Source organism: Oreochromis aureus, linkage group 16 (genome assembly GCF_013358895.1).
Source record: "Oreochromis aureus strain Israel breed Guangdong linkage group 16, ZZ_aureus, whole genome shotgun sequence".
In the NCBI taxonomy this organism is placed as follows: Eukaryota; Metazoa; Chordata; class Actinopteri; order Cichliformes; family Cichlidae; genus Oreochromis; species Oreochromis aureus.
In genome coordinates this window covers 18,985,869-19,054,569 of record NC_052957.1, presented here as the reverse complement: position 1 = coordinate 19,054,569, position 68,701 = coordinate 18,985,869, and the positions used below count along the sequence as shown (strand labels likewise).

Below are 68,701 nucleotides of genomic sequence, written 5' to 3'. Positions count from 1 at the left end.
GTTTTCAAGTGGGGCTGGTGTTTTATTGCTGGACCACCTAGAGGACAGGAGGTTATTGTCGGATTTGCTGAGTCAGGGGCGGCTAGAGAGGGTCAGAGCGAAGGTAGTGGACCTGGGAATGGTGTAGTGACGTCTTTGGAAGACGTCAAAAGGGGAATTGTGGAATTACAGGGATTATTTTACATAACCATCATCTTATCATTGCATTAATTATCATTTCATCAAAGTGTTTATTGAAGCTGCTGGCATTATGTTATAATTTATATTATAGGGGTTATCATAATTAAATATTAACATGTTTATTACAGGTGCAGTTATAACTACTTTAAAATGATTGAGTTAAAATATATATATCATAACTCATATGCTGAGTATATTGGTATAGTAAAATAGTAGCTGAGCAAAGGCCTGAATGTATTCAGCTTCTTGTGGTATTTGAGTTTGCTTAGTTACAGGTGACGGAAGGATGTCCAGTCCATGGTGACCTCAAAAGCCTTAGGTCATCACCATATTCGGAAGAGTATGCCACAAGGAGGAACCTCTGTGTTTGCATTTAATTCTTAAAATACATGAATGTTCTGTACATGCAAATTATGTGCTTGTAAACGCAAGAAGGGGCGTTACAATACCCTGATGTTATAAAAGCAATCTAGAGTGTATTTTGGGTAGAGATGTACAACTGCTTTGCAGTTTGCACCTCTCCACGCTGCGTGTATTCATTAAAATCAATTGTTTGATTGACCTCTTCTGGACCATCATTGTTTTACTCTCGTCCTCAATTTCGAACCCGTAACAATTTCCACATCTCCTTCATTAGTAAGCTTTGATGTTTGAATGATTCCAGTTTAAAGTTACAAAGTTCTGATGTGTAGCTATCAGCAGCAGTGAGAGCACACAGTGATAAAACTATTAACTGCAATTAAAATGTTTATTGCTGGTGTCAAATGACCAGATTAACTGAACAAGTTGCTGACACCAACTGAAAGCAAGACTCAAGCTATAAATACACCAGAGGTAATTGGGGAGAGTGGAAACACCTGGGGTAAAAACAAAAAAAACATCTGAAGCTGATTTAAAAAATGACAAAGAATGTTGCCCTGAAGGATGAGGGAAGATACACATGCTTCTTCACCTTGTTTCCCAGTGGAAATCAGAAGATTAAGATAGCTCTAAACTTGCTTGATATGAACAAAATACTTTTTATTTAAAATACTCTGTGTTTGTGTGTGAGACAGTTCTAAAGAGTTCCCACATAGCAAAATTGGTATGGCCCAGATCTGTCCCACACAATGTGCTTACACATGGCCCACATACCGCAAAGAATGACGGCCCTTTGGTGGCCCAGATCTGGTTTGCCAAATGTGGCCCATACATGGGCCAGCACAAGGCCAGTTGCAGACACACTGCTGGGCCCTGTGCTGGCCCAGAACAGTTTCAGCTCTGGCCCCAGATGTCAGCCTAATGTGTACCTTAATTAAGCCACGTAATAACAATATGTGCATAATAGTGCAAAACTAACATGACGAAACTCTGTTCAGACAGTGAATGGACTTATTCTTATATGGTGTTTTTTAACTCTCCCAGACTACTCAAAGTGCTCTAGACAACATGCCACATTCATCCAATCACACACTTTCTCTTAACTGAGTGCTTCCTAACTACATTCATAGACATTCACACTCACGACATGCAGACTGGAGGAGGCAGGGATTGAACCACTAACCTTCTGATCAGCAGGTGACCTGCTCTACCGCCTGAGCTACAGCCACAGTCCGGGAGGTGTGTTTTACCTGGTAATCGGGATAGATATGGTGGGAACAGATCCGACAGGGGTAATTAGGATAAATCTTGTCAACCCAAAACCCGAGCCGGTAGGAAACGAGTCGTCCACCGCAGCACCAGAGGAACGGGAACCAAAAGCCAGGCGAGTCCTCACGGTAGATTATACGAGGTTAAAACCAAAGGATTTGATAGAACGCGCCACCGGGTTCAGTGACAGCAACCTGTGGCTGGACTGGATGGCATTAAATGCCGAGGAGCAGCAAGTGTCAAATTGTGTGGCTTGTGCGTCGGCTAGACCACGTTTGTTCACAGAACCTGCACCACTATATCCAGAGGATCAGTGGGGCTATGACTGTATGCTGCAACTGACTAGAGGAGTGGTGAGCACTGGAAACTGCACGGTGTTGTCCAGTTTATTTCCCCAACCGATAAACATATCGAAGGCGGGACCATTTATGCCGAAAAAGATAATTATATGTGTTTTAAGTTCTCCACAGATCAAGTGAAATATGAGGTGGGAGAAATTGACCCAAGTTGGTGTTTGGTTACCAAAACGGGAGAACCACAAACAATGTAAGTGATGCAAACACTTTGATTGGGACCTGGGCTAGAAGTGGGCTTTATTATTACTGTGGACACAAAACTCTTTTGGCTCGTGTTCCTCTGGGAAGCGTGGGGACGTGCGCAATGGTGAGGCTAGGTGCGCCACTTATGTTAATAGGAAACGGGTGAAGGCATTCCCAAAGCACGACACACGCACACTGACAGCTAGGCGTAAGAGACATGTTCTGGGAAAAAAGGGGCTGAGGCAACACATGCTTATGATCCTAGGATGGACTCGCCGACCTGGGTAGACTCAATAGGAGTGCCCAGGGAGTTCCAAATGAGTATAAGCTTGCAGATCAAATAGCCGCGGGTTTGAAAATATTCCAATAATCGCTGCTCTCTTTCCTGTGACCCCTAACAAGAATGTGGATAGAATTAATTATGTTCACTATAATCTGCTGAGACTCTCTAACCTTACTCGAGATGGGATGGAAGGGCTAGTGGAGCAAGTGGGTCCGACCTCGTTGATGGGGTGCAGAATAGAATGGCTTTAGACATGCTGTTAGCAGAACGAGGCGGTGTATGTGCGATGTTCGGTGATCAATGCTGTACTTTTATTCCTAATAACACGGCTCCAGACGGGTCAGTCACTCGAGCACTAGAGGGGTTGAAAACGCTCTCTAAGACCATGCACGAACATTCGGGGAATTGAGAATCCGCTGGAGGCTGGATGACCTCGGTCTTCGGACAGTGGAAAGGGTTTGTACTTTCCATTATGTTTTCATTAGCTGTGTTGACGGGTATTTTGGTGACCTGTGGCTGTTGTCTCATTCCTTGTGCCCGAGCTCTGTTAGAAAAGGTGATCACGAAGGCAGTGGATCCAGGAGCAGAAGCCCACATACCCATGATGCCTTTGATGGACATGGGAGTCGCTGTGGGGGACGAGGAGTGAAGCACCTGAAAGTATGGTGACCTCTGGTCAATCAGAGGTCAAAAGGGGGAATGAGGGGTCTGAAAAATGCTTTTGCCATGATGTAATCTGTAATTTCCACAAAGTATGTTGATCAGTGTAATTTTCAATGATTAAACTGTAGTAGAGACGAGCAAACATATTGGTAGATCTGAGAAGAGAGAACTTTTGTTATGAAAATTATTTTAATCTTTTACACATGATTGCATCTGAGCTTATTAAAGAGCTGTGGCTCCTGGTCAAGTGAAGGTCAGAAACTCTTGGCAGGCGTTAAGGATCAGCCAATACACGGTGAGGAGGACAGGAGCTCTGAAAGGAATGGCAACACACCTGCTTACATGACATACGCCTGGAGTGATTTTTTATCTTTTATTACTTATATTCTTTAGAGTTAAGATTTAAGTTTTTATCATTTACACCTTATATCTTTTTGAGTAAGTCTTAAAGTTTCAGTTAGGTTCAGTTTGAGTGAGTTTCCTTCATGGTTCGAGTGTGACATTTAGCCTAGAAATCACACAGAGTTCAGCTGTGTATGAGCACAGGCCTTATGTCTGGCTAAGACGAGAGGGTTGTGAGGTGAGCCGGAGTGCAGGAGAGGTCATGACACATACACACCATAATAGATCTATTTTGGTAAGCAAGAAGTGAAGATGTGTTTTTTGCGGCAAATGCAGAATTGTGCCGAGCTACTTAGAGGAAGTGCAACTGAGGTTGAGACAAGAAAGTCGCACGTGGGGCGACACCGGGATGGAGATGAGATGTAATGTTCTTTAAACGATGTTAAAGTTCACGGAACATTTTGTGGTTTGAGTGACGTAAGCTGTACGTTGTCTATTTTTTGCAAAAGAGGGGGCTTTGTTATTGTACTCATATAAAACCTTTGTCTAATTGTTGTAAGTTCAGTTCGATTGCTGACTTTGCCCAGCTTCGGACTCCACGCGTGTAATGAATAAATCTTCGCTTTGATCACATCTTCCGGACCAGAGTTGTTATTTGCTTGCGAGCCCTCCGTACTCCTTTTCTCCAACTTTGAACCTTAACACCACCCATTGGCAAAGATGAGTAAACCCTCACTAGGTTATGGATAAAGTGTACACTCACAAACCTGTCAAACCTGCATTTGAAACGTTGGCTACCATAACAGTATAGTATTGCAACATGGCATTTGGGTCTTCTAACTAAAATAGGAACATAAACAGTGGCATTATTGCCAGACCTGGCCCACATCTGGTTGACATACACCCTGCCATAACACCGGTCAGTCAGAAGTGCCAGATTGATGCCGGATCCCGGCCAGACAGACCTGTTTTCTATGGGCCTGGGCCACATAAACCAAACCACCATCGAGCCAGATGTGGCATGGCATCGCATAAACAGTGCCATCATTGCCAGACCTGGCCCATATCTGGATGACACACGTCTTATCCTGCCAGAAGTCAGCCAGCAGTGCCAGCTTGATACCAGATCCGGGCCAGACCTGCTTGCTGTGTGGGTTACTTCCACCATCTTGCTTGCATGTTAATCTGTTTTAGTGCTGTACCTCTCCTAGTACCTCCTTTCACAAGAGTGAGGGACAATCTTCCCACTTTCAGCACAGAAGAGATGTTATTTGTTACCTGCACGGCTTCTGGATTGAAGCCTCCTGCAGAGATGAGGTGGCTCACTTTTGGGAGACAAAGTGAGGACAACAACAAACTCCATCCAGTATGACAACAGTATGATACCACAGTCAGCTCTCTGTTTGGCGTATCTGTGAAAGATATAAACAGTAACTGGATCCACAGGCAGTAGCGGTTTTAGATATGGGTGACACGGGCGGTTGCCCAGGGCGGCATTGTGATGGGGGGCGGCATCACGGGCATCGGCAAAAAAAAAAAAAAAAAAAATACTCATACTCATGCTGCCCCTACGGCAGCCAGCGCATATTGGGAATGGAATAGGTATCGATCGGTTTTCTATCGCCCATTTGCTGGGAGTAAGGGTGCCCTCCGTTTGCGAGGTGCGCCTGCTGCTTGCGGCGCAGAGAGGAGAGGGCGGGGCGGCGGGGGATTCTCTGGCTGACTGGAGTGGCATCTAATAACCAACTCGCAAAATAAAACAAAATAAAAACAAAACAACAAACACGAAAACACCAGACATCATGATACAGACTTATAATTTGCACCGATGTTTTTTCGAAATTCTGTACGCGAAAAGTGAGCGCGAGAGCCCTCGGTGCGCCTGCTCGCTGCTGAAGTCAAAGTAAACTTTATTGTCATCTCCGCTACATACAGTCCAGTATATAGAGAGACAAGACGACGAGGCTCCAGTTACAGCAGTGCGAGTAAACAAACAATAAATATAAGAAGAGTAAGAAATTAAATATACGCTTTTGGACTAGGGGTAAAGGGATCAATGACAATTTAAAATTTACAGTTTGATGATTTAAAGTCTCACACATAACCCGTCGAAAGGGGAGGCAGACCTACTGCTTCCAAATAGAGCACATTTCATTTATAATGTTGTAAATCTAAGTCTATTATGTATTCATGATTTGAATCCTGGGTTGTGTGAAGTCTCAGAAATGCACCCTAGACAAACCGAATCTGTGAACTAAGGTGTAGGTGTGTTAGATTATGTTGTGGCGATCCTCTGGTTGAGGGATGGGTGTTCATACTGGAGTGCAAAATTAAAACCAATGGAAGATGGACAAGAAAAGTTCAAAGCCATCAGGTGCTCAGTTTAGAAAAAGAGAAAAGAAGAGGAGGAGAAACGAGCAAAAGATACAGGTAAGCAGATGTGTCATTGGATGATGGCAGGTCATCCTGAAACAATCAGAATCAGAATACTTTATTAATCGCTAAGGAAATAATGTGGGTTACAGTTGCCCCAAGAAGAAATGGTAAAGATAGCAACACTAACAGACTAAACTCCTAACAATACATTATGTTACAGATTTTAATATTAATTAGTCATTGTCAATTGTTGTTTTGTCCAGTTGTCATTGTATGACGAATTATGATGGCTGTTTGGTAGCTGTTTGCATACTATGCATACTCTCTCTCTCTCTCTCTCTCTCTCTCTCTCTTCATATGTGTGTGTGGACAACAGTTTTATGTTAATGTACAATCCTTAATATGTTTTGTGTGTGTGGGGGGGGGGGCGCGCCAGAGGGAGTGTTCGCCCAGGGCGCCAAACAGGCTAGGACCGCCACTGTCCACAGGCATGCCCAGGATTAAACTCAGCCACAAGGTGACACTACTGAACTTAAGATATCATAACTTCCTCAGTCAGTCACAGTGCACTTTACTCAGTCTTATCCAACCATGAGACAAATTATTTATATTTACAAAATTTTTATCTAATGGTGAAATACGTTTGTTTATAAAAGTCATCGTTATACTTTCAGAAATCCTACAAAATCCCACGTCAGTATTTTTAACAAAAAACACACACACTTTGCCAACATACTTTTCTTTGCACTACTCACTTAAGATGTTCAAAAAAAATTAATATTAAAATTAAATCAAAATACAAAAGTATTTTTATTCAGTCAACAATTTTAGTTGTTTGTGGTTGAATGCTGCAGAACCAGCAATCCTTTTTAATATTGCAGGAATATAAAAACAAACATAAATCTCTTAGTGTGGGAGTTTATTTTGGACTCAGTACAAAATAAGTAACCCAATAGTAATGCTTATTGAGGCCAATAAGTATTTGAACACCCTGTGATTTTGCAAGTTCTCCCACTTAGAAATCATGGAGGGTTCTGAAATTCACATTGTAGGTGCATTCCTACTGTGAGAGACAGGATTTTAAAAACAATTCAGGATATCACATTTTATGATTTTTAAAGAATTTATTAAAGAATTTATTTGCAATCACTGGGAAAGTGAAAGCGGCCAGTGGCTTTGCTTTATGTTTTATGTCACTCCAGAGATCGTCGCCATAGTCCGGGCGCTTATGTGTTCAGCAGTGCTATAGCACTGCTGAACATAAATATTTGAACACCTGGCAATCAGCAACACATCACAGTAATGCTCTGTATCCCTCCTCCCAAAATACACAAAACACATTGCTGAGGATATGTTAGTCCAGGGGTGCCCAATCCTAGTCCTCGAGAGCTACTGTCCTGCAGCTTTTAGATACATCCCTACTCCAACACAGCTGAATCAAATGGTTTGATGACCTCTTCAGCATGCCATCAAGTTTGGCAAAGGCCTGATAACAAGACATTCATTTGATTCAGGTGTGTTGGAACAAGGATGAATCTAAAAGCTGCAGGAAAGTAGCTCTCGAGGACTAGGATTGGGCACCCCTGTGTTAGTCAAACACTCATTTTGTTTAACATTGACTTTGAGGGAGTCTTTCCACATCCTATATGTGAGGACAAGTTGACAACTCCAGTTGACTTGCCTGATTTGCCTGATTTACCGCTATGAAATCAGGCCTAAATCGCTTTCTATAAAACATCTTTATTAAATATTCAGCAGATTCTTTTTGTGTTTCTCAGTGATTATAATAACTAGAAAATGTTGTAATCGTAATACATTTTCCTTGTACATGTGACTGGTAATTTAGCACGCTGAATTACCACATACCCCTGAATTAGATTTCCATAATTTTTAATGATGCTGCCATTTCAGATTAATATGACTTCACACATAAGATCACACAGAAACAAATGTGAAATTTCCTGGTAATAATAGCAATAAACAAAGTTATCTGGGCTCTAAACACAAAGTAGTCATACAAAGCCTTACTTTAAACTAAAATGTGCTAATTAAACATTACACAGGTGTTTAGGTGATGTTTAAGAATTCAAACTTCTTCATCTGAGAGATTAAAAAGACTATCAACTATCAGTAAGAAGTAACAACTGAAATCCATTTGAATTTTGGCATAAATCACATTTTTCCTGCCCTCTCTCTAGATTTCATATTGAGCCTCGTTCATATTTTTCCAGATCTGGTCAGTCTTTGGTGCAGTCTGCTGTCACAGGGTGCAAAGCTACAACTGCTGAGTTGGATCTCTGACCTATCAGTGTGAAGCATCTAACAGATATGGAAGAAAACGCAGTCAGCTCTATGTGCATGTCGAATCAGGTGAGGTCAGCTTGAATTTAGCTGTGCAGTTTGTCCAAAATTTTTTTAAATTGTTCGATTTTTTTTTGTTAATGAACGGATGAGTGATGCGCCTCTCAATGCAATACGACCAGTTCAACCGCTTGAAGCTAAGTACATGTCTTAGCTTGTAGTTCTTTTCAAATATGAAATTTGTCTCACCTGTTTTTCTAACTCAGATCTTGTCAGTACATGAGTTTTTGAATGTTTTAGAGACAGGCATTGCATGGTGTTTAAATACTGTCTGAGTCATCTGTTTGAGTAATCTATTCTATGTATTTGACCTTTTTCTGGTGTTGTGTCATTCTGATGTTATTCGGTTTTCTTTTCTGTGGACCTTTATCAAAGAAAATAAATAAAAACCTGAAAATCTAGACTCCCCCTCTTAAAATGAATGACTCTCCCTATGGAGGTATTCCAGCAATTCCCAAATGAAAGGTTAGAAGACCACTACTTGTCCTAGCCTGTCAAAGTTTCTTTTTATAGTCATATCAAGTTCATCTGGCTTATTTTTGCACCTTTGAGGAAGGTTTGAATGCACGGTGTAAATTGAGCATAATTGGTTCACACTGGAATAGTACTGCATGCAGTGAGTTTAAATAGCCAGTTTAGTGACAGTTTTTGTTATACCATATATAATATAGTGCAAAATTGATAACTTTGTTAGTTTTAATTGGTTATTTGTAATGTATATTATCTTTTAAAAGAATGTTAGTTGTCAACATTGCAAAATGGTTCAAGAAACCCAAGCAAAGATTTTGTTAAAGCAAGAAAGAGGAAGCAGCTGAAGACGAAGTTCACCTGAGTAACAGTTCTTCTTTCCTCAGTTTTTAAAAGTAGATACTACACTACATACTATCTAGATACTATATACTGTAATTGCATTCTTTATAGATATGATAATGGCAATATGACACACTGACTACAGACTCTAGAACCTTTATTTAAAACCACATTCAGATTGTGCCTCCTTTTTTCTGCTCACAGACCCGCAGCTTGATTGTCATTTAGCTGAGAACACCAGAATTGGTAGGTCTGCTACTGACGCATGAACCATAATATCCTTTGTCAGGCCTTATGCTACAGTGGGCCCTGGGTTAGGCAACAGGCAATTCCTGAGTGACAAAAATACTTATTAATGTGCCCTAACCTTCCCTAGACATCCTTTGAATTGAGAACCTCTTAAACGGTATGAATCTGTGCATTTGACACCACCAAATGGCACCACATACTGCCCGACACTCACTGATGCCCTGATCTCATTCTGGTAGCAGTTTAAAGGACACCACCCACATCTCATCAGGAGTATGATTCATCTCATGCTACCAGTAGAGAAAAGGACACGAGTGAAAAGGAAAACTACAAAAATAAACTCAGTCAGGAGGGATAAGGAGAGAGGAATGGTCTGTAAAGCTTGTAAACCCATTGTCTGGTTGGGGGTCATCGTGTTTCCTCTCCGGTGCACCTGTTGCCACCTACATTTTAACCAAAGCAGGTGAAGTGGATTAACAATGGTTCATACTTCCTAACAGATTGAAAGGTCTAAAATTTTACTGACTTTGTGTTACACACTATTCAGTGGTCTCTTTATTTTATTTATTTAGTCTGGATCAGTATATTTTCATCTGAATGAGTCATGATGAGTGATGGGAAATGTTTAATGAAATGAAAGATCAGACGAGAGACGAGATCGGGCGGGCTCAGCGTGGTATGGCCGTAAGCTCATTCACACACAGATATTGCTGGATCTCTTTGTAGATTTGGTAAAGCAAATATATGACTGTGTTTTACTGTAATTTGAACCCCTCCCCAAACAAAACAAATAAAATAATGGAAAGTCTGTACAGCAAAAACGTGCAACCAAAGAGGAATTATTCCCACGCAAAAATTCTATGATGGATTCAATGGGAAAGTTGTAAAAACAAAGCTGTCAAGTCTGTTAATCCAAATTAAAACTAAAAGGTTCAAGGATCCCAAACAAAGACGTACTTTTTAAGCAACAGGGAGGGTGGAGCCGGAGGAGCTTGCGCAAAGTTCAAATGACTAACAGTTCTAAATATGTCGAAACTTTGATACCATTCAAAATGAAAATCAAAATATGACACAAATATGTTACATCAACTACTAACTACTAAATTCTATTTTTTAAACAATTTTTCCTCTTTTAGGTTGAGCAACATTATGTATGTAAAAAGTTATCATGTGTTCTTCTCTCAAAGGGCAAAATATTTGATATAGACTACAGCGTTTGGTGATTTCTGACTTGAGTCAAGAATTGGTTCTAAACTTCATCCAGTAACTGACTGAAAATGATTTTCATCCTGATATTAAACACAATCCTTATTTTTAAAATTGCTCAGTTACTTTAAAGACACTGAAAACTGTGTAAAAACGTATTTGGATGCTTCTCGTGGCTTTTTCAAGTGAACTTCAACACTTTGGATCTGGACAGGTGTAATCCCAAAGTAACTGCCCTCTTTACTGCTTTTTGAAGAACGACCAGTTTCTGTTTCTTGTATTCTTGTTCAAATTAAACACTTTAAGGTGGTTGAAAATCTTCCTCACTGACTCACGGTAACCATTTGTTTCAACTCTTAATTGAATCTTTATGTTGATCCCACTGACAGCCATCATAAAGCTTTTATGACCACGTGTTTAACAAAACTGTACTGAAGCGATCAAAAAGTAAAATCAAAGAGGAATGATCCTCAAGCAAAAACTTCTGGGATGGAAAAAAAAGAAAAGATTTGAAAATAAAGTTCTTAAGTCTGTCCAAACGAAATAAAGTGTAAAGGACCATGTATTTGCAACCCAAGTACTTTTCTTTTACTTGGGTTCTCAAAATATGTAAGGAGCTTTTTTTTTTTTATCCTTTTTAAACCTGCTCCTTCCTGACTCCACCTTCCACTAACACATGAAGCTCCTCTTTTTAAACCTCTTCCCTGACGCCACCTCCAGTAATCCTGAGTAACGCTGTTCCGTTGTTGCGTTCGCTGTTTCGCTCCTCCATCACTTAAGAAACGTGTTGCTAACTTGTTAACTGAACTAACTTGTTAACTGAACTCAACCATGTCGCTGGGTCGCTGCTCCTAGGAGAAAGAAGAGCGAATGGGTGGACTTGTTTGTGTTTTCAGGCGCATTTATTACGGGAATAATTGAAATGCGTCGTGTCTTTGTGGCACCTTGCCTGGCGCTGCTGTCTGTGCTGCTGGGCAGCGACGGTATGTAGAAAGTTTTTTCTGTATTCACGCATGCATACAGTCATAGATCAAAGGGCTAACGCCAAGAAATATGGAGCCAATATTTGAAGAAACAATATGTGCGTGCATGTATCTGTCAATCTCAGTGCACGTGTGCACGTCTGGAGCATTTGCCTGTGCGTTTGCCAGTTTACATAATGTAACGGTGTAAAAAGAAGAGACGTGTGAGTGCAAGCCCTGTGCACGAATCTACAAAGGTGTATTCAGAATGTGTGTGTGTGTGTGTGTGTGTGTGAGTGTGAGAGAGGGAGAGAGAGAGAGAGAGAGATCTGGCATATACACTGAACAAAGATATAAACGCAACACTTTTGTTTTTGCTCCCATTTTTCATGAGCTGAACTTAAAGATCTGAAACATTTTCTACATACACAAAAGACCCATTACTATCAAATATTGTTCACAGATCTGTCTAAATCTGTGTTAGTGAGAACTTCTCCTTTGCCAAGATAATCCATCCCACTTCACAGGTGTGGCATGTCGAGGTGCTGATTAGACAGCATTAATATTGCAGAGGTGTGCCTTAGACTGCCCACAATTAAAGGCCACTCTGAAATATGCAGTTTGATCACACAACACAACGCTACAAATGCTCACATCCGATGGCGTCTGGCATTTTCAGCCAGAAAAGGGTGAAGTGCGGAAGAAGATGAATGGATGGATGGATGGATGGATACTTTTGATTGTCCATGTATACAATGTGAGGTTGAGTATGTCATAAATACCATCAAGTGCTCTTCCACATTCTATGGTTAATGCGTTATGCCTCATAAAATAAAATAAAAAAAATCAGGAGACCACATACAAGTTAACTTATACTTTAGTGTTTAATCCTGTAAATCTTATTGGGCACTCTGATGTTTCTACTTTTTCAGTTCCCATCATTAATACTACTCCATTCACTTTACAGCTCTCCAGGTGATTGGTGGAAGCGTGACAGTGGTTCAAGGAGATACAGCTGTCTTACCTTGCAAACTCACTGACACCACGGAAGACTTGACACAGATTACCTGGCAGAGGAGAATGAGAGAAAAACCCAGTAATGACAATTTTATCACTGTCAGGCCAAATGAAGAACCACGGTTTGTCAATGGACGTGATGATCGATTTAAATATATCGGGAATTTTAATGACAAAAATGGAACTCTCCAGTTATCCAATGTTGCCCTGAAGGATGAAGGCAGCTACACGTGCATCTTCACCTTGTTTCCCAGTGGAACTCAGAAGACTGAGATACCTCTAAAAGTTTTTGGTATGGAAGAAAAAACAACTTTTATTTAGAATATTATCTGTGTTTGTGTGTGAAACAGTTATTTTCACCATTTTGCATGCATGTGGACTTACTTGTGTGCTGTAACTCTCCTAGTGCCTCCTATCACAAGCATCAAGGACAATCTTCCCACTTTGGGCAAAGAAGAGGTTTTATTTGCTACCTGCACGGCTGCTGGATCGAAGCCTCCTGCAGAGGTGAGGTGGCTCACTGGTACATTTGCAGACAAAGTGCGGATGACAACAAATTCCACCCAGTATGACAACGGTACAACTACCACAGTCAGCTCATTGTTTGGTGTACCTACGAGAGAGATTAATGGTCGCCAGGTCCGGTGTGACATCAGCGGTGACTCCCTGACTAAAGAAATAAGTCTGCCCTTCACCATACAGGTCTACTGTGAGTATCAGCTGCTCATGTAGTTTATTTTTTGTCTTCTTTTGTGTCACTATTCATTTAAGAATTTTAAAGATTTGATCAGATCTTTTGTTTAAAACTATTTTGTATGACAGCTGTCATACAAGACAAGTCAGAATTATGATCTGAATGTCATGTTGTGCAATTTTGCTTTTTAAAAAGGCATGCAGACACACCGCCCAGCATTGAACTCAGCGACAGGGTTTAATTACTAAACTACAGAAAGTCTGCAAAAACATTTTGGATAATTTCTCTTCACTGTTTAATCTGTGTTATCTGGCTATGTACAAATTTAATGCTAAAAAAGCAAAGTCTGAACATTCAATGCTTTTTATAATACTCTGGATTGTTTTTTGTTACATACTTTCTGCAACAGAAAGCATTAAATATTTAAAGTTGTTCTTCTTCAGGATTTTTTTTTCTTGCCACTTCATCTCTGATCTCGTGACTTTCCCTAGAGGCTATGACTGACAAAGGGCATTGTTACCACATTCTTGCCTTTGACTTAATGATGTGACTCAACTCTCACTTTCAGCTGTCAAAGACAAGTAACATCATGCAGAAATAGACATTCCAGCTGTATTTTTGGAAGTGGGGAAAAATTTAAATGAAAAAGTTGCTCTCACAAGGATGAACTGATAATGAAGAAGAGGTTTGTTGGGTCAAACCATAAGAGAAAAATAATTTAAGCTATTTTGAAAGAGATCAGAGAGAGAGCATGACCCTGCACTCCAGTGCACCAGCCAACCATGCATTTTACAGACATAACTACTCATTTCTGGTATCCACTGTGGTCTTTGTGTGTATAAAGTGCAAAGTGATAGGTTTGTAGCTTGAACCTATTCGCTGGAACGTTGAAGACAATTTAATTACACAGCAAGCAAGACACGAAGTAGGCGAAGTTCTTTATGTTTCACGTGCACGGGAGAGAACCGGACAAACGCCGTTTCTTCGCTTGACCCCAGTTGCTCTCGTCCGCTCTCCCGTAACACTGTTCTTTTATTGTGATTACATGAATATGCATAGGTTCATTAACATATGACATCTAACATAGGTATACATGTGAACAAAGAATACCGTGTGTGTGTGTGTGTGTGTGTGTGTCTGGGGTCAAAATTAGACCCCAGGAAGACTCCCCAAAGCCGTCCATCTAAACAAAAGGCACTTAGACTAAAACACGTTTATCCTACCATAAAACAATAAGACAAGGTACGACCTCTCCCATGCTCCTAAAATGTGGGTGTGAAAGTCAGAGAGCTCTGGAATGCACACAAAGCCTTTTACAGCCTACTAAAGATCACACATCCTATCACTACACAATCGATTATACACCTCTAAGCATATATTGTTAAATATTCCTAAGCATAAATGACAATCAACATTACAAAAACCTAACACAAAGTAACATAAATCAGTAGCAGTGTGAGAATGCAACAAGAAAAAAAATGTTTCCCCAAATGACCTTGAAAAATAGCAAAAATTCACCAAAATGTATGACTTTATCTGACATGTTAGGATTCAAACATGTGTGAAACATTACTGTGACATCGTTTGTATTTCCTTATTTCAGGATTAAAACTTTTCTTGTTTTCTGTTTTTGCAGTCTCTCCCACAGAAGTGAACATCAGACAGATTTCAGAGGACACATTTGAGTGTGTGGCAGCAGCCAATCCAGAAGCTAAATATAACTGGAACAGGTAAATGCGCTGGAACATTTCAGTACTCAACGTTTTTTTTTAGTTCATCTTAATTATACTGTGTTGCGAGATGTGGTTCGAAAATAATTTAAACTGCACCCTGAGAGTTTGATTTATGTTGTCTGGCACCTAAAAAAAAGCCCTGAGAGAGATAAAGAGGTGTTGTATTTCAGGCCATATCACATTATGTAGCAGTATTCTGTGAAACGTGTTCCAAAGTAACGCTTTACTGGAATGACATTACATTTTTAGTTATACAGTAATAGAGCATGTTACTAAATTCTATACTAAATTCAATAATCTCATTAGTTACCAATATGTCGTTACTTGCATTACAATTATGTGTTACAAAGGTTCTTCAGTTATGTGAATGATGGTGGATAGGAAGGGAAAAACAAACATCAAGCATACCTTTTCTTCATGAGCACTTTGCTGCAATCAGCTGATCTTAATTGGTATGAAGGGTAGAGGAAAATGCTAGAGCAGTCTACAGCCTTTGAAGAGTGAAGACATGGATAATTTTTTTTTTTTTATTGCACAAAAGGAGCAGAGTGCAGTGGTAAAGTGCAAACCACACCTTGCTAGCACAGCCTAGACTATATAATTATCTGCACAGACAGCATGCTAGAGTCACATTAAAGGTTTACCACTCCAACGAACACTGTTTATGTTGTGGGAGCTCAAACAAGAGATTTTCTCATTTTGGAGCTACTTGAGAAAACTGACGATTTTTCTGAGCTGAGTTACACAGATTGGGTTTGGGATTTAGCTTTTGCTGTGAACATACTAACCGACATGAAAGAGCAGAATCACTACCTGCATGGAGAAAAAGTACAGAGTTGGGTGTTGCGTAAAGTGATATGAGCAATCTACATGGCTCATCTTGCTAAAAGACAAATGTGCTGATGCCATGGTGAGTCATCTACTAGTCAGAGTTTAGTGACATACTGTTGTAGTCTTCTCATGGCCCAAGCCCATCTCTTAATCTCTTGCTCAACTCTCCTATCACTTGTAACCAAGACCTCAAGACACTTAAACTCCTTTACTTGGAGGAGCAACTCGCCCCTGACCTGGAGTGGCCACTTCACTGTTTTCCAACTGAGAACCATAGCATCAGATTTTGAGGAACAAATTCTGTGTCCTGCTACTTCACACTCAGCTGCCAACCATCCCACTGCTAGCGGCCACTGTTAGGGGGCCACCACCTGGTGATGCGAACATATCCTCATCATCCACAAAAACCAGAGAAAAGACCCCAAAGCCACCAAAGAGAAGACCTTCTGCTACTTGGATACTCCTAGAAATTAGCTCTATGAAAACAAAAACAAAAATCAGTGAAAAAAGCAGCCTTGGCAAAGTACAACACCCATTCGGAACAGATCTGATTTAGTACTAGCAAAATGGACCACCTCTTACTAAAGTTGTGCAAGGACCAAATAACAATGGAAACATAATGATGGACCAGATATATCAAATTCCTGGGTCACAACAGAGAGCCATGAGGGACACGATTAATTGGTGAGTGTATTCCATGACCATGACAAAGACTGTATTGTTCTTCCTGAACCCGAGGTTCAACTAACAGATGGACATTCAGTACCATAATCTAGACATTCCCGTGGAGGCTGATGAATGTTATCCACCTGTAACTGGGGCACAGACTCTGGATCCACTTTTTAAAAAGGGAACTACTACCACAGTCTGCCACCCAGATGTATTGCCCTAGATGTCCACCAAACATTGCAGAGGTGTGTCAATCAAGTGCCCAACAGCATCCAAAGCCTTCATCCTCAACTACCATCCAATACAGATTGCACCCGATAGCTATGGTGCCTCCTACGGGTGGTAAGCACCTAGGAGTGGAAGGCTAGTGCTCTCAGTGGTATAAGGATATGTTGTAGTTACAATAGAAGGACATCTTTCTTTATAAAGTATTTATTAATTTTTACTGAAATTGCTAAGATTTATTGCATCGACCGACACAAAATAAATGCGTTAACATAATGTTTGACCTTAACATTTTAGCTCAGTTTAGCTCAATTATTTTGAGTAGAATTAAGAGTAATCTCACTTTAACCATTTTTACTGCACAACTAGAACAAGTAACCTTGGCAGAACCCCTGTTATACACTTTACTCTCTGACTTTCAGAAATCTTGAATAATCAAAAGTTTCACAAACTTTTCTTCTCTGATTAATTTAAAAACACTGACATTAAGAAAAAAACAAGCAAAATAAAGTGTATCAAGAAAGATGATATCTTCCAATGAAAGTAAAAACATGATGTTAAAAAAACCTCTTGTTAACACAGGTTTAGATCACATTCTACAATTTCCCATCTAAAGACAAACATTTCAAACAGAGAGCTCAAGGCTGAAATTGGTACTTTTGAATTTGAAAGAAATTAAGAAAACAAAAGAGACTTAATGCGAACTTAGATGATAATGGACTGCTTACTTACCAAATTAAGAAACATTTCAAATAACATTCATTAAAGCAGGGGTCTCAAACTCGCGCCCTGTGGGCCATTTGCAGCATATTGATCTGAAGAAATATTTTCAAAAATTATTATTTGAAAAATGATTTATATGAAGGCAATATGAGCAGAGTGTTACAGGAATGGCCCTTTAAGACTGTAGCCTCATGGGCGGCGTAGTCCTTGCTGCAGGGAGAACGTGTGGGACGGAAAAAGAAAAGTCAAAAAGTACGAGGTGCTACAGACCAGAAACAGGAGATGGAAGCATGTACATATAATAATAACCACTGCAGCCAAAAAGAGTGCCTGACGAGCCCGGTTGTACGTAAACTGTTAAGACTCGACTGTACACTGTGCTCATGTTTTCCTCCGAAACAATAAAGTCTTGCTGGAGCAGCCTTCCAATGCCTCTCTCTGCCTCTCGCTAGCAAAGTTGACCCAGACAGTAAAGCTAGTTCCCAGCTACGAGCCTGACATGGAACCCAAAGTATTAGCCAGAGGTCTCCTTAGTACGGTGGCCCTGAGAGGCCAAACGGACTGCAACTTCAGAAAACACTTGCAAAAAGAAAAACACTTGCAAAAAGAAAAATGCTGCAAAAAGAAAAATGCTGCAAAAAGAAAAACACTTGCAAAAAGAAAATGCTGCAAAAAGAAAACGCTGCAAAAAAGAAAAATGCTGCAAAAGAAAAACACTTGCAAAAAAGAAAATGCTGCAAAAGAAAAACACTTGCAAAAGAAAAATGCTGCAAAAAAGAAAACGCTGCAAAAGAAAAACGCTGCAAAAGAAAAACGCTGCAAAAGAAAAATGCTGCACAAAGAAAAACGCTGCAAAAAGAAAAATGCTGCAAAAAGAAAAACGCTGCAAAAGCACACAAAGCACAACGGAAATAGGAAAAAAGACAACGGAAATGTTTCTGGGGAGACAATAACCGGACGGACCAGTTGCACAACCAAAACATGTATGTATGGCTGTATCCCAATTCAGGGACTGTTTCCCAATTCAGGGTCTGCAGCCTTAAAGTACGCAGCCTTAACGGTCCTTAAGGGCCGCACTCAAAGACCGCTGAGGCCGGCTTGTAGGCTTGTGAGATGGGACGGTCTAGCCTCCGTCGCGCTGCCCAGGTTGCCTAGCAACCATGATACTAACAGCTGGAAACGTTTCATACAGCTTTGTTTGACAGAAATGAAGGAGAACATATTTTGTACATTTGTTTCTACATGAGCTTTGTGTGATTTGATAAGTATCTGAGGCTGATGATTTTTGGGCTTCATTTCTGTACTGAACAGTCATTTAAGATTAGCTAGTAAATAACAATTAGCTCATGTTGTTCATGAGACTAAAGTCATCTCACTTTGGTAATGTAAATATAATATGGCCAATATTTTATTAATCATTATTAGTTATTACAGCAGTGAACATGAACTCTGTGCCAAACACTGAGCTTCAGTAAAGATTCAAGTTGCATTTATTTATATTTCCTATCACCTTAAATCTTCACTCAAAGACAAGCATCTTTGACAGTGTATATATAGATGTATTATATATAAGAGACAAATATTGTTTTTTTTAATATGTTGGCATTACTAAATTTGGCTCAATGCTTATATATGTGTGGAAGAAGCAAATGTACGAGCTGTGATAACTGTTTCTGATAGAATGAAGAGTAGACTGAAATATTAAATATTCCTTTATTGGGTGAGAAAATCAGACCATGTCATAACTGCTTTAAGTCACACAGAATAGATATTTTTTTTTTTTTTTATTATTATAACCTTTATTTAACCAGGAAAAATAATCCCATTGAGATTAAGAACCTCTTTTTCAAGGGAGTCCTGGCCAAGAGGCGACAACACGTTAAAAATTACAAAGTTACATACATATTGTAAAATAACAATTACATTTTAAACAACAGAGCCTTAAACAGGCCGACTTCTGCTAAATGGGTCAAACTGGGCAGAAAGTCTACAAACACATAACATCCTTATAGAATATGATGTAACACTATAGATCAACTTACCTCAGAATATATAAAGCATATAAACAATTACAGCAATATGATGCAACAAACACAGCAGTACTACTAATCCAAAATACTCAAAGCTTCATAGAAGTGAAACAAACATTTATTTTTAGCTCCATTCTGCTGCTGATACATACTTTAGGTTTCTGAATATTAAACTTGTTGCTGCCTTTCATAGTGTGTAACTTGAAGGCCCTGGGTACTTTCTCCCACACTGAAAACACTGGAATGATCAAATTATTTGAACATTACCTAATAAGACTGATTCAGGACAGACAATTAGTTATTTTAAACTTTTCTAGCAGTCCTTCACAAACAGGGAACAGTCTGTCTATTCTCTCCATCTGTCAGCTGCTGCTGGCTCTTCCTCCTCCTCTTCCTCACACACTGCTGAGTTTGTCCTGGTGGATCATCAGGGGTGCAAAGCCTCACAGATGATGTGCAGCAGTGGGTCCCTCAGTCTGTCCTCACTCTGGACACTTGCAGTCGTCACACATGGAAATCAAATGTGTGATAAGCTGCAGGATTCAAACACAAGTGTAACTTATAAATACATGTTCATACTTTTATTCCACAATCAGAGAGAAAGAAACAGAGAGAGAGTGCAGGACAGACAGACAGGTGACAGTCTCAGGTGTACACACTGCTACAAAACAGCACAAGAGAAGGAGGATTTAGTGTTTGTGTTATTACGAAAGTGCTAAACAAGAAGAGTTCCAGATGGTCCAGTGGACACATGTGTGACTCCTGTGATTAAAGCATCTTTCTTTCAGCTTAACGAGTGAACCGTCAGCTCGTTCAAACACACGTTAAAGTCCGTTTGACTCGACACCATCGAACAGAGGCAGCAATATAACATAGCTAACATTAACAGTGCAGTGAATCCTGCTTGTGCCGTCATATTCAGGACTGCAAACCGAGCAGCATCACTGACTTTCAGCTTGTTGTGTTTGTGGATATATGACTGACTTTAATTATCCACAAAATCATCAGATTCTCTGTAAGATTAAGGTCAACTATCTAACGGCGTATAAAGTAAAGGCTTTAAAACAAAGTAAATGCTGAAAGTACAAACATCGCTAATGTCACATAACTTTGCCGGCATGTGGCCAACAGTAATGTTTTAATGTTCCTCATTATTAAACATTTGCACATAAATAAGTGACATAATATTCAGAACTTACTTTTGAAAGTTTACTCTTTGGCCGCTCCACTTCTTTGAAGTGTCTCCCAGTGCACTTGTTAGCATGTTTTGGTTCGTGCAACTGGTCCGTCCGGTATTGTCTCCCCAGAAACATTTCCGTTGTCTTTTTCCTATTTCCGTTGTGCTTTGTGTGCTTTTGCAGCGTTTTTCTTTTTGCAGCGTTTTTCTTTTTGCAGCGTTTTTCTTTTTGCAAGTGTTTTTCTTTTTGCAGCATTTTTCTTTTTGCAGCGTTTTTCTTTTTGCAGCGTTTTTCTTTTTGCAGCGTTTTTCTTTTTGCAGCATTTTTCTTTTTGCAAGTGTTTTTCTTTTTGCAGCATTTTTCTTTTTGCAAGTGTTTTTCTTTTTGCAGCATTTTTCTTTTTGCAGCATTTTTCTTTTTGCAAGTGTTTTTCTTTTTGCAGCGTTTTTCCTTTTGCAGCATTTTTCTTTTTGCAGCATTTTTCTTTTTGCAAGTGTTTTCTGAAGTTGCAGTCCGTTTGGCCTCTCAGGGCCACCGTACCTTAGCACGGTTCAGAGCCGCGGACCTGGCTGAGGTAACAAGAGAGTACAAACATGTTGAGGGATTGGCTGTGTTAGTTCAGCGACAGATTTATTTGGAAAGAAAACAATTTTCACTTGAAGTCAAAAACTAATGTGTACGCTTATGTCTGCATTTTTATTTTGTTAAATACAAACACAATTATAGCAAATGTGCTGCCACGTAGTTCAATGAAAGGCTTCAGATAGTTAAGAGTGAGGAAAAAAAATGCGTTCATTTTTACAGTTTTGTCTCGTTATACAATATTTGAAATTAAAAAAACAAACAAACAAAACACTACATTTGAGGAAATATTAGTGGTGTTTTCTTGTTTGTTTTTTTGTACTACTTGAACACTAAAGTGGCCCTCCAATGAGATGACAGTGCCAGAAGTGGCCCATGGCTCGTTTGAGTTTGAGACCCCTGCATTAAAGAGTACAGAGCTGGTTCACCACAGTGAAAACTCTTAAAATGGCAGCATTTGTCTGAGGATATGCAAATGAGACAATCAGGGTCCTGTGGAGTTTTGTATCTTTTTCTTGTTACATTCAATTAATTAAAACTAATTGGTTTCTGTAACAGGGCGACCTTTCGTGGCTGGATTTACAGTGAGGCAGACCAAGACAAGTATAGTAGAACAAGAGGTATTTATTCACCATATAGCTTTCAGGACATAACAATGACTCATATATCAAGCCTTTTCTCCTCACAAAACAGCAATCACTGTCTAATGACAACTAGCAGCCTTAAATACTCAGCTGTCACAGGCTAAACGGTTATCCCACTAACAGGTTAGTTCTCAAATCCCAACGTTCCACCACATTATACAATACATCAATTTCAATAAATAAATATAGACATACATTTTCATGTTAATAAATATTTCACACTTTATCCTTACACCAGGGGTCGGCAACCCGCGGCTCCGGAGCCGCATGCGGCTCTTTAGTCCTTATACTGCGGCTCCGCCTGGTTTGGGCAAATAAATTAGAAGTATTTAGCTGAAGTGTATTTTATTTATGTTAGTTCTTTTTAACTCGTAGTTTTAAATTGGAAGATTATTGTGATATTGAAATATAAAAATAAAATTATATTCTATTATTTTTTCATCGCTCAAAATAAGAGTCACACTCATGAAGCCGGTATGCCCTTGAAACGCCGTGCATTTATCGAGACTTTCAACCCCAGATAGGCCAATTATGGATCTTCGGATCCACATTATGTCAGCAGCTGTTCTCCACCGTGAACTAGAGATGGACCGATCCGATATTACGTATCGGTATCGGTCCGATACTGACGTAAATTACTGGATCGGATATCGGCGAGAAATAAAAAATGTAATCCGATCCATTAAATATCAAAAAAGCACCTCACAAAACTTGCGACGCGGCGTAACTCGCCTCATAACCGTAGCACGTCGGAGCAGTGTGCGTCACGTGATAGAGCGGCTGTGTGTATTTGTAGCCTCGCTAGCAAACCAGCATTTCATCTCCGAGGAAGTTATCCCAGAGAGAAGTAAAGCAAGTGTGTAAGTTCATCTCTGAATGTTTGTAAAGCATTCCCGCGTTAAGCTTAACAACCGATATATGGAGCGACTGCCTCTCTCTCTCTCTCCCTCTCCTGCTGCTACTTCAATCGATGATCAGCTGATCGGCTTTTCTGTCGCGAGTCCGTCTCTCTTCTTTGTTTTTGGCCCACTTTGCACCAGAAAGAGGAAACCAGCGGCTGAACAACAGCAGCACGTTTAAGCTTGATAAGCTGTTGTTAGAATTTATTTAATATTACTTTCTACACCAGGATCCTTTTCTACGCAGCTGACGGCTGGTAACTGTGCAGGGGCGGATCTAGCAAAGTTTAGCCAGGGGGGCCGATAGGGCATTAACAGGGAAAAGGGGGCACAAAGACATACTTTTCTTTCTTATTCTCATTTAAAATATCTAGCTTTTAATAAATATTTATCCGAATCTTACACCCAAAGTTTTAATCTGATGTAAAATGTATAGAAGTCCGTTACTGTATATAGTAACTGTTAAGTCTAATATACCCTAGTAAGCTATAGTACTTTTTCCTTTGGGAAGATACCATCTGTGAATTCTGCAATTCTGTTGAAGAAAGATGTTGAATCTATTGAATTATTCTTAAAAAATAATTTGTTTCTGTGCATTTTTTTTCACCCTGCATCAAATTAAAGTTGATTAGGTCGATTAAGCATCATGAGGTGGAGGGTGGGGGGTGGTTCCCTATTTTTTTTTTGCTAGGAGTTTGCAACCCTATTAGTTAGGTTGCTTAATATTTCTGCTAAGTACTCTTTAAAATACCAGAATAGGGAGGATGGAGTAGGTTTAAGTTTATTAGATTGATCAGTGTTGCTGAACTATGAAATATTTTGGGCGCAGTGTATTTTTTACATACAGGTATAACAGAATAGCTTTAGTGTTGTTGTTTATTTAAACTTGAGTTTGAACTTATACAAAATGCAGCAAGATATTAAAAAAACAGTTTTATTGATTAAAAAACACACTATATCGGATTCATATCGGTATCGGCAGATATCCAAATTTATGATATCGGTATCGGTATCGGACATAAAAAAGTGGTATCGTGCCATCTCTACCGTGAACTATGTTAAAGACAAACACCGTTCACGCCTGACAGATGACAGCTTAGTCCTGCGTAAACTGACTTCGTATAGCCCCGATTTGCGGACTCTGTGCGCAGAGGTTCAGGAGCAGAAGTCCCATTGTAAACAAATCACGGCAGACCCGACGATGTTTCCATGAGCATGCTTTTGAGCATCTCTTTATTGAGCACTTTTCACACACGGTTGCTGTACGCATACAGCCGGCTGTAGCTTTTCAGCTCACAGCCCGACATACACCACCAACAACACAACAGCACAGATAGCGCAGACGTAAAGGCAGCGAGGCGTGATTGCGGTTGTCACTCAGGTGCGTCCGCCTCCCCTGCAGCGGCGCTGCAAACCACGCCCCGCCGCACGCATTAACCAGGTAAAATACATATTTAGGCAGAATTTTGCAAATATCTATTTTTCATTTTTCAGCAGCATAGTGCTTTTTTCCAATTATTTTTTAAGAGTCAGGTCAAGGCTCCAACAGCCCAAAGGCGATATAAGGGTGGCGGCTGACAACAGTTTTTGCTTGCTACATAGATCATTTTAGTTCAGCTGGGTGTCTTTCCTTTTGTTATATTTCTTTAAGAGTTCAAAATGTGTTGATTACATGAAAATAATTTAATTTTCTCTGTAGCACTTCATGGATTTCATAAGCAGCACACCTTAGTTGTTCACACAAAGCATAAAGATAAAAAACAATATATACAGTGTTATCTTCATTTTAGATGTCAAAAAGTATTTGCGGCTCCCAGTGTTTTCTTTTGCATGGAAACCGGGTCCAAATGGCTCTTTGGGTGTAAAAGGTTGCAGACCCCTGCCTTACACCATACCATTATTATAAAAACACCAAAAACCCCAAGCACAAAAGATTCCCCACACTCCCTTAACCCATGGCCTCTTCCAAAACCTTTAAATGGTGTCTGGACCCCTGAGGAAACATTTGCCTAAACACCCCGGAGAGGACACAGGAAAGAAAGGTGAGTAATCACATCTCAGTCACTTTTTTGCACCACCTTTATTTCTAGACTTTTCACATACACATTTGCGTTAGTTCTCCTTACTGGTAACCTTTTGCTCCCAGTAACAATTTCTTTCTCCTCACAGACAACTACCACATTTCTTGTCGAGGAGCAGCTGTGCAGGAGGCTACCAGCTGATTTTAAAATACTCGATAAATAATTAAACAAATGTTCTTCATGTGCAAATCTATGCTTAAAGTGCCATGCTAAATAAAGTGCTAGATAAGGTGCTTTTAATAAAGTGAAAGGTGTGCTCCTAAAGTGCTGTACAAATTATAATATAAATAGTACTACTAAGGGAGTCCTCTTCCTTACAGTTTCACACTGGGGTAGTACACTTTGAAATTAATACATGTAGGCTTAACTAATACATTAAAAACTAAAAGGGGAGAATATAAAAGAATTTAAAAGTGAAGGGGTCAGGATCTTTTTTTTCCCCCCTTGTTGGTCACTTCTATTTCACCTTTAAGTTTCAAGTATGTAATCCATTAATGTAAGAAAATTAGTGTCAACTCATTTAACCTTTATCTACTGTTAGTGCGTGATGTTGAGGTTCACTTCTTTCTGACCCCACCGATCCTTTTGATATCCCAGCTGGAGAAGAAGAGTCAGATGAAGCTACCCTTTTTACTGCTAGGGGTGAATTAGGCATTAGAAGTGAGTGATCCTAAAACAGGTACAGTCTTTAATCTCAATTTCAAGTCAGTCAAAACTTCAGTCCACATCATCAGTCCGTCACAGTCCAGTCACATGTGTTCATACCAGTTATTGCTGATGGTGGAAATGCACGTATTGGAGTATCCACTAACAGCAATATGAAGTCATCAAAAAAAGGGAAAAAGAAGAATTTAGAATGGATTACCTCACTGTATCCTTTTAGACAAGTGACTCACCATCTGATTGCATCCCACTTAAGTGGCTTTCTCCAGAGCCCATTGTAATGTGGAGAAGCTAAATTTGGGATCGTTTTCAGCAAAAGTATTGTATAGCGCTTTCAGTTCCAATCATGCAGGGCTGCTTAAAGGAGAGAAGAGTGCACTGGAATTTTTGTTTGGCACTCTTCAAAAATAAAAATAACAGACTAATAAAAAATAATAAGAATAAAATGTAAAAAATTAGTGCTGTCAAACTTAACGAGTTAACGCAAATTAATCCGCCATCACAGTCAACGCGATTAAACTTTAACACAATTAACGCATCTGGAGTGCAGAATGACTCAAAATCCCTGAAATGTTTCTGTCAGCATATTTCGGGCAGTTTGTCCAAGCAGAGTTGCCTTCGCACATGCGCAAACGGGCGGTTGATCTGGTAGTGACAGGGAGCTGAACCAATGAAGTCAATATGGAAGATGATAAATGCACGTTGGCCCTCTCGATGGGAAATTTGAGTATTAAAAAAAAAAAATAACAAAACAGAACAGTCGACCGACATAAAATGTTATGCACGTTGTGCAAGAAGGAATTTTCTTTTCACCAAAGCACTTCCAGCTTAATGTGAAGCATACATAAGCCGGGCAGGAGATTGGCTAACGCGTCACCCAGCTTGCAACAAACAACTCACGGAGCATCTGGAACTCATTAAGTCTACCTCGGAAATATTGAATGGCACAACTGCCAAGTGGATTTCAACAAACTGCAGACCTATTAATATCATTGAGAACATGCTCTTTACATAACTTTGGTTCCTCGTTTCAAGGACTTGAAGGGCCTCCCCAAGAGGGACAGAGAGAGAGTGGATAAATGTTTACAGAGTTTTTTGTTAACATGAATGTTCGAGATGTTCAATAAACATGTTACGGGCGTATATTTTCTCTTTTTTCTTGAGTCTGTTTGCTCATGCAAAATGAAATGGGATTACTATAGAATAAAAGTGAATGATATTTAATCCTGATTAATCAAAATAATCCACAGTAACCCTGTGATAAATCTGATTAAATATTTTAGTTGTTTGACAGCACTAATATACAGGGTGGGCCATTTATATGGATACACCGTAATAACATGGGAATGGTTGGTGATATCAAAGTCCTGTTTGTGGCACATTAGTATATGTGAGGGGGCAAACTCCTCAAGATGGGTGGTGACCATGGTGGCCATTTAGAAGTCGGCCATCTTGGATACAACTTTGGTTTTTTCAATAGGAAGAGGGCCATGTGACACATCAAACTTATTGGTAATGTCACAAGAAAAACAATGGTGTGCTTGGTTTTAACACAACTTTATTCTTTCATGAGTTATTTACAAGTTTCTGACCACTTATAAAATGTGTTCAAATAGGCAGCACGCCTATTGTGTTGGATTGTCAATGCAACCCTCTTCTCCCACTCTTCACACACTGATAGCAACACCGCAGGAGAGATGCCAGCACAGGCATCCAGTATCCGTAGTTTCAGGTGCTGCACATCTTGTATCTTCACACCATAGACAATTGCCGTCAGATGACCCCAAAGATAAAAGTCTAAGGGGGTCAGATCGGGAGACCTTGGGGGCCATTCACCTGGCCCACGACGACCAATCCACTTTCCAGGAAACTGCTCATCTAGGAATGCTCGGACCTGGCACCCATAATGTGGTGGTGCATCATCTTGCTGGAAAAACTCAGGGAACATGCCAGCTTCAGTGCATAAAGAGGGAAACACAACATCATGTAGCAATTTCATATATCCAGTGGCCTTGAGGTTTCCACTGATGAAGAATGGACCCACTATCGTTGTACCCCATATACCACACCAAACCATCACTTTTGTTCTCCAAAAGTTGAATCTGTTCATCTGGACGTAGCGTTTTTGTGGGAGAAACATTTCGTCACTCATCCAAGTGACTTCTTCAGTCTCAGCTGACTGCAGGTTTCCCCAAATCTTATAAACAGTACATTTGCATAATGACTGAAACCAGCCCACTGAAGGAACAATGGGCTGTGAGGTCAGTTCCTTAATCATAATTATGCAAATTCCCATGACCATTGATCAACAATCACTGATCAAAGAACACTGATCAATGGCCATGAGTACCATTCACAGAGAATTGGGGAATGGCTGCAATCACAGCATTATAAGATGGCGAAAGATGTACCCTTAGGCCCCCTCCTCGATTCAGAGATGGTCTTTCCCTTTTGTGTCAGGAGTATCCTTTCCGTATGTGTCAGGAGTATTGGAACAGTTGAGACGCATTTTTTCTAAACACCGGGTCTCTGTGGCCTTTAAATCCCAAAATACGCTGCGCCAAAAACTGGTCCACCCCAAGGATCGGGTCCCCCGACACAAACAGAGTAACATAGTGTACACTGTTAAGTGCCAGGAGGATTGCCAGGATTTATACATCGGGGAAACCAAACAACCTCTAGCGAAGGGGATGGCACAACACAGAAGAGCTACCTCGTCAGGCCAGGACTCTGCAGTCTATTTACACCTACAGGCCAGTGGACACTCTTTCAATGATGAGGATGTACACATCCTGGACAGGGAAGAACGCTGGTTTGAGCGCGGAGTCAAGGAGGCCATTTACGTGAAAAGGGAAAGACCATCTCTGAATCGAGGAGGGGGCCTAAGGGTACATCTTTCGCCATCTTACAATGCTGTGATTGCAGCCATTCCCCAACTCTCTGTGAATGGTACTCATGGCCATTGATCAGTGTTCTTTGATCAGTGGGTTTTGGTCAGTGATTGTTGATCAATGGTCATGGGAATTTGCATAATTATGATTAAGGAACTGACCTCCAAGGTTATTATCGTTAACGAAAACTAACGAAATAACGAAAACTAGAAGTGAAAAAACATTTTCGTTAACGGAAATAAAAACAAAAAAAGGAAAATAACTAAAACTGTAATGAGTGTTCACAAAACTAACTAAAATTAACTGAATTTATTGCAAAAATGTGTTTAGTTTTCATTGATGTTTGCATGTCATACAATAGTCAAGGGTGAAAATGAAGTTTAGTTTCCAGGTTTTTTTCTTGCTGTGTCTCATTATGCCAGCAGGTGGCAAGTACGTTAGTCGAGTCATCTGTGTTGCTGCTCCGTCCACGCGCAGAATCATGTCAGGAAAAGTCTGGAGAAAGCGCCAGAGTCCAATTTGGGATTACTTACTTACTTATGACTGTGTTTTGGATAAAGCAAGTGTCTTGTAGTGGAAAGAGACAAATTATGAGGGATATTTCTAAAAGGAAAAAAATCCCACAAACCTTAAAGTGCACTTGAAAAGCTCACACAAGAAGGCTAACCTAGCTTACCTGGAGAGGGTAAGGGAGCACGCCCAACCCTCATCCCCAGAAACAGAAGCTAACCCCAGGCAAGGCAGCGTGATGCATCCCGAGACAACAGGACTGGGATATCTACATAACTGTGTGAGTCAATTGCCTTAACACCCGGTGCTGCAAGGGTTAATAGTCTCATTGGGGCCAAGATATACATTTTATAGTTGCCTGGTATCAATGGTTGTTCATCTGCCTTTATTTATTTATTTAAAGAACCCATAGGTGGGAATGTGAGTTGTCTGTCTCTGCGTGTTAGCCCTGCGACAGACAGGCGACCTGTCCAGGGTGCAGGGTATGGTAGCTGGAATAGCAACATACCCAAGGATAAGCAGAAGAGAACTACTGATATGATGAAAATGGGATTTTGTTACACTTTATTGCAAACACAACTAAAACTATAACTGAAACTAATCAAAACTAAACTGAAACTAAGGATTTTCCAAAAAATAAAAACTAAACTAGCAAACAATTGGTAAAAACTAATTAAAACTAATATAAAATTGAAAATCTGAAGTCAAAACAAAATAAAAATAAAAACTAATGAAAATTGCAAAACTATTAAAACCCTGCTGACCTCACAGCCCATTGTTCCTTCAGTGGGCTGGTTTCAGTCATTATGCAAATATACTGTTTTATAAGATTTGGGGAAACCTGCAGTCAGCTGAGACTGAAGAAGTCACTTGGATGAGTGACGAAACGTTTCTCCCACAAAAACGCTACATCCAGATGAACAGATTCAACTTTTGGAGATTTACTTTCCTGGATGATTGAGAATGCATCAAGACGTTTTAATCACTTTTGTTGTTCCAACAGTCTTGGAGGGATCCATCCAATGTGGGTTAGTGTTAGACCAATAGCAGTGGTTTTGTTTGTTAACTTCACCATTCACATAAAAGTTTGCCTCATCACTGAACAAAATCTTCTGCGTGAACTGAGGGTCCTGTTCCAATTTTTTGTTTTGCCCATTCTGCAAATTCTGTGCGCCGATCTGGGTCATCCTCGTTGAGATGCTGCAGTAGCTGGAGTTTGTAAGGGTGCCATTTGTGAGTAGCTAATATCCGCCCAAGGGATGTTCGACTAATGCCACTCTCCAGTGACATGCGGCAAGTGCTATGCTTTGGGCTCTTGCTGAATGAAGCTAGGACAGCCACTGATGTTTCTTCATTAGTGACAGTTTTCTTGCGTCCACATTTTGGACCAATCCAACACTGAACCAGTTTCACGAAACTTAACAAGCAGTTTGCTGACTGTAGCATGGGAGATGGGTGGTCTCGTAGGGTGTCTTGCATTGAAATCTGCTGCAATGACCCAGTTACTGCGTTCACCAGATATCAACACAATTTCGATCCGCTCTACGTGTGTTAACCTCTTCGACATGTCAATGGCTGTGAACAAAGAGAAACTTGTAAATTACTCATGAAAGAATAAAATTACGTTGAAACCAAGCACACCATTGTTTTTCTTGTGACATTACCAATAAGTTTGATGTGTCACATGGCCCTCTTCCTATTGAAAAAAAAAAAGTTGTATCCAAGATGGCCAGCTTCTAAATGGCCACCATGGTCACCACCCATCTTGAGGAGTTTGCCCCCTCACATATACTAATGTGCCACAAACAGGACTTTAATATCACCAACCATTCCCATGTTATTATGGTGTATCCATATAAATGGCCCACCCTGTATATTATATATTAGTGTATACTTACCTGTTAGTATATAGGTTTTTTAAAAAGTTGTATTTCACAGGAGAGAACCTGTGTTAAAAGATTGAAGATATTTGAAAATATTCAAATTCTCTTTGAATTTAAGCATACATTCTTTGTGTTTATTCTGCATTTACTCCATTATATTGCATAGAAGTCTGTTACAAGCCTAAATATAAAGTTGAAAAAATGTAATTGCAACCAGGCTATTGATCAAGTAACTGCGATTAATTACAGAAAATTGTGAGATTAGTTCATTTTAATTTTTTACATCTATTGACAGCACTAGTAAAAATATAAACGCCTATAGTCTTAGGACTTGTCTAAAAATATTCTTTCTCTAAAAAAATAAATAAATAAAACACACCGAATCTAATTGGCAGGTTCAACTTGGTACCAAAAATGCATCAGCAAGATAAATCCCCAAAACATTCATCCAGCAGCCACACACACACCACACAACCCTAATGTCCTATTAGATAATGAGTTTCTTTCCATGTAACCAGGTGTGTGCCGTGGTAAAACCTTCCCCACACATCAGAAACAAGAAATTCAAAATCTTTTAGTCTTAGTCATTTAAACCCTCTGCAGCATTCTGTTCAGCCCTGCTATCATTTAATCATCTTTCCCCCAATATAATAGTAGCCCACCAGTTTATATATCACTTCTCATCCCACTAAGTGAACCGGACAGGACAATAGTAACAGAAAAGCATGGTTAAAATATTATCTGATCTTCATGAGCTTTATTGCGTGTGTGTGTGTGTGTGTGTGTGTGTGTGTGTGTGTGTGTGTGTGTGTAGGGTTAATGCATTTTCTTTTTTTGTGTGTCATTTTATTTACCTTCTCCCTCTTTTCTGAAACTACACCGTTTGTTTCAGAAACATCTACATCAGTGCTCGTCTTCCTCCCCCTTTCGTGGTGCTCTGGACACTTTCTCAACCTCCACTCAAAGGCAGTCAGTTTTCCTCTCCCCAGGTTCCTTAACCCAATTGATTTCCCACACTAAAACAGTGTTCTTCCATGTGTCCTCCCCCTCCTTCCGCTGTGGTCTCATCTTCTCCCTTGCAGCAGTCTGTTGCAGTCAGTTCTCAGTTCTTCAGCTTTGTCCTGTGTAATCCCACTTTCTCTTCCATTGCCATGTCACTCCAAACATGGCAAATGTCAAACTCAGACAGTCTTCTCAAGGTCCATTCACGCACTGTGAAGTTGCAGCTTGTTGGAAACGCATCTCCATCCATCCAGTAATGGTGATGATGTTTTCTCCTTACTGATGCCGTTCTGCACATATTGCTGCTGCTGGACCTGCTCAGGACACTGCTGTTATCTCTTGATCTGCTGTCAACTGTTGATGTTCATGCTGTTGCTTCTGGAACTGCACTTCTTGTCCTCAGGGAGAAGTTAGCATTCTTGGAGTTTGCTTTTCAGGATAAGGAACACATGGAAGTAAAGCTGTAAAACAATTCAGCCAAAATTCTGCCAGGGTGTTTCTAATGATGTTAACCTATTGTTTTCCTTCAACCGCTGCATGTGTGGAGATTGATCCAGGTCCGTTTCCCCCATTTGACACACTTAGACATATGGATCATATACCACCACTGCTATCATTCTCATTACTCTTGAGGCAGCACATATCCCCCTCTGGTTTTGAATTCTCCTTTCTTCAAAACCAGAAAGTGAGATTGTAGTTGTTCCAGGCTAAGAAACACAAAACCCTCTTCATATTATTATTACTCGTTTTCATCAACAACACTGCTATTTTTTTTTCTTTTGTGTCCACCTAAAGCAGTTGGTGACCTGCTGTCTCAGTATCTGGCAGCACACTGTATGAATTGCAAAGAGGACGCAAAAATGCAGACACAAAGAATGTGGAAGAAAACTTGAATATTAACAAAAAGCGAGCCGCTTAATATGGCTGATTAAAAAGAAGTACAAAAACAAAAGGCAGAGGCACACAGGAAAGAACCTAACTAGAACTAAACTGGGAAAATTAACTGCTGAACAAAGAACAAAACCTTGAACATGGAAAAATCCTGGAAACATGACGTGGAGCAACAGACGATCTGACAAAGAATGAACAGAAACACACAGACCAAATACACACAAGGGTGATTAGGGGACGTGGAAGCACATGTGGAAATAGCTGACACTAATCTGACATAACGAGACAAAGGAAGCAAAGCTGACTACACTGACACAGGACACAGACCTTCAAAATAAAATAAGAAACATGAGACACAGACATGACAATACAAACTTGATAACATAAGACATGCAGCATGAAACACAAAGGGTGAGCGAAACTTAAATACAGGGGAAGAAAACACAAGAGGAATCTAATAAACAAATGAACTTCGCTAACCTAATGAACTTAGACATACACATCAACATCCAAATAAACTAAAACTTAAAACGCTGGGTCAACAGACCCAGGAACATGACACCTGCAGTATCACCTTCTGCCTCAACTGGAGACAGTTCCCCTCTCACACTTCCTCACTACTCTTGTTTTTTTTTCCCCCTTTTATTTCATTTTTCACCCCATTGTTTTTAGACCTGCACATCAACCTGTTAACTCTAACTTCTCCAACTTCTCTTTTCCTTTCTCCCGAACTACTCTCATCCAGTTTGCGATCAAATTCTCCTTCCATCCTTAAATATCTCACAGTTAATTTTATTTATTTATAATACTATTTATTATTATTATTTCACATGCAATTCACTATAAACCAGTCTGTCTTTTTTTTTTTTTATTTTACACAGACACACTCCCTTTTCTCCACCTTTTATGACCTTGTCAGTGGTGCACAAACACACACTCACTCCCTGTTACACACACACACATACACAGGATTGCCCCGTGCGAGGGCTGCACAGCGTCAACGCGTCAGCGCCGTGCAACCCCTCACACAGGGCGATCCACATTAACTCGCTAACGGAGATTTGTTGCGTTAATGCGGTTATGGTGTTAATGTCATTTTAACAAGATTAACGCTGACAGCACTAAAAAAAAAACAGAACTTTCTGAGTTGGCGAGTTAATAAATTACCAAGCAGTTTAAACAATCCCCAGTGTTTGATTTCCTCTCTGATGATTCAGTTTGGTTTTGACACTCTTTATTTCTTCACAAGAACCTGGTATTTTATTACATAAAGACTTGGTGGTGTTTCTGTTTGTAATATGTGTTTAATATAAATGGATTGTGATTGATAATGTTTTGATGTATTGAGCAGTCTGACATCTGTGAATTTGAGATCTGAAGATTTAGATTCATATAAACATTGGTGATACTGCTTAATGCTTTCATGCTATAATGATTGATGCATTCCCTTTATGTCTGTATGGGAATGCAGAGATGTTGCCCATATACCCCATTAAGGTTGGATGGACTTTATTATTGTCATTTCATACAAATACCAAAAGTGAGCAAGGCAGTGTGTGGGAATTTATCTTTGAAATACCTCTGCGTCATGCTGGTGCTAGTTATTGCTTATAAATGGTTAATGATCAACCTGAGTGTAAGAACTCTTTCTCAATCTGTGGTATGCAACTTAATAAAACCACTGCCTAATCTGCAGTCAAAGCATTGCATGCTTCATATGGCATGTAAATCTGGTCTGATAACCCTTTGTTTATGAATGCAGTCCTCATAAGGATGGTTCTCCAATAATACAATACTACTGGGTAGGGCAGGTCAATATGGCCAAAAATATTTATCACAATATATATTTGAAAATTTGCGATAACAATATAACTGACGATATAATTGACGCGAGAAAGAGCACTTTACAACTCCACAACTTTATTAGTGCAAAAAATGTATTTTCACTTAAACAAGCAGCTGTTTTTTATTTGCATTAAAGCTATATAAAAATTTAACAATGCAAATTCAAATTCCTTGCTGACAGTTTAACCAAAAGGCATTTCCAGTGGAAATTGGCCAACATATCCTCAGCAAAACCATGTATAATATCCTCAAAACTTAAAAAGAGGTTATACACACACAGTGTTGAAGCAGAGTACGTATCACTCCGCGAGGCTCCGGACTCCGGTAGCCGTAATGCTCCAACAATCCATCAAGCGGTGCGGCTTCGTAGCTTACCAAAGTCGTACTAAAACATTTTTTGACAGATTTTTGAGCGCCGTGTACCACATAAAATCGGTTCAGTAATAACAATAATAACAACGGCCCGCTTGCATGCTCTACCAAAAAATGTGCTTTGGTGTGTATCTGAGGGACGAAAGCCAAACCATTTCCACAGCACTGAAGTTGCACCATTTTTACAAACCAATTCTGGTTCATTTGTTTCATTCAGCAATCCGCTTTCGCCCTTCTCATTCTCCGTCGCCGCCATGCTTTTTCTGCCATGTGCGTATGAAAACAAAGGCACTGCGCATGTGCGTTTTACCCATATTCTATCGCGATATTTCATTTTCTTATCATTGCCTAACATTATACCGATATTACCGTGAATGGTATGATATGGCCCAGCCCTACTACAGGGCATTATAATTATAAAACCATAGTATGAATTAGTAGTATAAAGTATTAGTAGTATAGATTATACTATGGTTCGGAAAATTCACCTTAAATGCCCTTCCTGACAAAACCCTATTAGGCGTGTTCTGGCTTTGCGGAGGGCTTTCTTATAAAGCAGCAAACTATTTCTCCAGGCTAAATGATAATTTTCTAAATTTGTGACATGCCATTTCCTCTCCAGTTTATGAGTTATCTGCTTTAGGCTACGTGTTTGAGAATTATACCACGGAGTCAGGTACTTCTGGTTCGAGGCCTTATTTATCACAGGAGCTACAGTATCCAGAGTCGTACGTAGTGAGGAGGTAAAATTATTAACAATATGATCGACCTCTGTTGGAATAGCGTTCAGGTAGCTGCTCTGCTCTATGTTGGTACAGGGCATTGAAGATGATAACAGTGGGTGGATTATATTCTTAAACTTAATTACAGCACTTTCAGAAAGACATCTACTGTGATGAAGTCTACTCTCCACTGCTGAGGAAATGATCAGACAGCAGAGGGTTTTCAGGAAACAATGTTAAATGTTCAGTTTCTATGCCATATGTTAAAACAAGATCTAGAGTGTGATTAAAGTGGTGGGTGGGTTCTTTTACATTTTGAGAGAAGCCAAATTAGTCTAATAACAGATTAAATGCCATGTTGAGGCTGTCATTCTTAGCATCTACATGGATGTTAAAATCACCAACAATAATTATTTTATCTGAGATGAGCACTAAATCAGATAAAAAGTCTGAGAAATCAGAGAGAAACTCTGTGTAAGGCCCAGGTGGATGATAGATGATAACAAATAATACTGGTTTCTGAGTTTTCTGAGCTGAGCATCAGGCTTTCAAATTAAGTCAATGTTAAACAGTCTGCTGTTTAACATAGTCCACTGGCCTATCTCCTAAACGTCTCCATACCTCCAGACATGTCACCATCAGGTATGTCATCTGAACGTGAATTAAAGCCTAAAACAAGATCATTGTTGGCAAAATGGTAGCTGCTTTAAAATCCAGAGGAAATGATAAAAAAAAATCACACTGTGTACTCAGAGAGGCACTGTTGAGGCTTTGTTGGCTTGGAGTACAAATACTTTTTAGAAGAAACACAACGACATCATAGCAAAAACGGGAATCAGTAAACCCCCTTTTTAATGACACACACATAAACGTGTGTCTGACCATCATGTCTTGAGGGAAAACTTTTTTTATTAATCATTCATCAAACCAGATGAATCCCCTTTAAACACTAAAATACCTTCAAAAACTGTCCAATAAAAGCAAGATGCAAAACTTTGTTGCATAATTGCACTTGAAAAATAAATATTGGCGGTAAATACAGAAGTAGGTAGGTCCATTTCAGTATAAGAAAATTATAATGTGCAACAGAAAAGTCAGTTCAAACTTGTTTGAAAGTACATGGAAGTATTTACCACTGTTGCTGTGTTGCTTTGCCTGTCCAGGACCTCTGAGGGGTGTTTAGGCTGAGTCAGCTTTCCATTTCCAGAATGTGTGCACAGTTCATGTTGAAAGTTAGGACATAGTTGAATGAAATACTGTCCTAAAATAATATGTTTCACCCTCTAAACTCCTTCTCATAATTATTTTAAACTGATTGTTAGTTACAAGTTTGTTATGTTCATAAATAGACAGAGGAATCACAGAAAACATTTTTTGAAACATCTTTTGAAACATTTGAGCAGGTTTAGTAAACCTAGTGTTAAGTTGTATATTTCATTATGAATAAACTTCTATGCATTCAACTGCACCAGTGTCACTCAGTGGTCCTTCTTGGCCTTCCTGTCTGTAGTTTTATTGCTGGGTATCAGAACTTGCTTTTTGTTTAGATGTGGCATATGAATCATCCAATCAATCCACCACATAAGACAATAAAAACTAATTTAAAAATGGAAAAATTCCTTTAAATTTTATTCTCTTAACCTATAAACGGGTGTACAAGACGGTACACAGCTGGGCTCTGTTCATAGACACAAAGTAGTATAGTACAAAACACAAGAAAGAAATTATGTAACATATAAAGTGTTAAAATGAAAGACTACAAAATATTTATGTGACTTTTGGCACAGTTTTCTGCCCTCTCTGCACATTTCATATTGAGTTTCTTTCAATTTTTTCCAGATCTGGCCAGTCTTTGCCACAGCCTGGTGTCAAAGTAGAGGGTGCGAAGCTACAACTGCTGAGTCTGACCTCTGATCTAAATGGCCTCTATCAGTGTGAAGCATCTAACACATATGGAAGTAAACACAGTCAGCTGTATGTGCATGTGGCATCAGGTGAGGTCAGCTTGGATTTAGCTGCGCAGTTTGTCCAAAACTTTCTGAATTTGTTTCTGAGTTTTGGATTTTAACTGATGTTGTGCTTTTCTGATGTTATTCAGTTTTATTTTCTGTGGAATGAACTAGAATAGTACCACAGATGTGCTACCCCTCCAAAAGTTAATATAAATACAAACTTGAACATGTAATCTTTGAGTAAAACCTCCCCCTATGAAGAGTCACTGATTTTCCAGCCATATCCAAATGACAGGTTCCTTGGTAAGCATCTAATTTAGGTTAACAAGTGGTTGGCTTAAACTATAAATAGCATCCAACAGACAAGTTGAATGAATAGGTAACTGATCCTCTACCCAGTTAACAAATTTCCCACGTGTGGGACTAATAAAGGTTATCTTATCTTATCTTCATTACACAATATTGTTCAATCACCACTGAAGCTCAGAGCATGTACCACCACGTCAAGTTTGTTTCATTTACTTTAGTGCACCAGAACTTGTCAGCACAAGAAGTCTTTAATTTGTTAAATGGAGGTGTTGCATGGCGTTTGAATACCATCTGAGTCATCTAAATATGTAATATAAAACTGAATTCCATGAAACTGGAAACTCATTATATTCTTCCTTTTTGTGTCCCTGTAGGAACCTGTTCTGCTGCTTGGACTTTATTTGGCCTTTTGTTTTTCCTGAATGTCATTGGAGCTGCAGTGTGGTGTTATTATAAATCTGGATATTCTCAAAAGTACTTAGAACATTAACTCTGCATCTGTTGCGGTGGCATAGAGAGATAAAGTTTTTATTCCTTCCAAAAATTCCAGACCTAATGATAAACTGAACAACTGTGTCATTCTTTTGTATTTTTTCACAGGAGACGTCGTCTAGTTTTAAAAGATTCTAAAAATGGGACAAATGGCGAAGCGGAAATGCTCGCAGCAAAGGTAGAAGTCTCTTTTGTTTCCCTCAAATATAAACATAATCCTCAATATATGTGTGCAGTTGTTAGCTATGTACAAGTCATTTTATTAAATCTTCTTTTTTGAAATATATGAGCAGCTCAGTAAAAAAATTAGTATTATTATACCATTATTGTGTTGTGAATATTATAGGAGTTAAGTTTAAATAGTCTTTGTAAAATATGCAGATACTGTGAAAATCTTGCATATTCAGTCATAACTACAATACAGTTTCAAACAAATGATCTGAATTGTCTCCCTCAGACATCTCAGCTGGCAGATGTGGAAAGCAAAAATGGACAATACAGTACCTGTACTGAGGGGACCACCAGTGTGTCATTGCAGACTGGTTAATGAACAGATAAGGAACAGGCTAAAGTGGTTGGTATCATTTAAACTCCTCCCTCCATTGACATCTATCCATTTATGAATGTTAGGACCTCATGACTAATTTGACATTTCATCAGTAACATGGGCAGTAGTAGTCCAGCAAATAGTTAACTCGATATCATTTTGTAGAGCCGTGGTAATGCTCCTAATGTACCTCCTCCCACAAAGGGGGAAACACCTGCTATGCTGCTCTTGTGTGCCATTGTAAAGCTTTCATGTAAAGGCACCTCTCCTAGTATCTTCTCCACAGTCTCGACACTGTGCTGTGAAAACGCAGAGCAAACTTTCTTGCAACAGCATGTATGAATATGCTAGGCTTAGGGGTTAGGGTAGGGTTAGGGTTGGGTTTTACTGATCTGAAGGATCAGTAAACCACCAAGTATGCTGATATAGTAATGCTGACCTTCAGCCAACTAAAGTCTATCTTGCATAGTTTTGGTTGTTTATGACCGCTTGGTTTTACAATGCAGCATACCAAAAAACCAAAGCCTTAAACCATCACACAACCACAGAAATTTCCAGTGTCATATACTGTGTCATATTCGCATACTTTATTGTTTGTTTCTTGTTTTGTTTTCGGTAGAGGGTGATGGGGATAGATGTTTGTCTTTGTAGCAGCTTCTTTAAAGCCTTAAATCATTGAAGTGTGTTGTTTGCCTTGTTTTAAATGTAACCAGCTTTAAGTTTCTGTGTTTGATTTACATTTTTTTTCTTTTCTGAAATTTCAACACTGCATTTTTTTGTTTTGTAATTGTCTTTATGATGTGTTACATTGCTCATGTTTTTACCTCTTTTTTAAAATGAATTGTAATTGCATAAATATTATAAGAACCTGTTCCTCAGTACACATATTTTTAAGTGTGTATACCACACCTGTTATCCATGATATATCTATCAAGTCTCCTGCCACTTCTAATTCATGTGAGCAGTGTTTTGACTATATTCATTTCACAAGTATGCACAGCTTCTCTGTAGCTTTGGCTTACTCATAATAGTTTTGACCAGAAGAATGATTACAGTGATCAACTGATTGTGTTATCAAATGAAATATCTCAGAAGTGCTGCGTACAACAGAGGAGTAACATAGCATTGCACAGGAGCCTTCACTGGAACAAACAAAACTTTGAAACTTTGTCATACAACTTTGAACTGCAGTGGGTCTTTTTTGAGACTGAGTTACCTAACGTGTTTCAATGCTGTCTACTACACAGGAGAAAAGGAAAAAAAACCTCACACTCTATTTTCATAAATTCTTCTGAAGTAACATACCAACATTATTACCTTGGGAACTGTGTTTTAATCATTTAATATTAAGCTGAATATGCTTTTGAAGCTGCTGAAAGCAGAAGGGGATCCAACATGGTACTAGTGATGCCTACCTAATAATTTAGCCAGTGGTTGTGAGTCTATAAAAAAAAATAAATAGAGCTAGATAAATCCAGACTGTTCTTGGCGGACGAATCAGTGTTAAAGGAGAGTCTATCCAGCCCCTGGAAGTTTAATGGCAACCTCTATCTCACTGCTAACAGGAACTGCTTTCAGGCACAGTCGATGTTTTATTTTAAAAAACTGACTGAAGAAACTGAAGAGCTTATTTGGAAAAAATGCTCTTGGAAAACTTAGAATTTTAGTCAAACTGGAAGGTCAGGATGTCTCAAACTCTACTTTTTTGTTTACACAAGTTACTGTTTTATGTTATGAATCCATGATTTTTGACTTGAATTGTAAAGAATAAAAAAAAAAAAATTACCAGCATGCCCCTGAATATCTTATTAATATAGAAAAAAAACCTTTTATTTCTTTGTTTTATCGAATGCTGCTATATCCCACATCAATGGCTGTCTAGTAGCTAACAGGAACAGTTTCCACATGACAAACCGTGGTTTTAATGAGTTATAATTACTTATTTTTCAGTGGTTAACCCTGCACACAACCTCACAAACATGACAGCACATAAGTGAGACACTTTTATTCACACTGATTCATGCAGTGTCTACAAAATGGAAACTCCTTGGTTTGGTCAACGATTGACCAATGTCTGAGTTTGTGTGTGTACGTTTCACTTGAAGTCAGTGTTTGCAGTGTCGCAAAGATGTCTTACTTCCCACCTCACTAGATTACCATGATAACTCATGCTGAACACATAATGAACTGGAGATGGTTTAAAGTCCTTTAAATGAGTCTTCTAATGCACTATGGATGCTATGGAGTCTCTGCTGAAACCTGTTAAGACATATCTCACTATTCCCACCAAATGATGATCTTCTGGGAACTTACACTAGAATTTATAAAATATTCGGTTAGTGACACAGAAAACCTATAAATATGTTTTAAACCACCAAATGGAAACAGTAGCAACAGTCAGCTGTTTATCTTGACAAATATTTGATCAGTGTAATTCATTTCACTTTGATCTGTCCACAAACCAAGAAATTTCCACATCTATTTAAATACGCTGTGGCACAATATCAGACCATGAATGCACAGAGTAGACTATGATTTTTTGTGCAGCAGCTTGACAGTATAACAACCCCTATGTGCAGCTTAATGTCACTTTAAAAATAAATAGCAGCACAACAGTTTACCACAGCTCTTGCCCTTATTTCCAGCTGCAGTGTTTCCTGTTGCCCCCCTTTTATTTTTTGTATTTTTATTATGGATTATCACCCATTTCAATTAAGTGGAACTCAAGTATTCAGTTCTGTGTAAAAGAAGAGTTAAATGTGTGAGTGAAGAAAGACTGGATTAATAAAGAAACCTGCAGCTATGTTGAAGTTGCTTCATGCATAAGGCCCCCGAGTCCAGTAAAATGCTTAACACTCTTTATGCCTATATAGTGTCACAGTTGTGGATGTTAATAAGGGAGGAGATAAAGATCAGCTTTTAAGAATTTTTAATGAAATAAGTCAACTTTTTATGAAAAATATGACACATTTTTATCATCCGGTGGATTAAAGGTAGTGGTTGTGTTTTGTGTGGTGGTGGTATAATGTCTGAGGAAGAAATGTGCTGGGGGAAAAATCTTGGGTGCTCATGATCAGACATAACTTGAAAGTTTAAAGCTCAAAGTTGTCTCTTCTTTTATTGTGTGTCATTTGGTGTACACAGCAGGCAGGATAGGAGACAAAAGCAGACTCACAGGCAGTACTCAAAAAAAACACAGCTTTATTGCTGGAGTACAGGAGATACACAACTAAATTAAACCAAACTGAAATACAGGAAACAAAACTAAACATACAGAGGAACACACAGCCATGAGGGAGATCAGGACACAGGGAGACGCAAACATAAATACACACAAGGGCTGAATGTGATCTAACTAATGAGACAGGGAAACAAAACTGACGCACACCAGACAGGAGACTATCAAAGTAAAACAGGAAGCATTAGGACGTAGTCGAGACACAGAGAGAGAGAGCAAGGAACCTGAGAAAGAGCAAGAGGAGAGACATGGGATAAACATGACCAGCGGGGGGGGGGGGCATTTAATGAAACATGAGGAGAACATGGGAACAAAAGGGAAAGAAGACACAAGGGCACACACAAACACAGAGGACAGAGACACAAGGGGAACCTAAAGGACAAGGAACCAAAAAGGAATATAAGAACCTCAAGACAGACTAATCTAAAGACTGCTAATGAACCTAAAACATAAACCATAAGACAAAAATTACACCAAAACACAAGAATTTAAAAACACTGGGTCAAAATGACCCAGAACCATGAAAATTTAGGTCATTCAGCCCTGTATTTGTAAGAGTCGAACTGAATCTGACCAAGTTTCAATTTCCCAGGAGTTTTCATAAAGATCTTCTCTGCACCTCCTACAGAAGAAAAATCAGTGTCTTCAGGCTCAGTAAATTTCATTATCCTTTCCTAAAGTGGACGATATAGTAGTTCAGATTGATTTCATACTAGCCTGCAGGGAGAACCATACGGTTTTGGACACATTTTTGTTTTTTGTAATTTTGCCTCTGTACACAACCACACCAGATTTTAAATCAAATGATTAAGATGCGATTAAAGTGCAGTTTTTCAGCTTTTGATCAAGGTGTTTTACAAAAGTATTGCATTAGTTGTTTAGGAATTACAGTCAGTGGTTTCATGGCCCGCTGAGGACTGTACCCTTATTGTTTCATAACATATGAAACAGATTCCAGATCTGTAGAGGGTGTTACTCTCTACTCCCACTGAGCTAGATGCAGGGCATTTACTCCACCCATACTGTCAAAACAAATCACGAGTTTCTCTAGACAAAGAAAATGGGCATTGGCCAACATCAGGCATTCTGTTATGTGTGATACTTACCAAGCCAGTCACCACATCTGGGTCCAGCAGAGCACCTTTTAGTTACCAAAGACAAAATTGAAAGCAGAAAGACCCACAAACAACTGCAACTGAACGCTGCAACAAAGGCCTAGCAGAGCATCTCAATGGAGGCAATGCGACATTTGGGGATGTCCATGGCTTTGACTATTCATTGTCCCCCAAGGACTTAGTAAAAATGCAAAAGTTGGTAAAAATAAAAAATGGAGGCCTATGTATATATAAAAATAGATAAACAGTTGTAATACTTTTGATGAACTTCTTATTATTAAAGCTGAAAGTCTGCACTTCAATCACATACCAAATATTTAATTTAAAAATCCACTGTGGATGGAGTACAAGGCAAAGTTGTGGACTGAACTGTATATCCTATTGTCTAATATTAATTGTATTAAAGTCATAAATTCTCAACAGACAATCTTGCACTGAGAGATCTGATGATGTTTCTGTGAAAAGAGAGAGAGAGAGATTTTGTTGTTTATCCCTGCAGACTGATTCCATTAGCACAAGATCGTGTCATAGAATAAATGGAAGCAACTTACTTTGATCGTTATTTGCAGACTTTTCTCATAATGGCCAAAGCAGTAATTGTAATAACCAGGAAACACACACAACGTACAATAACTGCTGTGGCATCATGGATTTTACATGATTCAGCTTCCTCTGTGGAAAACAAAGTGACTCATTTCACTTGTAGTACTTAATTAACCTGTGTTCACTTCCATTAGAAACAGGTATTTGTTTTTGTTTTAGTGTGAATTAGATCATTGTTTTCATGAAGGAAGTCAGTAATCCTTATACATGCCCTGTGGTACAGCTAAGCAGTAACACTTCAGGCGCTCACAAAATGTGCCTTATTGTAATTCAGCTTCATATCAAACCCTGAAACATGACAGCTTTATAATTAAGAAATGGTCATGTGAGATTTTGATGGGGAGAGCAATAAATGCTGCCCCAGAATCTATCCATAGAATCTCTAGTGTTGTAAGATACACAAATATGAATGCAATGTCAGTGCAGTCACAGCTTCTGGGCTCTGTTGTGTGTGAATATAGCGGCAAGTATAGTTTAGTGTTCCCCTAGAAATACCTGTGCAGGATCGCCAGCCCCAAAAACAATGTTAGAGGAAACTCAAGTTCGCCCATCCCTGTTTATAGTGTTTCAAACCACTAGTAAACCCATAAAGACTTGTGTCTTTGACAGAAAAAGAGACAAGCTGGTGAGGACAGTGCAAAAATTTCCCACTCTTCTTGTTTCCATTTCCCACCTGCCTCCCACAGTGTTCAGTCAGTAATTAATTAGGCAGGTGTGTTCATTTTTTTTATGGCAGTACCATATCCATTTTTGACTCTGTTATCTTTGTGTTTAAAAGCTCTGTTTTGTTCTTTGCTGCTCCATAAGGAATGCTTGTGTTTTATCTGTTATAAAAACTATACAGGAACTCACCTGTAATTATGAGCTCCCATTTCTGTTCGAAGACTCCTGAGTCTGTGGTCATTTCACAAGTGTAGTTTCCTTCGTGATATTTCTGGGCTCCCTCTATGATTAGTGCATACAGTTGGCTTTCTAAGGTTGACATGCTTAGATTCAGGATGGCAGCTGCATGAGACCTTATTATTCTGCTGTCTGACATGTTCCGATTACTGCTTAAGGTCACAGAGCTGTTGTTTGAGGTTTTCTGTGCCTTGAAACTAAACAGATGAGTCCCATTCCTTCCCCATCTCAGTTGAAGGAGGTCGCTGATTGAGTTATTGCTACAGTGCAGGGTCACTCTGCTCCCAGCTGCCAAGGAGATGCTGTTCCCACCTGAGGAACAAAGCAAAATCAGATCATAGTTCTCATTTTTGCTGCATCCAAAGAATTTGTAATGTCATTTACATTTGAATTACGCAACAAGAAATTTAACCTGTTTCCAAATAATTCTGATGCTGCATGATATATATTGTATAAAACTTGAAGGCAATTATTTGCAAATCATTTAAATTGTCTATTTTATGCTATACATTCTTTAAGGAACATATACACCTCATATTAATTAAAAAATCATTGCTTTCTGGTTTTATTTACATTTTAACGCATTTTGCCATGCTGACTCTAAGCTGAGGCCAAGATCCCAAAACATTAACTGATCTCAGTGACAGCCCATATCAACTATAGGCTCAGCTGATATGCCTACACATACAGTTAAGCCCATAATTATTCATACCCCTGGCAAATTTTGACTTAAAGTTACTTTTATTCAACTAGCAAGTTATTTTTTGACTGGAAATGACACAGGCATCTCACAAAAGATAATAAGAAGATGATGTACAAGACGCATCATTGTGGAAAAAAATATTTCTCAGCTTTTATTTACATTTGAGCAAAAAGTATCATGTCCAGAATTATTCATACCCTTTACAAACTGTCACAGTCTCTGGGAAAATCCAAAGTTCCATACCATTCCAAATAGTCAAAGCTGTTCTAAAGCATCCTAATTACCCTGATTAATTGGAAATAGCTGTTTTGATCAACTCAACAGGTGAAAAACAGCAGCTCTCTGCAGGTGGTTTGTGGACATTCATGGCTAAGACAAAGGAACTCAGTGAGGACCTGCGGCTGCGCATTGTGGCTGCTCACAAGTGAGGAATGGGCTACAAGGCCATATCCAAATGTTTTCAAGTTCCAGTGGCTACAGTGCAAAGTATTATTAAAAAATACAAGATGTTCCGCACAGTGGAAAATCTCAGAGGACGTTGTCGGAGGCCCAAAAGTGAAACCTGTGCTGGCCAGGAGAATAGTGAGAGAGGTGAAAAAGAATCCAAGGATCACCACCAAGGCCATTCTGGTGAATCTGGGCTCTGCTGGTGGCAATGTCTCAAGGCAGACAGTCCAACGGACACTGTTGGGTTCCACGGATGCAGACCAAGGAAAACGCCACTTCTGCAGGCACTTCTAAGGCATGCAAAAGCTCATTTGGCCTTTGCAAATGCTCATCTGGACAAAGAAGAAGGTTTCTGGTCTTCAGTGTTATGGTCAGATGAAACAAAACTTGAATTATTTGGTCACAATGATGTTGCCTTCATTTGGCATAAAAATGGAGAAGCCTTCAACCCAAAGAACACCATCCCCACTGTCAAACATGGTGGTGGGAACCTAATGCTTTGGGGGTGTTTTTTAGCCAATGGACCAGGGAACCTAATCACAGTAAACAGCACCATGAAAAAAGAGCAATACATGAAGATTCTCAACAACAACATCAGGAAGTCTGCAGAAAAACTTGGCCTTGGGAACCAGTGGACATTTTAGCACGACAATGACCCAAAACATACAGCAAACGTGGTGAAGAAATGGTTAGCAGACAACAACATTAACGTTTTGCAGTGGCCTAGCCAGAGTCCTGACTTGAATCCAATTGAGAATCTATGGAGGAGCTAAAGATCAGGGTGATGGCAAGAAGACCTCCAACCTGAAAGATTTGGAGCTCATTGCTAAAGATGAATGGGCAAAATGCCTGTGGAGACATGCAAAAAGCTGGTCTGCAATTATAGGAAGCGTTTGATTGCTGTAATAGCCAATAAAGGCTTTTTTCTATTGATTATTGAGAAGGGTATGAATAATTCTGGACATGATACTTTTGCTAAAATATAAATAAAACCTGAGAAATATTTTTTTTCACAATGATGCCTCTTGTACATCGTCTTATTATCTTTGGGGAGACACCTGTGTCATTTCTGCTCAAAAAATAACTTGCTAGTTGAACAAAAGTAACTTTAAGTCAAAATTCGGCAGGGGTATGAATAATTATGGGCTTAACTGTATGTAACTGCTACATCTCAGTTTTTTCAGCTTTTCTATGGATGCTGGTTTCGCTTCACCTCTGCACCTCGGCATGCCACATCTGGCCTGATTGTGGTTTGGTTTATGTGGCCCAGGCTCATAGAGCCCAGGTGCACTTATAAGTGCAGTTATGAAAAAATAATACAGAAAGATTTGCATGAAATTAAGTCAGCATTTGGGTAGAATTTTTTTATTTTATTTATTTATTAATTAATTAAATGTGTTATCAGACCCTGATAGATTTGCATGATAGAAGGCTGAGAACTAAAGGAGACAAAGCTTTTGCTAAAGTAGACTCTGCAACTTTCTACCATTTAGATCTGTGAGACTCAGATCTGTGGACAAGAACTTTTTGTTCTTGTTTCTTCTCATTTTTGTCGTGAAGTGCTTTGTGGTATTAATCTTTAAAGGTGCTATTTAAATAAATGTTCCTTTTTTGTAAAAGATCGATAAAGAACCTTTCTAACAAAAAAACACAACTAAAAATAACTTTCCCAACTTATATTTTAGGGGGAAAAAACATATTTCCCAAATTGTCAAACTGTTCCTGTAGGTTATGCCCATCGTCATAGAAAGCTAGATAGATACCTGCTTCCAGGAAAATACAGATGCAACATATCAGTGTCGAGGTCCGGTTGATGCTCAAATATCTGAGAAACTCTCCCATAGCAACTTGAAGAAAAGATTATTTAGAAACAAGATTTCAGTATAGCCGACTCACATTATAAAAGTTAAATTATAAATAAGATGTAATTATCAAGAATGTCCTGGACAATGAAGCAGCACTTAATAAACAGTCTACCACAAAAATATCACATGAAGCATTGCATTGTCTTTTTAATTACATAAAACTAAAGAACTGCAGCCAAAGAGCAGAACTTAAATAAGATGTGATTGTAGTCAGATACCTTAAATTGTTAGTAAAAAAGATTACATCCTGTGTAAACCTACATGCGTCACAACAAAAATAGCAACAACATTTTCTTACCAGTACTGAGTGTCATGTGTTATTTGTGTCCTTATCTCTATACAACACCTTTAACAACTTTAATGCCACAAAAAAAGATTAAACTGTATATGTAATAATCATAGCAATTATACTGTAGACCATCTATAACAGATATACAACCAAAGAGTCAGCCTTACCTAACTACTTATACAGCACAAGAATATTTTCCATACAGGAAGTGAATGACATTGGTCTGTGACCATGTGAGTGGTGTGCCTTTTTTGATTGGTTGGATCACAAGTTGGAGAGGATGTTGTGAGAGTGACTTTTGTTCACAGTGACACTGACAAGATGGCCACTGAGCAACATTAAAAGTTAAACCAATTTTTAATACAGTTATTCACACTTCAGATATTGGTTAGCTTTACATTCATGATAGCCCAAATATTTTTACTTAAAAAGAATATATATTTAGGTTTGAATGTATCCCTGAAGATGGAGAACACATTGTGAGTAGGAGGTCACAGATCACGTAACTTGTTTTGTTTTTTTTCCATGTCTGAAAATCCATAAAAGTCCCCCTGATGCTATCAAATATAATCCATAATATAATATAATACAATGAAGTGCAATTGAGCATTTCACTGCTTTGTGCTCAGATAAGATGCTGTAGATTCCATGCTGCATGGCTTAAGATGAATGTGAAAATGTAATGGCCTTGACCTTCAATGCAGGTGAGATGCAGGCTAATTTTTTATACTTTGTTCTGACCGTGCTTCTGTTTTCTTGACATGGCATTTTGCCTCGTTTAAGATTGTCTTGTGATGCCATCAAATATGTGTGGGAGAGAAACGCATCAGTGGAAGGTTTTTGCTCAGTCTTATCTTGAATTTTACATTTAATGTTCTAACTAGTCAAAAACAGTATGGTTTTTTTTGTTTTTTTTTTTGTTGTTTTTTTTTCTTTTTTTTTTTTTTTTTTTTTTTTTTTTTTCTTTTTTTTTTTTTTTTTTCACCCTCTAGCAGATCATTACATGAAGGAACCCTTTAAAAACAAGCGCGTCCATGCTCACAGGTGTACACACAGGAAAAAAGAGGAAAAAAAAAAGAAAAGAAGAAAAAAAAAAAAGAAAAACAAACAAACAAAAACAGTATGTTTGTACTCTCTTCAGCAGCTGCATCACAACATCCCAAACAGTCCATCATCTGAATGACAAAAAAAGAGCAAAAAATCCGTGTGAAGAAACTTAATCACATTGGCAGAAAAGACTTCTAGTTCCATAACTTATTCCCCTTCAGGCATCAAAACAGTTTTGGTTAGATTACATCCCTTTCACGTGTTTTTAGAAAACTGCCATTAAACAATATTATAAAAGTAACAGCACAGTGGCAAGGTGGTTAGCACTGTTGCCGCACAGCGAGAAGGACCTGAGTTCAGTTCCACCATCAGGCCAGCAGGGTCTTTCTGTGTGGAGTTTACATGTTCTCCCCGTGTTTGCGTGGGTTCTCCCCGGGTACTCCGGCTTCCTCCCAAAGACATGCACTTTGTGGGGATAGGTTAATTGACAAATCCAAATCGCACATAGGTTTGAATGTGAGTGCGAATGGTTGTCTGTCCCTGTGTGTTAGTCCTGTGACAGACCGGTGACCTGCCCAGGTCAAGAGGCGGGGTACCCGCGGGGTACCCGCCTCTTGCCCTATGACAGCTGGGATAGGCTCCAGCACCCCCCGCGACCCTGAAAAGGATAAGCGGAAGTGAATGGATGGATGGATAAAAGTTCAATCCCATCTAAGATGGCAAAACATACTTTTTATGTAGTTATTCACACATTAGACTTTGCTTTAACTTTAAAAGAATTTATCCTAGCACCTTTTTTTAAATGCCCCCAAAATATAAGAATTTGCCATAAACTGAATTGGAATTTATTGTTATAGAAGTCCTAAAAGATATGTCTCAAAATTTACACCTGCACAGCTTGAACAAATGACCCAGAAGGGGAGGAGTTTTCAACATCTACATATCTACACATCTACATCCATGTCGACAAGATGGAATGACAGCCATCCATCCATGGACATAATCAGCTGTGAGGTCTGTGCCCATAGACAGTATAAAAAATGGACGTTGCTAGTGTGATGTCACCCACTGTTTGCTGATGTTTTGAAGCCTCAAGATGAACATTCCTACCATAAAAAAAGAAAAAAAAAACATGTAGCAAGGAGAGATTAAATAACAGCAAACTCATTATACAAAACAGAATGACCAAGGTTTTCTTTTCTTTTTTTCTTTAGTTTGACCCAAAAGAAGTGATTGAGATTATAAATTCAACAGAAAGGTTTGTGTTCAAGACCTCAAGCATTACCAGTGCTTACAGAGAACCAGCAATAACAGCATATACAGAACATGACTAACTGCTAGCTGCCTTACGTAATCAGTGAGACACACACCCCTGCTCTTACTGGTGTTCCCTTAGTAACAGTCTTTCCATCAACAACAACTCACTACAATCCCATTGTTGCAGAGGGAATTGAGCAAAGTTTGTGGAAAGACTTAAAAAATTCTCTCAGCTCAACTCCCCTGTCATTTCATCCAAAGTTTCTTTACCAAGTCAAAATTCAAATGTCCATGAACTCCGTTTCACTGGTAAAAGTCTATCAGCTGGCTCAGATCTCAAAAAACTCACTCAACTCTCCAAAGAAATTACAGGTAGCTGTGAGGCAGGCTATCTCCTGTTTGCACTAAACAGTGCCTGTTTGGACACCTGGAAAAGTTGACATTAAAATGACTGCATCAAAGAACACTGACATATGAGGGATAATCCTGAAAAGCTCAGACTTTAATGCTTGACAAGATAGAACAAGATAAAAACCTGGGTGGCTAATTTTATTTACCCCCCGCCCAAAGCTACAGTAGCCATTTTCTGCTTTTTTAGGAAGCAGATTGAAAACAAAGGCAAATTCCAGTGACGTAAACAGTGAGCTATGGGTAAACACAGAAAGCACAAGTCAAATAGCCAGAATGGTACTACCACAGTGTAGTACAACAATCCAGCAGAGATCAGTCTGCCAAAGGGTGATTTCTGGTATTTGCCCAAAAATCATTGCTTGTGATTACACAGTTGTAAATGACTTGCTGGCCTACACTCTTTCAAACATATGCTAAACATATTTTTCAGAACATCCTTGTCACAATGTAGATGCTCCAGTCAATTTTTTTGCTAAAATGCCTTTTTATTTATCACTGTAAAAAATGTCATTGACATCTTTTTCAAGAGAGAGAGGAGCTGAAATTGCAACAAATATTTTATCAAGATAATTTAAGTGGTAAAAAGGGACCAGATTGATTATTATACAGGTATAATGAGCAGCGTCATAAAGTACAGGTCATTTCCTTATTTCATATATAACCCCTTCATAAATCCTGTTCACTAAAGTCTATTTACCAATGTAAGCAATGGTATTAAACATAGAAAATACACAGAAATATTAGAAATCCCCTTTTGGTAGACAATCACTTTTATCACAAGCTAAAGGTGATCTTTAATGCTGCAGTGTAGTATAATGCGGATGGGGTGTTCTCTGTTTTCTGTGTGTTATTTTAAGGTCTTCACCTTAACATATAAAGCACTTTGAGGCTAATTTTGTTGCTTGATTGACAGTGCAGTGCAACTTCACAGTGTCGTCACTGTGAAGTTGCAATATTTGCTTTTAGTTCACCCCCACATTGGCCCTCTCCAAGTGTGGGTGATGTACTTTTTTCAAAGGCTGACTCTGCCTTGGCCTGGGCCACTGATTTCTTTCCAAGTCTTTTGCAATTGCTTTTTTAGTAACTATTAGTGAAGCATGAAAGGCATAGAGTCTCTCTCTTGTAGTGCATGAGTGTGGAATGACTGGTATCACCCGGACCTGACAATTCTTAGGAAAAACCCTCGGGCAAATTGGCATGATGACATTGATGCAGTCATGTTGTTTTGGAATGTGTGGACCCAAGAAGAGACGGAGATGAACAAGTTAATACCAGAAAACAAATCTTTATTCATGTTTGCTGCTGAAAACAAAGTCCAAAAATCTATTGAAGGCATGGAGGAAAATACACAAGCAGCCAAACAGTGAGTATGGAGCAACAAACAACACAACAGCTTTAGGGTTTAAATAAATAAGAGGAGCTCAGGGCAGAGTGGAGAAACCTGTGGAACTACACACAGTTGAATTAAATCTGATAACAAGACATGGGAAAGTATAATATTCAGTAAAAGGACTAGATGTTACAAACCCTGATAATGCATTGCTTCAAATGGAGAAAGTCTTGAAGGATGACTGTTATGAGGAAAGGCAGCCCAGAAACTTTACCAGCGGGACACATCGTTGTGTGCCTCAACTTCACAAGGTGTGTAACTCTTTTAGCCAAGCTAATCCGCCTTTTTTTTTCCTTCCATGTTTAGATTTAGGGATTAGAGATTTGATCTAGATTATCATATTAAAATGTGGGGCACATCGTCAGTAGCGGACCCTGAATTCATCGTGTTTCGGCCATTATCACTAGACACCCTCATCCAAGGAGGCCCTGCCAGGGTTGATCAGGCCCTGGAGTGTGCCACTGGTTTATGTTAAATTGTTATTTCTCTTCTACTCTCTTCTGTTTAGTTTTCTACATTTATTTTCTTCTATCAATTCACTGAAACTGAGAAGTAATACTTACCTCTTTAATATTTATGGAGCCTCACTTCTTCAAAGGGATAGAAAAGGTGATAGAGAGAAGTAAGACAAAAGAGAAAAGTCAGGAGAGAGCAGAGAGGAGAGCCAGAAGGGGAGCACCTGATCTGGCATCCCACACCTCCCCGTCGGATCGGGCTGTACGCTCTACCTCCCCACTGCCTCCCAGAAAAGGGAAGAAGAGCAGAGGGGAGAAGAGTAGAACATTTTTCCTTTTCTTTTTTTCTCTTTCATTCCTCCTTTAGGTTTCACTACCATGAGGTTAACTGCATGGCCCCCAGGAGGCCCTGAGACAGCTGTATCAGTCACCCAGCAAAATTTCTAATGTTAGGTTTTCTACCCTTTTGACGCCCCCTGTTGAGGCAGGCCTACCATGGGTTGATCAATCCTGGGCATGTGTCTCGCAGTTACCTCACTGCCTTAGCTGTCCAAGTGATGTCAGCACTCTTTAGCAACAGCCAGTGGCTGGTCCTCTCAGCAGTGTTAGCTAATTCTCTTATAGCCTGCCGTTACGCCGGTCCTCTGATTCAAATCTCTCTAAGCAGGTGCATGACCCCACCACTCACTGTAGCTTCCTGTAGCTGTGGCTGACTGCGCCTCTCTGTGGAGCTTCGAAACAAACCTGAGTGTGAACAATGCCCTGAGTTGAAACTCAACTGTCAGTGCATTCCTGAACTTCATCGTTGTCCAAACTATTTTAGCTTCTCAGCTCTCAAACAGACAGACATGGGCCCTGAATCTTGTTCTGTCTGATGTCACTTCTTCTTCTCATGGCTGCCAACTCCTTGATTAAATTGTTTGTTTATTCTTTATATAGCTGTGAGGTCTTGAAATTATTAGGCAAGCAGCCTAAAATGACAGACTGGACATAAATAAACTACAACATTAGCCAGTGAGTAAATAACTGTGCATTTAGTAGAGAAAATTCAGGTTCCTGCTCCAGTTTACTTACAGAGATTTGTAAACAGACGAAACTTATTTATGATTACAAACTGATGAGGTCACATTATGGCAAGTGTCCAGTTAGCAAGAAAAACAAATTTAATGGATTTCAGTACATAATGTGCTCTTCATTGCAGTGCATTTCTATTCTTTTGTACTATGTGTGATTCTTATTGCTCAGTCCTCTTTGTGTAAGAGAGAACCTGGTTTTGGAAACGTCGTTGGCGAGCTTCAAGTTCAAGGGGATTTTCATAAAGATGTTCTGGCTGCAGAAAAAATGGGAACAAAACCAAATCATGATAAGATAAAGATGTTTTACAGCAGTCAAAACATGAAAAACAGTGTAGCTCAAAGAAAAACATCCTGTCTCACAGAATATAATAATGTGAAAAGTTAAAAATCCCTCTAAAAATGTAACTGAATTAAATAGAAAATGCAAAACAGTTAAGAGCTCAAGGAGTCAAAATCTAAATATTATAAAAGAAAGATCTTAAATTTGAGATAAATAGGTTTATTGTATGTGGCGGTAAAGATTTTCTGTAGCCGTCCTGGTGCTTGTGGAGCTGAAACACTTTTGAACGAGTTCAGCTGGTTCAGTATTGCCTAAAATGGAGAGGATGGCAGATCTGTTGGACTTTCAAATATGTATCTGCAAATTGTCTAAAATCTAACTTCTCAGCAGAGAGTAGGGAAAGTATTCTATTTACCAATGTCACAGTCAGTTGGGTGATATTTCTGTGAAAAAAAACAATAAAATGAAAGAGATCAGTTGTGGTTTTATTCCAGGCGTGTAAGGCCATTAGCATGAAACTTTGCAAAAGAATGACTGGAGCCAACTTACTCTGACTGTCTTTTGCAGATTTGTCTCAGAAAGGTCAAAGCACAAATGATAAAGATCAGGAAACACACACAAGGTACCATGATTGCAGCAATATGGATTTTCAATTTATTTCCAGCTTCAGCTTCTTCTGTAAAAAATAAAGGAACTCATTTCACTGCAGTTTTAATACTCAGTTAACTTATTCTCACTTCCATGTAAAAGCAAAAGACTTTAGGTTACTTTAAAATGTATCTTGTTGTAATTCTGCTTCGTGTCAAAGTCTGAAATTTGGGAGCTTTGCATTTCATAAATACTCATGTAAGGTTTCAGCGACAAATGTTACCAGACAATCAAACCATAGTGTCTCTGCTCTGTATACAAATAAGAAAGCCAAGCCAGTATAACCTAAAGTGTTCCGGTGTCAATATAGAGGTAGAAGAGTATGTTAAGGGAAACTCAACTCTCCCCGGCGTGCTCCGAAAGCTTAAAAAAAAGACTTGACTTTGATAACAACAAACAATGAGAAAGAGAGAGAGAGCTGGCATTGAAAGCACCATTGTTTCCAGCCTTTTCCTGTTTATGGGGCCCACCTGTCCCTGCCCTGTCTTCAGTTAGGTAACATTTTGTTTTGTGATCTAAAAACTTCAAAATTTAATAAACTCACCTGTAATCATGAGCTCCCATTTCTGTTCAAAGACTCCTGAGTCTGTGGTCATTTCACAAGTGTAGTTTCCTTCGTGATATTTCTGGGCTCCCTCTATGATTAGTGCATACAGTTGGCTTTTTAAGGTGGACATGCTTAGATTCAGGATGGCAGCTGCATGAGACCCTATTATTCTGCTGTCTGATGTTTTCTGATTACTGCTTAAGGTGACAGAGCTGTTGTTTGAGGTTTTCTGTGGCCTGAAACTAAACAGAAGAGTCCCATTCCTTCTCCATGTCAGTTGAAGGAGGTCGCTGATTGAGTTATTGCTACAGTGCAGGGTCACTGTGCTCCCGACCATCCAGGAAGTGGTGCTCCCTTCTGAAGGGCATGAAAGATAAACATTGTGGAAATAAAGATTGCAAACACACCATTTTGTGATGGAGTTAAGTTGCATTGAGTAAACTAAAAAAGCAAGCTTGCTACAATTAAAGCCACAATTAGGAAAAAAAAAAAGAACTTGCCCGAAACTGTCTTCTTTTTTACTGTTTTATAGGCGTTTTTTTTTTCACAATACACTTCTTAATAAGAAAGAGAAGCATAGCTTATACTCATTGTCACAGAAACTGAAAATGAAATTTACCTGCTTGCAAGAAAATGGAGGAGAAGCAGCATATTAGGGTGAAGGTCCGGTTGATGTCCAAATATCTTGAAACGGTTTCCATCCCGACTTGAAGGAAAGATGTATTTAAAAACATGATGTTTTAAAAATATCCAGCTTATAATGTAAAAGTTGAATTGTAAATATTTCTAACAGAACTTTATTTACACTGCAATTCATGTAATATAATAATTATCAAGAATGTCCTGGACAGTGAAGCAGCAACTGTCGTGTTTCGGCTGTGTGACAGGCAGGATAAGGAGCCAAATGCAGGTTTCAGAACACAAGAGGGGTAAAATGAGAGAGGCAGCTTTATTGCTGTAGATAATGAAAACACTATAGAAAAGAAAATAGAACCAAAACTGGAAACTAGGAACCGAGAACTAAGAGCTAAAAAACTAGGAACAGACTCTGAAATAATCTGGGAACTGAGGCGCACACAGAAACACACACAGCACATGGGTGTGGTACCAAGCAACAAAGGCCAAAGGAAAACACATGGTTTAAATATACAAGGGAGTAATGAGAGAATGGGAGTGAAAAAAACAAGTTGGGAGTAAACAGACATAACAAGACAAGGGGAAGCAAAACGAGATACACTGACATAGGATGCAGACTTCAACAACAACGCCTATGTCCGATTGTAACCAGATAACTGATATATTCAGTGAGAAAGATCACATCCTGTTTATGCCTAAACAGAAATAGCAACATTTTCTTACCAGTATTGAAAGTCATCTGCTGTTTGGTCCTTATCTCTAAATCAGACCTTTAACACCTTTAAGGCCACAAAAACAACTAAACTATATATATAATAATCATTGTAATTATGCTGTAGACCAGCTATAGTGTATATACAAAACATTCAGCCTTGCCCAAGTACTTGTAGTAGAATGGTTTCCACACAGGAAGTGAATGACTTTGGTCTCCCCCCATGTGAGTGATCTGCTTTTTTTGATTGGGTGGATGTTGGGAGGGTGATATTCATTGACAGTGACGCTGACAAAATGACAACTGACTAACATAAAAGTTATACCTATTATTTTTTATACAGTTATTCACACTTTAGATGTTGGCTAACTTTAAATCATTTCATGATTAGCCCAAAGTTTTGAAAAAGAGAAATAATATAAAAATTTCCCATTACCTGAATTGCAAATTATTGATTTCTGATGTTCTAAAGATGTATTTCCTCCATCTATGGCCATAACCAGCTATGAGGTCACCAAGGCCCAGTCCCATATATGATGTAAAAGACTGGCGTAGCTACATCTATCACCCACAGGTTTTTGATGTCCCGTTCTCAAGCCCCAAATTTAGCCCCATATTTCCACAATTACCATGTTGGTTTAAATAAAAAAAGATGTGACAACAAACAACTCCGTAACTGCGCACTCACTGGCTAACAACCTATCGACCACAAATCACAATGAGCATACCATACACAATTGTCTATATTAAGGGTTACAAAATAGGTTTAATTTGTTTCCATGTTTCATACGCTCTGTGTCTGGGCCTCATTATTATCATTTTTTTCCCTTGAAAACAAGACCAGAAAAATTGTCACAAATCAATGGTGACATTCTTGGGCGCTTTTACTTGGCAAAGACTCTACAGGAACTCGACATTGATTGGTTCTGGCATGAGGACTGAGTCAGAGGCACAGCAGAGGCCAAAGGCACTGAGTAAGTGACTTTTCCCCCTTGTGTTATTATGATTTTAAATGAATTTTCTTTTTTTTTTTGTTATTTTCTTTTATTTCGTTGTTTTATACACACAACACTCACATTCCATTTTTCTATATACACAGTTGTGCTTGCAAAAGAGGTAACCTGTACAAAATAAAGTCATTCACATTTTTCAAAAGTTATGGTTTTGATTGTAATGTACCTACACCGATCTGGTATAACATTATGACCACTAACAGGTGAGGAAATAACACTGATTATCTCTTCAGCATGGCACCTCTTACTGGGTGGGATATATTAGGGAGCAAGTGAACATTTTGTCTTCAAATTACATGTGTTCAAAGCAGGAAAAAAGGGCAAGCGTAAGGCTCTGAGCAAGTGTCACAAGGGCAAACTAGGCGACTGGATCAGAGCACCTCGAAACCCCTGCTCCCAGCCTTTGTTCCCAGTCAATGGTCAGTATCTATCAAAAGTGGACTAAGGAAGGAACAGTGGTGAACCAGTCACAGGGTCATTAAAGGCCAAAGGCTGGTGCTTGTGGTCTGGTCCAACAGATGAGCTACTGTAGCTCAAATTGCCAAAAAAGGTAATATTGGTACTCATGGAAAAGTGTCAGAATACACAGTGCACTGCAGCTGAAAAACGGGCAAACGTAATATAGGCAGGTAGTCATAATGTTACACCTGATCAATGTAGTCTCTACAAGCATAGGTGCTACACATTAAATGATATCTATTCAGAAAAACAAAACAAAACACTGGAGCAACTTGTTAACCCCTTATCCAAATCAGGCTGAGCTGTGGGGGGAGGGGTTCAAGAATGTCTACTGCAGAGTCAGCACATAGAGACAGAAAGCCATTCACACTCACACCTTTGGGCAACTTTTAGTCTCCAGTTAACCTAATATGGATGAGGGAGATGTTTTTTCTTCTTTCTGACTTATCCGTTCTTATTTTTATTAAGGCCCTTTTCAAATTAGAGGTGTGGACTGCCAGTGTGGGCAGCTCCAACCTCCGGGAGTTTAAACTTGGCTCATGTATACTGCTTTTGAATAATTTTTTTAAGCACTGTACTTCTCTTTCATGACCTTTAAGCTTTCTGTTTATGCACTTTGCCAGCTGATGAACTGAATAGGTTATGTGCAATAGCAGTGCACTGTTTGCTCTTTTAGATTTTATTTAGATGGAAAAAATAATTTCTCAGGAAATTACCTCCTACATCAGTGTCTGGAGTTAAACCGTTTGTTGATCTAAATAGGACACTTTTGTGAGTTGTGGTTGTTTTTTTGTTGTTTTTTTTATGCATCTACGCCACTTCACACCAGAGACCACAGACAAGGGAAGTAGGTGAGATATGTTCCACTGAGTCACGCAGAGTCTAAATGGGACTTCTGTACCATCTTTTTGACTCTCTTTAGAATGCAGTCAAAAGGAGTATAGTACAAAGTGGGATTAATGCTTTAGTGAGCTGTGTAAAGCTTAAAGTCAGAGTCTGCAGTGTCACAAACTTGTCTTTCCTTTAACCTGGCTAGATCACCATGGTAACTCATCCTGCAAACATAGTCTGATCTGGAGCAGGTGATGCGCAGTTTTGGGGTAAAACTGCCTCAAAGTGTCACTTCTATAACCCCAGTTGCAAAAAAGTTGGGATCCTGTGCAAAATGTAAATAGAAACAAAATGCAATGATTTGCAAATCTCACAAATGTAAATGTATATTCTATTTACTTAGAAAATGTTTATCAAACGTGTAAACTTGTAAACTGTGCCATTTTAAGAAATGAATTTGAATTTGTGGTTCCAGCATGTTTCAGGGCCACGTTTAGAACGGTGTACCTCCCCACTTCTTTTATGAACAGTGTGTTAACATCTAGAAACTGAAAATACCAGTTGCTGGACTTTTGGAAGAGGAATGTTGTCCATTTAAGTCTCATATAGGAGTTAATTTACAGTCCAGGGCAGTGTTGGGGAGTAACGGAATACATGTGCCAGTGTTACGTATTTAAAATACAAAATATGAGTAACTGTATTCAGTTACAGTTACTGTTTAAAGGGGGTTTATTAGAATACAGTTACTTTTTTGAAATAAATGGATTACATGGCGGCCTTTTCCTGTTTCATATGTTGGGTTATCCCCTCTCTATCCCCTCTCTAATTCTGGTAATTCCACACATTGCTGGAAACCCAAACAAAACGCGAAATAAGAGGCTTTAATGTAAGTCTCCTGTTAATGTTGGTGGCATCAGTTACACAATGGACCCAGAGCCAGCACAACAGAGCCAGAAGTGCACGGGCAGGAACGCATTTCTTACTTGGAAATTCCGACACCACTTAACATTTAAAGAAGAAAAGGATGGGCAAAATCTGACCATGCATTGCAAACTATGTTTGCCAGAAACCAAGTTGCTCTCAGCGTAAAAAGACTCCACCTCCAACTTAAAGAAACATCTGGAAGTGAGTTCTTTTTTAAAAACTAATGTTAGCCTACTGCAACTACCTTGTTTTAGTTGTGGTAGCTACCTGGGTTATGCGCCACTTCAGTATCTTCGATGTACTATTGCTGTGTGATTTATTACTATTACTAAAGGCCACTCGCCACCAAGCTAACATTGTTAGCTGGCATTAGCTGAGGTTAGTTCATAGACTGCAGATTGTTAGACTCGATGGATAGCATTAACAACCTGCTAGCTGAAAATAATCATGTGCAGTTCTGAAAGCAGTCCATCGTATTTTTCAAAGATTGGTTTTACTGGCCTGTTAACAATTAACCTAATTACTTGTAGTCTTTTGTTGCCCCTGTCCCAGATTTCTTGACACAGGCTGCAGCCATTAAATTGAAAATGAGCTCATATTTTTCATGAAAGAGTAAAATGTCTCAGTTTAAACATTCGATATTTGATTTATATGTTTGATAGAAATAAAAAATGAGTTTATTAGATTTGGTAAAACTTGCATTCTGTTTTTATTTTACACAGTGTCCCAACTTTTTAGAAATGGGGTTGTTGCTACTGTGTGCTTTAAAAGTGATATAATATGTGATGAAATAATACTTTTTATATATGCAGTGGATTGAGACGGATCTTATTAAAAGCACAGAAAGGAGATCTTCTGTGAGGTTGCAACAGCATAAAAAATGTATTTGAAATTGCATTGTGCATTTACCTGGTGATGAGGGAAAAAACTGCAGAATTAAAGCATAGAAAGTTAATTTAATTTATTAATTAAATAAATTTCACTTTGATCTGCTTCTCTCTACATTAAACTGTGAGACAGCATCCCAATCAGTGCCTCAACTACCCTATCATGTTTAAATGTGTCAAGTTTTACTTTTGCACTAGAGATAAACTGCAGCACTAAACTCATACTGAATGGGCACTTGTTCTCTCTGTAACGCTGTAAAGTCTTGAGATTACTAAGCAGAGCAGCCTAAGATAACATGAGGGTGTGTTCTGAATTCATTTAAAACAACAACATTAGCCAGTGTGTGAGTAACAGTGCATTTAAGAGCTCCAAGCAATCTATTTTCGTCAGTAATTAAACACCCTGTACAAAACTGACAGGTATCTACTGTCAGCTGTTAACTTATGACTACAAATCGATGAGGTCACATTCTGACTGGTCTTCAGTTCAGCCAGAAAAAAATAAATAATGCAGCTTCAAGTACAGACTGTGCTCTTCACTACAATACATTCACAGAGAAAGCCGTTTAAAGTGGTTGATCATTTAAAAGAGTTAGGCCTTATGTTACTGTGCGATTCATATCACTCAGCCCTGTATTTATAGGGGTGAACCTGAATTTGTCCACATTGTTGGCGACCTTCAAAATCCAGGTTTTCATAAGTGGGTTGTCTCTGCTCCTGCTGCAGAAGACAAAAGAGGAACAAAACAAAAACAAGATAAGATTTAAGGAGCTTAAATACGACGTGAATGTGGATATTGTGGGTTGGTGTTTGTCCTTGTGCTTGTGCTAGTGGAGCTGATGCAGATGTTTGTTTTTTTTAAACATTTAGCTGCATGTTCAGTATTGCTTAAAATGGAAAGGGTGGCAGATCTAATTGACCTTGTACGTCTAAGTGTTGTGTATAAATAGAATAAATAGAAAAAAATCTAAGAATCTTCTGAACCAATGATATTATTATATTTACCAGTCTTCTAGGAGCCTGGGTGATTCTTCTGTAAAAAAAACAAACAAACAAACAGAAAACGAGATCACTTTCTTTTTATTCCAGCAGTGTAATAGCACAAAATAATGTAAAAGAATAAATGGAAGAAACTTACTGCGAACGTCGTTTGCAGACTCCTCTGAGAATGATCACAGCAGTTAATATAAAGATCAGGAAACATAGCGAAGGGACAACAACTGCTGCAGCAATATGGATTTTAAATGGACCTTCAGCTTCAGCGTTCTCTGTAAAATCAAAAAAGTGAGTCATTTCACTGCAATTCTAATAGGTGGTTCACATGTGGTCCACATGTGGTCATTTCCATGCAAAAGCAGTTTCTTCTTTTTTATTATTATTATTACGTCTATGTTTTCAGAAAGGAAGTCAGAACTGCTTACACCTGCTAAGTGGTCTCTGGAAAGACCTTGGGCCTCTCACAAAATCCAAGTCCAAGTCTGAAAAGTCTGGAGCTTTGCTATGTTTCCACTTCTTTGTGGTTTTAGTGAGAAAAGCAATAATGCTGACACACAATCTAACCTTAAAGTCTCTACTGTTGTACGATGCACAATTATGAAGGAAATATCAGTGCAGCCAAAGGTGCTCAGCCTGACTGTGTATGGGTGAGTTTTCAACTTTCACTTGGATCAGCGTTAAAGCAGTGCTCTCACCAGCCTCCTGTAAAAGCTCTGCTCTGTAAAGACTGCAGGTAATCTGGTGTAATCTTTAGAAAAAAAGGGGCAGTCACTCTTGTATTTGAAAAAGAAGATAAAAAATAGGATAAGCTCAAAAAGGCAATTATTGCCAACCTCTTCTTCTTACCATGTCCCACCATCACCACCCTCTGCCCCCGCCCCTACACTGTATTCAGTCATGATGGGTGTGTAAGGTATTGTTTTTGTCTGTTTGTTTTTGTTTGCTTCAAAACTTGATAAACTCACCTGTAATTATGAGCTCCCATTTCTGTTCGAAGACTCCTGAGTCTGTGGTCGTTTCACAAGTGTAGTTTCCTTCGTGATGTTTCTGAGCTCTCTCTATGATTAGTGCATACAGTTGGCTTTTTAAGGTGGACATGCTTAGATTCAGGATGGCAGCTGCATGAGACCTTATTATTCTGCTGTCTGACATGTTCTGATTACTGCTTAAAGTCACAGAGCTGTTGTTTGAGGTTTTCTGTGCCTTGAAACTAAACAGAAGAGTCCCATTCCTTTTCCATGTCAGTTGTTGGAGGTCGCTGATTGAGTTATTGCTACAGTGCAGGGTCACTGTGCTCCCAGCCATCAAGGAAGTGCTGTTCCCTTCTTGAAAGACAAAAAAAATCACATTATAGGCCTCATTTACTTATTATTTCAATTACATATATATACATATATATTACATATATATTAGTTAGCTCAGCTGATGCTCCTACACATTTTCAACTATAACATTATTATTATTATTCTCTGCAAGTCACTTTGCAGCCCACCTCTATCCCAGCTCTGCTTTTTCATCCTTTTTCTGACTTAATCAATATTGAATGCATGTGAGAAAAGTAAAAGTTTCAAACGGTGATTTTATTTGTTGAGAAAAAAGCTATCCAAACCTACCTGGCTGTATGTAACAGAGTAATTTTTAAGGCTTTGGGACTCAAGCAAATCATAGTGAGAGCTGATATCCACAAATAAATCTACATTAACCTTCCGAAGAGTGGCCAGTGTACCAAAATTACTCCAAGAGCACACTGACGACTCAATGAGGAGGCTAAAAAAAAACAAAAAAAAACACAGGGTCTCTGAGGTGTGAAACCACATCTAAAGAACTTCAGGCCTCACTTTCCTCAGTTAAGGGCAGTGTTTATGATTCAACAATTATAAAAAGACCATTAAAAAAAGTTCCAAAGGTTCCAAGAAACAAAACCACGAAGGCTAATCTCACACTTGGCAAAAAAAATCCTGTTTATCCCTGAGACTTTTGAGACTTCTGTGGGCTGATGAGAAAAAAAAGTTGATCTTTTTTAAAGGTTTGAGTCCCAATACATGCTGTAAACCTGACACAACATTTCATAAAAGGATCATACCAACAGTCAAACATGGTGGTGGTAGTGTGACAGTTGTGGGACTGCTTTGCTGCTTTAGGACCTGAATGACTTTCCATAGTTAATGGGGCTGTGAATTCTGCTCTCTAAAAGAAAATGCTCAGAGAGAATGTCTGGCCAAGAACAAATATACTCGACAAAGATGTGAAAGATGCCTCACCAATTTCTACAAATGCTTGATCGCAGTTCTTGGGTCTAGGGGGGAATTACTTGTTCTTTGCATACGGTCAGGTAGATCTGGATAGCTTTCTTTCCCTAATATATAAATCATCATTTAAAAACTGTATTTTGTGACAAATTTACAAAAAATAAAAAATAAAAATAAGGAAGGGGGCAAATACACAGCTTTGTAAAAAGGCGGGCATGCTGCAGAATAGAGCCAACATCTCAAAAAACAAAGCACAGAAATTAAAGTCATAACCTTGTTTTGATTAATTCTTGAGATTGAATTTAAAAAAATACAAGCAAATAAAAATCCAGATATAAAAAATAACCTTCTTTTTCACTATTCAGACATTTTTTTCGTTGTAGCTTCCAGTACAAAAGCAAAAACTGGAAAAAAAATTCTCAAGTTACTAAACTGTTCCACTAAGTTCTACTCATTGTCAAAGTAACTGTAAATGAATTTTACCTGCTTGTAAAAACATACACACGATGCAACATATTAGAAAAAGGGTCCTGTTGATTCCCCAATATCTTGAAAAGTCTTCCATGCCAGCTTGAAAAAAAAGATAATTTATTTGAACTGTAAATGTCTGCGATTAGTATTTTATTTGCACTGAGTATCAAAAAGTAGTTATTAAGGAAGTCCTGGGCATAGAAGCAACAATAAACAGGGTCACACAAAACACAAAATAGTCTAATTTCTAAATACATGAAGAATGTTCAACCTCATTTCAGCTGACAGTTTCTTTTTATTTACAAGAAACTGGAGTGCAGTACCAAAACAGTCAACTTTAAGTACCCTATGATTGTAACAAAATGCAATAAAATGCTCACAAGAACTATAAAGTTCACATCCTGTGCAAAACTAAATGTGGTGCAGATTAAATAGGAATAATGTTTTCTTACCATTGAGTCATATGCTGTTTAATCCTTATCTCTGCGCAACAACTTTACCAGCTTTAATGTCACATAAGGAAAATTTGATATCTAATAATCATCTTAATTATAGCGTACAGCTTCTTTGCATGTATGTCTGCACAGTGGACATGCATGCATACTATTAAGACCTTGCCTAGATGCTTACACAATGCCACAGAAATGGTGTGCAAACAGGAAATCGATCATGGTGTGTGGCCACGTGAGTGCCTTTTCTTCTTCTTTTGGTTGGCTGGTTCAGTCTTTGAAGTCGGAGACGATTCTGTGAGAGTGCACCCTGACATCTGTTCACAGTAAAGTATTTTTTTCCCACCCTGTATTGCACTGTTCTACTTTTACCAATACCACAGCAACAGACCATAGATAACGTCGCATAAAGTAGGTGAGATTTACCATGCCTTTTTTCCTGCAGTCCTGCAGTATTGACACTTTGCCTCGTCTAAGCTTGTTATAAAAAGTCATCTCTCAAAAAGTATGTGGGATATACAGTCACCTTAAAAAAGAAAGCACACCCTTTGTTACTTCTAAGGTTTTATGTGCTAGGATATAATATAGAAAAATAAATCAGATGCAAACTGATCGCTGTTGCCCATCAATCAGAAAAGGGTTATAAGGTCATCATTCCACAATGGAAAAAATTCAGGACAGTTGCCAGCTTTCAAAGTAGTGGATTTTCTAAAACACACACGAGACTGTCAAGTGCTCAGATAAACTGCAAAAACACCAACAGCTACATCTACAGCAGAATGGCTGAAAAAGAAAAGAACCATTGTCATGGTCCAGTCATCAACCCAAATGAAATTAATGCCACACAACCCGTCTATGGGCCAGGTCATAGTGTAGTGGGTTAGATTTGGTAGATGGTTTTTGCATGGTGTCTTTGAATGCAGCATGAACATTCACCCATCCCTTGCTGTTAATCAGAGCCGGGTTATAAGGAGCAGCTATAGCCTGCTCCTTGCATTCGTTCCTGTTGAAGGTGGTGAAGATCACAGGCTGTTTTTAAGTATTGCAGATTACATTCATTTCCCCTGTTTTAGTGTTAACTGTTTGTTATATTTTAATCGTGCTTTTAATAGCAGTTGTATTTTAAAGGGTGTGTGTGTTAATTTATAAGTTTTATAAGTTTTATTTTTCTTTAGTGGAGATACAGTTGCTTGTTGTGGGGACTAGCCATCTGTGGTGGAATTCCCCCGCCCTGGGAAACAAGTATAACGCACCATTTAAGTTGCAGTGAGGATTGCAGAGAGACTACACTGGTGAGTAATTGGTGGCACCCTTGGGCACTCCTCTCTGTAGGTTGCCTCCCCAAGTGCCGATCTCCACCATTTTGATTAACTATTTTATTGAGCTGCTATTGTAACCAGGGCAGCATCGTGGCAGCAAACCTTGTTCTTTTTAGTAATGTTTGCTAATCAAGTGTCTTAATTAATGGTTCAGTATTGCCAGCCCTGCTTAAGTTGCTGTTTTCTTTTCTGCAGCTAATTATTGGTAGTTGTCTGAACTTTGTTCTATGAAATGTATTTGCCATTCCTCTGCTTGTTAATAATGAGCCTGTGTGCCTTTTGTAACTGTTACAACGTTTGCACTGGAAATTGTAATCTCTCCTGGGGTGTAACTCCCTCTCCAGGTGGTGTTGTCAACACCATGTAGTTACCTTTACCAGGTTTCCTCCTGCACGCCACCACAATAGTATCAATGCAGCACTTGGTTTCCCCCAGACCCAAGAAGCGACACGCGATTGTGATGTAATGACAATCACTTGACATTACATGGCGTTTATTTACAAAGTAGTGGGGAAAGCAACAAGACAGGAGTGCCAACACTTTGGGGTGAGCTGAGGCCAAAATAATGAAGAAAACAAAGCTAAGCTCCAATGCCCATAACCTCAGAAAAAGTACCAAAACAAAGACAGTCTGACCTCCTTGTCCTATCCAAAAACAGGAGAAAACTATGGGTTTAAGGAATCGGAAGCTTACCTCTACCCACTCCCCTTCCTCACTACAGAGAACCTCAGCCAGCGACTGTCACAGGAGCAGCTGATAAGGCTTTAGGTAAAGGAAGTGAAGCTCTGTCACTGGCAGCTCTCCAGGCCTAGGCCCTCTCAGGGGTGGTCTTCCAACAGCTGGAACCAGTCATTCAGGAGCCGTACATCCGCACACCACTCACAGCTGGGCACCTGTACAACTGAACTACCGTTACATCCAGTGTTAACACAGTTGCCAAAACAGTGTGCTGTTCAGACAGAAACAAACGGTCTAGCACTGCAAACTTCAGTGAACTGAAGTAACCTTATACAGAGGATGGGGTGAAATTCCTCCACATTTTAAGAGACTGATGGTCATACAAGGAAACCACTGACAAGTGGTTCTACAAGCGGCATAATCAAATGTACGTTTTTGTTCGTTTTCTATATGATTGTTTTTATATTTTGGATTTTTTTTTTTTTTTCTGTTAAATCAGTAATGATACAGTATATATGTCATGTTTTGTTTATCTGAGGTTGAACATACCTCATTTTGAAAACTTGGTAAGAAACAAATGATTTTTAATTCTATCTTGATATTAAAAGTAAATCTAAAACTGAAATAGGGTGTGCTTTATTTTTACCATTGCTGTAATTATGACTGGAAAACATCAGTCTGTTCTTCAGGAATAGTTTTCCAACACCTTCTTTTTCTGTTTTGTTTTGTTGTTTGTTTTGTGCTCTGGGGAGGTCAAGCCCTGACTATGAGTGGGCCAATGCCCTTTTGGATCAATGGGTCTATTGAAGGGCCACCATGCACTGGCACCTACACACACTGACAATGGCCTATTTGTTCATTTTCATTACCGATACTGCATTGCACAATCAAATCTCTTAGCACAACCCCTACCTTCAATGTCATGCAGCTTTAGAACAGTGTTAAGTGCGGAGAAAGAAGTGACATGGTAGAGGTAAAAAGCTAGGACAGAAAAGAGGGGAAAAGTAATATAAAGGCAGCAAAATACGTCAAATTAACAAACATGCTGCTGCAGTGTCAATAGCAGAACTAGCAACAACTAGCAACGAGCCCTCACAGCCATATATATATAGAGAGAGAGAGATCAAAGCTTTATTCGTCACATGCAGGTTGCCCTGCAGTGAAATGGCACAAAAAAGCACATGAATGTCCACAGCACAGCATGAAGGACATGCCAAGCCACAGTGTTGGGTGGGGGGTGAGGAGTAATCCAAAGCGAACACAGCAGCCGCCCTGCACAGCGCTATCATTCCAGCACGGCACACAGACCCGCCGTGTTCCCCCGCAGGAAACAAGCATCGAAGGCGTTTAGAAAGGGAGGGGGATGAGTGTGTGCTTATCAGTGTAAGTGTGTGTGTGTGCGTGTCCATAGTTCAGCGGAGACAGTGTCCTTTGCCCTGCCAGGCTAAGTAAACAGTCTACCAGCCAACCCAGGTGGCCTTGCATGGGATGGGAAGGAACAGTCTCAACATAGTCGTCATCAGGGATTGTTTTGATCGGCTCCAGCCTTCAGCCCGCAGCTGGCACCGGAGGGGTAGCCGCATTATGATGGCGATTTTCTTCCAACAACTCATGAGAATTTCGAGCGGTTTCTTTTAGCACTCCGACACTGGTCTCTCCATCTCCCGTTGGATAGCTGCGAGTTTTTCCATGATGTTATTTACCTTCAATTCCGTGGTCTTGTCACTCTTTTGCTCACAGAGCAGATTCTGAGACCTCACGACCGCAGCCAACTGAGAGAGAGAGATATCTCTCTGTATCTCTCTCTATCTATCTATAGAT

General features: G+C 39.1%; 2 protein-coding genes and 1 long non-coding RNA gene across 8 annotated transcripts; 1 reads left to right on the top strand and 2 right to left on the bottom strand.

The window, feature by feature from the left end:
• Window positions 1–11,339: 11,339 nt before the first annotated feature.
• Window positions 11,340–40,770, top strand: LOC116320573 (poliovirus receptor-like). The gene is made up of 8 exons (XM_031740201.2): window positions 11,340–11,621; window positions 12,568–12,909; window positions 13,024–13,326; window positions 14,948–15,041; window positions 37,525–37,679; window positions 38,321–38,420; window positions 38,547–38,616; window positions 38,896–40,770. Exons 1-8 carry the CDS (start codon window positions 11,561–11,563, stop codon window positions 38,983–38,985), a joined length of 1,215 nt encoding a protein of 404 aa, XP_031596061.2. The 5' UTR covers window positions 11,340–11,560; the 3' UTR covers window positions 38,986–40,770.
• A 134-nt stretch (window positions 40,771–40,904) lies between these two features.
• Window positions 40,905–48,302, bottom strand: LOC120433625. Of its 2 annotated transcripts, XR_005608673.1 has the most exons (5): window positions 48,155–48,302; window positions 47,755–47,838; window positions 44,794–45,153; window positions 43,890–44,010; window positions 40,905–43,793 (listed from the first exon to the last, which is right to left on the bottom strand). It is a non-coding gene; the product is annotated as an uncharacterized LOC120433625 (long non-coding RNA). The 2 variants fall into 2 exon arrangements; XR_005608672.1 differs by having other exon boundaries at window positions 40,905–44,010.
• A 5,421-nt stretch (window positions 48,303–53,723) lies between these two features.
• LOC116320575 lies at window positions 53,724–67,462 on the bottom strand. 5 transcript variants are annotated; one of them, XR_005608688.1, is made up of 11 exons: window positions 64,887–66,064; window positions 64,447–64,533; window positions 62,680–63,039; window positions 61,857–61,986; window positions 61,724–61,751; window positions 56,616–61,438; window positions 55,876–55,962; window positions 55,254–55,613; window positions 54,611–54,737; window positions 54,477–54,504; window positions 53,724–54,035 (listed from the first exon to the last, which is right to left on the bottom strand). XR_005608688.1 is itself a non-coding variant. In XM_039600282.1 (6 exons), the coding sequence occupies exons 2-6, from the start codon at window positions 55,955–55,957 to the stop codon at window positions 53,940–53,942; spliced, it is 693 nt and encodes a 230-aa protein (XP_039456216.1). In that variant the 5' UTR covers window positions 55,958–55,962; window positions 66,896–67,462; the 3' UTR covers window positions 53,724–53,939. The 5 variants fall into 5 exon arrangements, 3 of the variants coding, with proteins under 3 accessions (XP_039456216.1, XP_039456214.1, XP_039456215.1); XR_005608689.1 differs by lacking the exon at window positions 64,447–64,533; XM_039600282.1 differs by lacking the exons at window positions 56,616–61,438; window positions 61,724–61,751; window positions 61,857–61,986; ... (1 more) ...; window positions 64,447–64,533; window positions 64,887–66,064 and adding an exon at window positions 66,896–67,462.
• Window positions 67,463–68,701: the final 1,239 nt, after the last annotated feature.

Excerpts from the sequence above, each read along its gene's own strand:
- LOC116320575 (XM_039600280.1), bottom strand. The coding sequence starts at position 55,990 with ATGTTTTTAAATACATCTTTCCTTCAAGTCGGGATGGAAACCGTTTCA. Across the intron at positions 55,614-55,875 it reads CTCCATTTTCTTGCAAGCAG|AAGGGAGCACCACTTCCTGG; the intron begins GTAAATTTCATT and ends CATGCCCTTCAG. Across the intron at positions 54,505-54,610 it reads ATCTGCAAAAGACAGTCAGA|AAATATCACCCAACTGACTG; the intron begins GTAAGTTGGCTC and ends TTTTTTTCACAG.
- LOC116320573 (XM_031740201.2), top strand. The coding sequence starts at position 11,561 with ATGCGTCGTGTCTTTGTGGCACCTTGCCTGGCGCTGCTGTCTGTGCTG. Across the intron at positions 15,042-37,524 it reads GCTAAATATAACTGGAACAG|ATCTGGCCAGTCTTTGCCAC; the intron begins GTAAATGCGCTG and ends AATTTTTTCCAG. Across the intron at positions 38,421-38,546 it reads AAATCTGGATATTCTCAAAA|GAGACGTCGTCTAGTTTTAA; the intron begins GTACTTAGAACA and ends ATTTTTTCACAG.